The sequence below is a fragment of the Anolis sagrei genome, chromosome 4 (genome assembly GCF_037176765.1).
Source record: "Anolis sagrei isolate rAnoSag1 chromosome 4, rAnoSag1.mat, whole genome shotgun sequence".
Taxonomy (NCBI): domain Eukaryota; kingdom Metazoa; phylum Chordata; class Lepidosauria; order Squamata; family Dactyloidae; genus Anolis; species Anolis sagrei.
In genome coordinates, this window is record NC_090024.1 from 141,224,622 (window position 1) to 141,296,710 (window position 72,089).

A 72,089-nucleotide genomic window follows, 5' to 3' on the forward strand; every position below is an offset into this window, starting at 1 on the left:
CTCTGGATGGCCACTGGCTTCCTGTCTTGGGGAACCAGTGTGTGATTTGCCTTAAGCTACCAAGGCTCCTTTGTCTGTTCTAATTAACGTGTTCCTAATTATTTTGGAAGCTGATTGCCACTGCCTGGTTTTTGGTTCTGGTTTTTCCATGGCACAGTTTTGGCTTCCTATCCCTGCCCTACAGCTCAGATTCCCCAGCACATAGCATTGAGCCATGACAGTTAAAGTCATCTCAAACTGCTGTGTAAATGCACTGTAAGACTGGGCCATAGAAACCCATTGGGTGATCAGCCCCAGAAACTGGGGTGTTGTGTGATTTCCAGGCTGTATGACAGTGTTCTGGTAGCATTTTCTCCTGATATTTTGCTTGCATTTGTGGCTGCCATCCTCAGAGGATCCTCAAATAAACTTTGTTTTTGTTGGTCTTTGAACATTCACTACTGAGATATTATTTCAAGTACATTCCCACATGTTTTCTATTAGTTGTATCTTTATATATGACTAGATAGATATCAAATATATAATCAAATGACAATTTAAAACAAATGCAAAAATTAAAAACAAATATTAGTGGGTGGATATAAAGTTAACATAATACTCACCAGAGGATGCAAAACTTTATTTTAAAATGTAATTAAAACTATCTATAGCAATAAAAACCCAGTGCAATTATCCCAGTGCATAACCTATACTCAGGATGGACCAGGATGTCATGGAAGAATATGGAGAAGCAGAATGGCTTTCCGTTAATAAAAATGTCAGACAACACTAGGCAGTATCACTTTATTTAAGTTATATGCAGATCATGTCATGTGGAAAACTGGATTGGATTCAGAGGAAGGAGGTATGAAGACTGAAAGAAGAATCATCAGTAATTTCTGCACATAATATATTACTAGAAAAAAAAACGGCAAAGCAATGACGATTGAAAGTTAGGCAAGAAAGTACAAACACAGAGTTAAAATTGAATATTAAGAAAACAAAAATAATGATCACACATTTACCTATTTTCAATGTGGGTGGTGAAGGCATTGGAATTGCTGAAAGGGTTTCTAAACCTTGGTTTAGCCACTAATCAAAACGGAATCCAGTCCAGAAATCAGAAGAAGACTAAGGACACATCTACACTAACAACTTAAATAAATTTCAAACTAGTATTGAAGAAAGTGTTTTCACTGTGCAGATAGCATAGGAAATCCTGGAACCAGTTTGAGGCCCTGGTGGATGATGGCTAAACATTAATTTTAGGGATTAGTTACATTTCAGTTTTCCTTAATCAGAATCGCTGAATGAGAAACTTCACTGAGGCCCCTTCTACACTGCCAAATAAAATCCAGATTGTCTGCTTTGAACTGGAGGCTGCGATGGCACAGTGGGTTAAAGTACTGAGCTGCTGAACTTCTTGACCGAAAGGTCGCAGGTTCGAATCCGGGGAGCAGCGTGAACTCCCGCTGTTAGTCCCAGTTTCCGCCAACCTAGCAGTTTGAAAACATGCAAATGTGAGTAGATCAGTAGGTACCGCTCCAGTGGGAAGGTAACGGCACTCCATGCAGTCATGCTGGCCACATGACCTTGGAAGTGTCTATGGATAACGCCGGCTCTTTGGTTTAGAAATGGAGATGAGCCCTAACTCCCACAGTCGGATACGACTGGACTTAATATCAGGGGACAACTTTTACCTTTACATACCTGCTTTGAACTAGATTGTATGGCAGTGTAGACTCATATAATTCAGATCAAACAGATAATCTGGATTATTTGCTTTGTCAATTGGAATTACATGGCAGTGTAGAAGAGGCCTGAGTGACACACAGGGCTTAGGTTGGCTCTACATTGCCCTATATCCCAGGTTCTGATCCCAGATTATCTGTTTATCCCAGATTATCTGGCAGTGGAGACACAGGGCCCTTCCACACATCCATATAACCCAGAATATCAAGGCAGATAATCCACAATATCTGCTTTGCACTGGATTATCTGCGCCCACACTGCCGTATAATCCAGTTCAAAGCAGATGTGGTATTTTATTCAGCTGTGTGGAAGGAGCGTTACACAACTGTACGAGCTATGCCATAAACATGTTTTTTCCCCCGTGGGTGTTGCAGAAGAAAGGTGTGGCTGAGATTGACCTGTGTCCTCAGAAAACATATCGGCCCATAAAATTATCAACAAACATGCAGTCATGCAGAATTCATTATGTATGGAGAAAGCATGGCTCCGCTGATTTGTTTGTGCGCATGTTTCGTTTTGCAATCGCAAAAAAAAAATAAATTAATTAAAAAACTCACAAGAAATAAGATATTAACAAGCTGGAATGTGTCCAGAGGAGGGCGACTAAAATGATCAAGGGTTTGGAGAACAAGCCCTATGAGGAGCGGCTTAAGGAGCTGGGCATGTTTAGCCTGAAGAAGAGAAGGCTGAGAGGAGATATGATAGTCATGTATAAATATGTGAGAGGAAGCCACAGGGAGGAGGGAGCAAGCTTGTTTTCTGCTTCCTTGGAGACTAGGACGCGGAACAATGACTTCAAACTACAAGAAAGGAGATTCCATCTGAACATTAGGAAGAACTTGCTAACTGTGAAAGCCGTTCAACAGTGGGACTCTCTGCCCCGGAGTGTGCTGGAGGCTCATTCTTTGGAGGCTTTTAAACAAAGGCTGGATGGCCATCTGTCGGGGGTGCTTTGAATGCAATTTTCCTGCTTCTTGGCAGGGGGTTGGACTGGATGGCCCACGAGGTCTTTCCCAACTCGATGATTCTATGATTACCCAGCCTTTCTGCGGTAGCAAGGCTTTCTACCCGCCTGCGCATGCGCGGACAGTGATCTTATTAGCGGCAGCGCTTTGTTCCGAACCACAACTTTCTCCCAAGTCATCCCGGAAACTCGGGGCTGCTCGCGGCCTCTATCCTTCACAAGTCTGCTTCCCCTCCTCTCGAGTTCGCAATGCGCCTGCGCCGGGTACACGCGCACAGGCGGCGTCGAAGTTGCACGTTGGCGCGCGCACCGAGAAGAAGGCTTCCGGTCTGTTTGTGGAAAGTTGGGCTCCTTTCGAGGCCTTGTGGCGAAGGGGTGTCGCCGGCCTTGTGGCCGCCATGGGCCGGAGGCAGCGCCAGAGGCAGCAGCAACAGCAACAGAAGCGAGAAAGGGGCCCTGGGGTGAGTCGAGGCCTAGTCTGGGACTCAGCTTGAGCGCCCTCATCGCCTACCTGCGCCTTTCAAGGGCGGGCTGCAGGAGAAATCGGCCCCACGAAGAGGGAGACATTTATTACCAAGGAGGAGGGTTTGTTAGAATTGCCACTCGCAGAGCATGTTGCTTTAATATAAGGAGGGACATTTACTCCCACTTGGTTGTCTCCCTAGTTTCCCCTTGCTCCACATCGTTTTCACACTAGTCCTCACATTCCCTGCAAACAGACAGGACAGTTCCCTGCCTCAGGCTAACAAGAGTAAGGGCCCTGCCACACAGAATATCTAGGGCAGGGGTCCTCAAACGTTTTAAACAGAGGGCCAGGTCACAGTCCCTCAAAGTATTGGAGGGCCAGGTTATAATTTGAAAAAAACATGAATAAATTCCTTATGCACACTGCACATATCTTATTAGTAGTGCAAAAAACACTTAAAACAATACAATAATTAAAATGAAGAAAATTTTCAACAAATATAAACTTATTAGTATTTCAATGGGAAGTGTGGACCTGCTTTTGGCTTATGAGATAGGATTGTTGTTGCTGTGTGCTTTCAAGCCGTTTCAGATTTAGGTTGACCCTGAACAAGGGCCGGGTAAATGACCTTGGAGGGCTGTATCCAGCCCTTAGTTTGAGGACCCCTGATCTAGGGAGATAATCCACAATATCTGCTTTGAACTGGGTTATCTGAGTCGATACTGCCATATAGTCCAACTTGGCTCTGGTTACATCCTGTATAGACTACTGCAGCACGCTCTATGTGGGGTTGCCTTTGAAAACTGTTAGGAAGCTTCAAATGGGCCAGCGTGCGGCAGCCAGGTTACAACACAACTCCACTGTTGTGCCAGCTCCACTGGCTGCCAGTTTGCAGCCGGGCACAATTCAAAGTGCTGGCTTTAGCCTATAAAGCCGTAAATGGTTCCGGCCCAGCTTATCTATTTGAATGCATCTCTTCCTATGAACTTTCTAGACATTTAACATCATCTGGGAAGGCCCTGCTCTCAATCCCGTCTGCCTCACAGGCACGTCTGGCCGGGCGACAGACAGGGCCTCCTCAGTGGTGGCCCCTTGGCTATGGAACTCCCTGCCCATGGATATTAGATCGGCCCTCTCCCTCCTGACTTTTCGGAAAAGAGTTAAAACGTGGCTCTTTGAGCAGGTGTTTGAAACTTCAGCGTGATCAAATAAACACAATCTGGAATATGAATAAGGGACAGCTAAAAATGTAAACGGATGAAGAATTGGATTGAAAGACACTGTTTTTATAGACTTTTATAGTTTTTATAGTTGTTATGGTTTTTATATGTAGTTAAGTATGATTTAATTATTTTAACTGACATATGTATGTTTTTATATACGGTATCTAATTTTTGCCGGTTTGTACACCACTCCTTCAGGCTGAAAAGCGGCGGGATAAAAATGATGTAAATAAATAAATAAAATATATTCCAGTTCAAAGCAGATAATGTGGGATTTTATACAGCTATGTGGGAGGGGCCTAAGAGTGCATCTACATTGTAGATAGAGTTCATGCAGTTTTGACACCACTTTTAACTGCTATGGCCCAGTGTTATGGAATCGTGGGATTTTTAACTTGGTGAGCTACCAGCACGCTTGGGTAGAGAATGCTATTCCGTAGCAAGAGGTGCCAAACTGCATTATGCACTTTTAACATGACACAAAAGAAAAGGGGATGGCAGTGTGGAAAAGGATCAAATTCAGCAGAAAGGCATTCGTACCATATCATTTATTTATTCATATTGTACTTTTACTGTACATGGCACTTGACAAGTAGAACAACAGATTAGGGTTGCTGTGAGTTTTCCAGGCTGCAAGGCTATGTTCCAAAAGCATTCTCTCCTGACATTTCACCCACATCTGTGCCAGGCATCCCCATAGGTAGTGAGGTCTGTTGGAAACTAGACAAGTGAGGTTTATATATCTGTGTAATGTCCAGGGTGGAAGAAAGAACCACAGAATAGTTCCTTGCCCTCAGGCTAACAATCTTAACTAAAACATGTCGTAAAAGGAAAAGGGGATGACAGTGTGGAAAAGTTGCAATTCAGCAGAAGTATTATCACCATCATTTATTTGCTTAGCACCATCACTGTACAAGACACTTTTAGAAATAAAAAGAACCATAGAACAGTCTCTGCCCTTAAACTTACAGTCTAATTAGCAGATGACACAGAAGGAAAGGTGTCAATCCCATAGTTACTGACTTCATCTCTCTTTCTCCGAGGCCACAATAGTGACATTGAGATGGAGGGACTTTGGCATGACAACTGCTGAAAATTGCAAGTCACTTGTAATTAACATTTTTTAAAGTAACCATATCATGTTTAAGTTCTCATGCTGTTATAACTTGATGAAGAATAATGTCACTATGTTCCTGATTTAGGGCCCTTCCACACAGTCCCAATACCCAGAATATCAAGACAGATAATCCACAATATCTGCTTTGAACTGGGTTATCTGTGTCCACATTGCCATATAATGCAATTCAATGTGGATTTTATACAGCGCTGTGGAAGGGGCCTTAGTTGGTTTTAATTATGTTAGTTGGTTTTAATTATGTTATGTAACTTTAATTAAGTTACAGGGCTGTGTACTTAGATGTGTTTTGTGTGGCTCGGAGTATTTTGATGTTTTGGACAATTATCTATTTTAATTGCTTTGAAATAACGAAACATTACTTTTAACTATAGTTTTTATTACTTACTTTGGTGTAGCAGCTCATTGTTTTTCAAAGGAAATGTTCTATGTTTTAGGCCCAGATATAGTTTAATAATCTTACTGAGAATTGTTATTGACTCTTTTGTTTTTTTCTCTCCCTAGGGTTGGCCTGAAGGTGGTTATCCAGAGATTGTGAAGGAAAATGCATTGTTTGAGCATTACTATGGTACTCTGGGCATCGTGCCTCAAGGGGAGTGGGAGAATTTCATGGCTACTCTGCGGGAGCCACTTCCTGCCACTCTCCGCATTACAGGGTATAAGAGGTAAAGTATGAAAACTAAACTGTTTGTAATTCACTTACATTTGGTAATATAGCCAATAAAAGTGTGAGGGTGGGTAGAAAGGAATGTTAAAACTTTCCAAAAGTGATCATTGCTAATGTGGTTGCTGATCTGTTATTAATATGAAAATTATTACTATTAAAAAAATTATGTACTACCCTTTCTTCAGCCAATCAGTACGTCATTTAAAACAGTTTAAAACCCATTGCATACAAAAGTTAAAAAGCAATTAATCTGGCAAAAATAAGTTAAAAGAGTTAAAAGCATAAACCATTAAACAATAACATTAAAAGTACAGCACAAAGATAATACAGGTGCCCATCTTACCTCTTTGGAAAGGGAGTTTCAGAGTCTGACAACTTTCCCTTCTGCCCATTAAAAGTATGTGTAAGGGTGCTGAAACAGACAGAAGGACCTCCCCCAAGATCTCAAAATATGGGCAGACTTGTAAGAGCCAATACAGTTCTCAAATAAAGTGGACCTGATCCTTATAGGGCAGAAGTCTCCAAACTGTGTCACAACATGTTAGTGTTTGCAGTGTGAGGGTGTGTCACGTGAATGTAACAATAAACCTCTGAACTTTTGTGACATAAGTAATAAGTCATATGTTTTTTAAAAATATAAATTAAATGTGTTCGTGCAATACATTGTTGGTTTTTGCAACTTATGTATGTGTTTCATAAGGGGTTGGTTTAATCTAGAAGTCATCCCAAGTTGCTAGTAAAACTGAATTACTATGTTGCGAAATGATGTATGTCTATAAAGCGTGTCACCAACATGAAATGTTTGGAAACCTCTGTTATAGGGTATTACAGAGAAGCTATTAAAAAGATGGTTGGCAGAAACTGTGGTGCAAATTTTGGTACTGCATCAAAATGCAGTTATTAGTCCTGCTTCACAATACAGATGGCATGGAAACAACTTGGGGTGACTTCTAGATAAAGTGCCCAGTCTGTATACCAATCAAAAGTTTGTTGCCTCAGTGTGCAGATCGGTTTTTGTGGGAATACGGGGAAACCATTTAATGTTTAGTTTCAGATAGTCTTCTCAGAGATTGGTGAATATGTGATGTGTACTTTAGTTGTCGTGAAAAGGGAAATATTGAACTAAAGCTTGTAGCTGACAGTAGGATTTTTAATGTCGGACAAGAAGCTACTGAAACAATAAGATTATGCTCTTGTACCACCAAGAGTAGATTTCCACACTGTTTTGTTTTTCTTCTGTAGTCATGCCAAGGAAATTCTCCACTGTCTGAAGAACAAATATTTCAAGGAATTAGAGAACCAAATGGTAGATGGTCAGAAAATTGAAATGCCACAACCACTGATTTGGTAAGATTATTCTATATTGGCCACCAGTGTACTTCTCTTGGTTCTGATTTTGTTATAACTGTAATTATCAGACATGCTTTTAAATGTGTTTCTTACTGATTGTGATTTCGATAGTTTGTCTTGTACTTACTGACAATGTCAAATATAATGATAGATCAGATTTGTTGGCTTGTCATTCATTTACAGCTCACCTGTGGACATGGCCAGCCATCACCAACCACTTAAATTCTCCTAGTGGTAGAAGTGGTTAAATCAAACAGAACTGTACAAGGAGCCAGTAGCATTCTGTTAACATCTGAAAGTAAAATACATCTTTTGCATGTTTGAGTTCATTAATTTCATTATTCATACTTAACATGTTCTATACATACATTGAATCTTATGTGTATAGAGTTTAAAATGTAATGGTATGCTCTTTTATATCTGTGAAGAGATCCTGTATGCACTTCTTTCTGAGATATTATTATCTTACTAGGTATCCAGAAGAGTTAGCATGGCAAACAAGCCTAAGCAGAAAAGTCCTACGAAAATCCCCAGAACTAGAAAAATTTCATCATTTTCTTGTCAGTGAAACAGAATGCGTAAGTATTAAAACTGATTACTATTTACATATATTTTGCATGATTGTTATCTTTATCTAAGCAGTCTTTCTCCTGTCTTCACTTTCCCTTAGAGAATCAGATTTGTAAATAAATAAAATAATTTATTTATTACATTTTAATAGAAATGATCTAGTTAATCATAGTAATATACATTCTCTCTTTTTTTGCTGCCATTTTGCTGAAGTTGTTGTACAATGGTAGGAGGAAAATGGAGTGCTAGACCCAGATACTTAGTGTCTTAAGACATGATTTACAAAGTCTGGAATGATTGTCTGAACTGGACCTCTATCTTTAGCTTTCTCTATGGCAGATAAATAAAATTCATAAGAGAATTAGGAGCAGAAATGTTAGAAATGTATTCATTTTCTTCAACCGATAGAATTGATATATTTAATTAAGTCTATTTTTATATTGCTTCAGGGAAACATTAGTCGCCAAGAAGCTGTCAGTATGATCCCTCCTCTTCTTCTTAATGTCCAGCCTCATCATAAGGTATGCTTTTCTTACAGAGAGAGATTGAAACATTGGTGGGGTGAAAAATAGCTCACCACAGTTTTTATGCTGCTATTTTGTGTTGCATAGTTCTGCATATTCAGTTTTAGGCAGTTTATCAGTGAGCACTAAAAACATAAAATATTGATGTGCTTTCATTTATCTTCTGCATTGCCAAAGTGGTGGCATGATTTGTAATTTCCCAACATTTTGAATCAGATCCCTTATATTTTCAGTCTCTTAGAGCCTCAGTCTTTCTCCAGCCTCTCTTCTCTTACACAACATAGGTAACAAAAGAACAATACATAAAACTGGGGAAAGATATCAGGATCTGAAATGGAAGGTGTGGGTTTGCACGAAGCATCATGCTTGAATTCCCTTCATTTCACAAATATTCAAAAATTGGGAAAATTCCAAACTTCTGATCATAACCATTTTGAATAGTAGATACTCAGCCTGTACTTCTTTGGTCATCACTGATAAATAATGCTTTTTGAGTTCATCCTCATATATTACCTTATTCTTCGTGTCCTCTGCGAAATCCACACCTATGGGTTTCCTCTCGCGCATGCGCAGAAATCCGGAACATTCTAAGTTTAATGAAATAAAAATGAATATTTGAAACTCCGCCCACCCCCCACCCCGCCCCCTCTGTATATATATCCCGCCGCGTGCGGGCGCACTCCAGTTCCTTTTCCGCGCTAATCCGGCAGCATCTTGGAACATTCGCTCGCTCTTTCCACTCTACCGGCTTTTGACTAGGACTGCTTCTCCTTAACTCTGTCTTCTCCACCCCCGACTCGGACCGGCTGACTACCCTTCTAAAACTCAGGCTAGCATGTCTTCTCCGTATTTTAAAAATTGCTCAGCCTGCGGGGCTACCTTACCCGAGGCTGATAAACACTCCAAATGCCTATTATGTTTGGGAGAGGCTCACAATCTTCAATCATGTGAAATCTGCCTGAGCTTTACTACTAGAGCCCGAAAAGGCAGAGATGCCCGTTTAAAAGCGCTGCTTTATGAGCGCGCCTTGGCTCCACAGACGCTCCCTCCTCCCTCCCATTCCTCCCCAACCCAAGAGCTCACTCTGCCTCCCTCTCCACATGCTGGAGATAGGCGAGAATCGAGCCAGGCAAATGCTTCCTCAGCGGAGCCGCCTAAGAAAAAATCTAAGCCCTCAAAACAATCCACGAGGGCAACAAAACCGAAAGAGAAATCTTCAAAACAAAAGAAGGGACGGCAACTCACTGGCGAGCAGCCCTTGAGTCCTCCTATGCTGGAACCGATGCCTCACCTCTCCGGTCCCGCCCTCCAGCTCCAAGATCCCCTCCCTTCCATGCTCCATTTGGAAGATCCCTCTTCCCTTCCTCCTTTGGAGCTGCTGGATCCGCTGCAAGCTCAGCAAACTGCGGAGCTTTCTCCTCCGCCCCTCCCACCCTCCCAGTCTTCGCCTCCCCCCTCCCCCAGCCCACCAGACTCGCCGGTACCGAGAGAGACTCCTCTCTCGGAACAACAAACTTCTACGGCACGGGCTCCGCGCCGCCGCCAGCGCTCTCTCTCCCCTTCCCCTCAACCCTCTCCTAACCCCCACCCCCCCAAGAGGACTAGAACTTACCCTCCTGAACAACATCACCCATATGCCCCACAAGACTATCCTTATCATCTGTACCCTCCCCCTCCTCCTTACCCTATGTACCCTTTCTACTATCCTCCTCCCCCCACCCACACTAGGGACTACAGCACCCATTATCCACACCAGTTTGGATACCCACAACCTCCACATGCACCTCCTACAGCTACACTCTCTCACCCTCCAGAAGAACACATTGAATCAGATCCTCCTCAACCTTTTCAAGACCCCCTTGCTCAACCTCATCAAGAAGCTGAGACAGTGGACCTAGAATCCGCTGATGACACCCCAATCATACATGAACCCCTTCCAGACCCTGACCCTTCCCCCAAAAATCTGGAAGAATTTAAAAAGTTCTCTGCTTTGCTCATAAGGCTCTCTAGATCCCTGAATCTCTCTACACCTGAACCCACAGATACTGTGGTAGATCCATGCTTCACTTCTACTGAACAACAACAACCTGCTTCCACTGTGTTGCCCACCTTACCCTTTCTACTAAAGATCTTAAAAAACACTGGTGTTGCCCCGGCTATGATCCCGGCAACCCCCAAAAGGGCAGAGAATTTATACCGTATTGATCTATCTTCAGCTTCCTGGCTATCTAAAATGCCTAAAGCAAATTCTATAGTAACTGATGCTCAACCAAAACCTGTCCAACCAAACCAAACTTCCCCCTCTGACAAAGAGGGAAGGAAACTTGACTCTATGGCCAAAAAGTTTTACTCCTCAGCATGCCTATTTGCACGCATGGCTCATTATGGGGTTTACATGAGTGTATACCAAACCCTCCTATGGAACAAAATATCTTCCTATTTGGAATTACTGCCTCCAGCCAACCAGCCACTGGCTCTGGCCTTTAAGCAAGAGGCTCTCCTTTTGTCATCATTGCAAAAAGACCTTGCAAGAAACACAGCCGATGCTTCTGGCAAACTCATTGCAGGCTCCGTGGCCCTTCGCCGCCATGCCTGGCTGAGAGCTGCTATCCTCTCTCCATCACAACGCACTCTCATTGAAAATCTTCCTATGGACGAGGCAGGACTGTTCAACCCTGAAACTGATTCACAACTTGAACATTCCCATAAAATGAAACAGACGGTCTTCAAATATGACCAACAACCTTACTCTCATCAACGTCAACGATGGGGCTCATACTACTACCGCCCTCACTACTACAACAGGCCTTATAATACCTCCTTCTACAGAGGACGCCAAAGATCTTACACCCAATCTACGACCCCGAGACGTCCCCAACTCCCCTTCAGAGGTCAGTACCGTGGCTCCAGGCCCTCCAACAACTCTAAACGTCGTTTTTAGCACACCACTAACCACTGTCAACCATCCTTCCACACATACATTACCACTTACATACTTCAACAGACTACAGTCTTTTCTTCCGGCATGGCAATCTATCACTACAGATGCCTGGGTCCTTGACATAGTTGAAAGGGGTTATGCAATAGAATTTGACACCTATCCGCCCGTTGGGAGGGTTCTCCTCACACAACCCTCCCAAGAGATCTGGGAAGAAATACACTCTCTCCTTCAAAAGGGCGCCATTTCTTCTAACCCCACACACAATGCTAACACCTGCTTCTTTTCTCGATACTTCCTAGTAGACAAGAGAGATGGAGGGCTGCGTCCCATCCTAGACCTTCGCAGGCTTAACACCTTCATCACACCACGCAAGTTCCGCATGGTTACACTTCCTAACATCCTACCCTTCATTCCTCCGGGAGCGTGGCTAGCAACGGTGGACCTACGGGACGCCTACTTCCATATCTCAATTAGAGAATCTCATCGCAGATTCCTAACCTTTGCTGTGCACAACAACCACTTCTCGTTCACTTCTCTCCCTTTTGGTTTATCCACCTCACCCAGGGTATTCACAAAATGCATGTCAGTCATAGCGGCACACCTTCGTCAGCAAAACATCGTGGTTTTTCAGTACCTGGATGACTGGTTATTTTGTTCTCCTTCAAAAACGCAACTTTGCAACGACATTCATTACACCTTGTCTCTCTTACAGGACTTGGGTCTGGTAGTAAACCAAGAAAAATCCCATCTCACTCCGACTCGACGAATCCAGTTCATAGGAGCCGTCATAGACTCCTCTCTCCAGAAGGCCTTCCTCCCGGACGACCGCTTCATCAATCTTCGACGAGCAATCCTAAGCCTCCAACGCTCCCACAGAACTTCGGCCTGGGCTATCCAGTCTATCCTTGGACACATGTCGTCTACCACAAGTGTAACCCCCATTTGCCCGCCTAAAAATGCGGCCACTACAAAGATGGTTCATCAAATCATTCAACCCCCTCCGGGAACCTCAATCCCGCATCCTATACCCACCTCACTCCGTCCTCCACTCCCTCTCATGGTGGACAAAGCAGTGCAATGTTCAATCAGGGATGCCTTTCACTCAACCTCACCCATCCATGTCCCTCACGACAGACGCCTCCAACTCGGGTTGGGGAGCGCACCTCAAAGGGTTCAAAGTAAGCGGCCATTGGTCCCCTCGGGACCGCAAATTCCACATCAACGCACTCGAGATGATGGCGGTAGAAAAGGCCCTCAGAGCCTTTGTCCGCATTGTCTCGAACCGCAAGGTCCAGATTGTGACAGACAATATCGCAGTCAAATATTATCTCAACAAACAAGGAGGAACACGCTCTCAAACTCTACTGTCCATATCAACACGAATTTGGGAATGGTACATCCAGAGGAACATCCTCCTCACAGCCATCCACCTACCAGGCCAAAACAACACACTGGCGGATTCCTTGAGCAGGTCCTCCAAAAACAATCACGAGTGGCAATTACATCCCACTCAATTCAAGACACTCACTCACAAGTGGGGCACCCCCAGGATAGACCTGTTCGCGTCCCCTGTAAACACACACTGCCCTCTCTACTGCGCAAGGCTCCGCCCTCACGCATCCCCAGGTTGTCTAGGAGACGCCTTCCTGTTCCTATGGTCCCCGGGTCTCCTCTACCTCTTTCCACCCCTCCCTCTCCTATCCCCAGTCATAGCCAAGATAATTCAGGACAACACAGATTGCATCCTGATCACCCCCTGGTGGCCACGACAACACTGGTTTGCTCCTCTTCTTCAAATTTCCAACAAGGAGTTCCTTCGGCTCACTCCGACCCCGGACCTCCTCTCAGTAGAGAACGGCCTGGTCCTTCACCCGGACCTCCACTCCCTCTCTCTGACAGCGTGGAGAATCAGACCACAATGAACCTGTCTGAGGAAGCTTCACGGATTATACTGGCCGCCCATAAACCGACCACTAACAGGTCATACCAGTATAAGTGGTCATCTTTTGAAAAATTTACACGAACAGTGGGCCATACGCCCCTTTCAGCTCCTATCCCTGTGGTACTAGACTTCCTGGTACACCTTTCCAACAAAAATTTCTCCCTTTCTTCGGTTAAATGCTACATAGCAGCGATCTCCTCGGGCCGCAGAAAGTTCGGCTTGCCGTCCCTTTTTCATGACCACTTTATTCAACTGTTCCTCAAAGGCTACAAAAATGTTCACCCCCCTACATCCCTCCCTTCGCCTCAGTGGAGCCTAGAACTAGTGTTATCCCAATTATCAAAACCTCCCTTTGAACCGATGGCTTCTGCCGATGTTTCACACTTGTCTTGGAAAACGGCATTTTTAGTAGCCATCACATCTGCTAGACGGTCGAGTGAGTTAACAGCTCTCCGCTCAGACCCTCCATATATCAGGTTCCATGATGACAAGGTGGTCCTTAGGACCGATGTTACGTTTTTACCCAAAGTTGTTTCTTATTTCCATATGTCACAAGATATTATCCTACCAGCTTTTTTCCCCAACCCTTCCTCCCCGTTGGAGGTAGCATTACATTCCCTCGATGTTAAGAGGGCACTTTCCTTTTATCTCCATAGGACCTCCGCCTATAGGAAGTCCCCAAAGTTGTTTTTGAAATACAGAAAAGACATGCTGGGCCACCCGATATCCTCACAAGGATTGGCCTCCTGGATTGTTTCAACGATCCAATTAGCTTACCAATTGGCAAAGAAAGAACCTCCTTCTCACATCGTGGCGCACTCGACACGCTCAGTGTCCACGTCCCAAGCCTTCCTTCGAGGAGTCCCGTTGGACCAAATTTGCAGGGCAGCTACGTGGTCTACTCCCTCCACGTTTGCCTCCCACTACAAGTTGGACATACAAGCGAAGAAGGACGCCGCGTTTGGTAGAGCTGTCCTTTTCTCCTGTGTGGCATGACCCGCCTCCAGGTCAGTAGCTTGCTATTCACCCATAGGTGTGGATTTCGCAGAGGACACGAAGAATAAATTTAGGTTGCTTACCTGTAACCGTATTTCTTCGAGTGTCCATCTGCGAAATTCACACAACCCGCCCGTCCTCCCCTCTGTCATGCCTCTGAACCTGGCTGCGATTAGCGCTGGGGAACTAGAGTGCGCCCGCACGCGGCGGGATATATATACAGAGGGGGCGGGGTGGGGGGGTGGGCGGAGTTTCAAATATTCATTTTTATTTCATTAAACTTAGAATGTTCCGGATTTCTGCGCATGCGCGAGAGGAAACCCATAGGTGTGAATTTCGCAGATGGACACTCGAAGAAATACGGTTACAGGTAAGCAACCTAAATTTTTTAATTGTACTTAGAAGCAGATGACATATAATACAGTTTTAAAATGATGTTAGAAAATCTATATATTTTCTTTCCATGACTATGTCTTTTTAGATTCTAGACATGTGTGCTGCTCCTGGATCTAAGACTGCCCAATTGATTGAGATGCTGCATGCAGACATGAATGTTCCTTTTCCAGGTAAGTGAATGTAATAGAACAGAATAAAGAGAGAGTTTTTCATGAATAATAAAATAGTTTCTCACAAAACTAGGTGTTGGGGGTTGACATCCCTTTAAAATTTTACATTTAAGAGTGGATTTCAGATTGTGATTGTTTCTTGGTTCTATTCTATGCCATCAATCTGTCTTCATACTCCTTTACCTCATTTCATTATTGTTTCCTATCATTGCCTACATTATCATAATTTTTTTGTACTTTGCAACTTTACTTTTTTGTCCTGTCTTCCCACAAAGTTCCATTTAATAGTCTTCATTGCCATGCGCATATAGGGTGTATTGTATCCTGATCTGTCAGATTTTCTAAAAAAATGTTTGCTAGATCATTTAAAAGCAAAATTAGAAAACTGTTTTTTAAAGGCTTAAAAAGTACTGTATGAATGCAATTCATTTTTGCATCACTTCCTTGCTATATTAGAATTCATCTAATATATTTTTAAAATTTTTGGCACATCCTCTATTGTACATATTTTATGCTAATATTTGTGATGATTTAAAAATAGTCTGATTGTACTTCATTTAATTTCTTACTAGTTTTTTGTGCCCATCTGGGCTAATTATTGAGAAATTCCTTTTTGCAATGATTCATCCCTTATTCTGATGTGTTGGATTTTTTTTCCAGAGGGATTTGTAATTGCAAATGATGTTGACAACAAGCGTTGCTATTTGCTAGTCCATCAAGCAAAGAGGTTAAACAGCCCATCAATCTTGGTTGCCAATCACGATGCCTCCAGCATCCCTAATTTACAAATCACCACAAATGGAAAAAAGGAGATTCTCTTCTACGATAGGATATTATGCGATGTACCTTGCAGGTATATTTATCTTTCAGTATTCTAAACATTGTAGTGTTTTTATGTTGGAATCTGTGTATTTCTGTATGCCTTTAGGTTTCTGTTGAGTAATGTAGTATATACTTTTCATGCTAATAAAGCTTTTGCATCACATGATGTTTAAAATTTATGTATTTATTTACTATATTTATATCCCGCCTTTCTCGATCCTGAGGGGGACTCAAGGTGGGTTACAGATAGGCAACAATTTGATGCCTTAACAACAATATACAATGAAAATAAACATTTAAATTCAATTAAGATCAAAATTAAAATACATTGTAAAACATTGTAAAAACATTACAATAACTATAAAACCACGCTATCTGCAATCATAATCCAGGTCATTCTGGTAAGTCATTGCACATAATTCCAATCTATCTATTGCATTATGGTTCTTCTCCAAAGGCTTGATCCCAGAGCCACATTTTCAATCTCTTTCTGAGTGAAAAAATATGCAGCCCCTTACAGTTCTGGCATTAAATGGTGTAACAGTATAAATGCAATTGGGGCGAAACACACACTTCTCTAAAATAAATTGTTTTTCTTTATTATGGCTATTTGTCATTTACATTTATCTTTAGGCTATGTTTTGTGTTTTGAATCCTGATAAATATGACTTCACACATAAAACATTGTCTCATTGTATACTTCAGCATTTCAAATAGTCTACATCTGAAAATGCTGTTAATTGTTTAGGAGAAAGGCTTTGGCTATGCTAAAAAGAGTCTGAAACGAAAGACAATGTTCAGTCCCTTGTTTGAAAATTGAAAAATATTTGTAAAATCCATATTCTGAAATGTTATCTAAATAGCTACTAGGAATATTGAGTTATGTTTTACTAAATCTAGAAAAACAAAAATCTGATGCCGATGGAACCCAGTGCTTAACTGGTCAGTTTTGAGGTTTTTATGTCAAGAGAAATGTATGCTAATGTTTTCATATTTCTGTCCCCAAACATATGAAGTTTTGGCATATTTTAAAGAAAGCATTGTGTTAACTGACTTTGAATGTAACTCCAGATTTCATTGTTTTACAGTGGAGATGGGACCATGAGAAAAAACATTGATGTATGGAAAAAGTGGACCACTCAAAATAGTTTGCAATTACATGGGTAAGAGAACATTTTAGAGTTAACCTCATTCTTTTGAAAATTAAGAATGGAATAAAACTTAAAAAAAAACAAACACCCAGTGCTGACAGCCTTAATAGATGTTATCAGTAGCAGCAAAAAAAAGTTTCTAACTAGCAATAAAATCTTGGCTATGGGTATACACAAAAATCACAAATCTCTCCACTCTGTTTCTTGCGTGCAACCATGTACAGTATTAATCTGTCACTCACAAGTGCATAGGCATCCTTTCTATCTCCTCTACATTGGACCACCTCTGTGCCCTCTTCATCCATTCTAGGGTCGCTCTTCATTCTTTCTTGGTATGCAAATTCCCTCACAAGTTTGAATTCCCCTAAATTAATCCATAGCCTTTCTGCTAAAACTAACAGGTGTAAACTTCTGCTTTTGTTAATGAAAAAATTGAGCTGGGGAACTGCTGCCCTGTGAACAAAGGTAGAGACTAAATGCAGAAAGTTTTTTGGAAAAAAATGGCAAAAGCAGGGTTATTTGCAAGCACCTGGTAGTGCCTACAAATACAGTGGTTGTGGATACTACATGAACAACTACTAATGATCTTGCATGTGGTACAAACATACAACTACCACATCGAACATGGTTAATGTCAATCTTCAAATACCATAAGATATGATAAATGTTAGAAAATACCACAGTAATCCTGAAAGTGTGAAGGTACGTCCCTCCACTCTCTCCTTTCAGCATTTGTTGCTTAGACATAAAAGAAGTTCTTATTTGAAATTATTTTTTATTCAGAAAGAAAAGAAAAAAATAGAAAAGACCGACTACAAAAAATTTACTAAATCTAACACAGTTATATCTAAGACAGATGTCAAATATAGTGTATGTCTACACTCTTGTTTTCTATCCTTAATGCTTTAAAATTTGTATGTGTGATTTTCTTAGGCAAGGAATACTCATATTTGGTTTTTCCAGTTCCTTCCTCTGAAATGTAGCTTGTGGCCAAGCCTTTAGAGAACTTGTGCAATAAATAGACATGGAACAATTTGCAATGAGCATTGGAATGGCCTGGATTACGCTCGTGTTTAACTTTGAATTGTATTGTTTTAAAATGTTTTTATTGTTTTAAAGTACTTTTAAATTCTATTTTAATATTTATTTAAGTGTACATTGTGTTTCAGGGCATCGAATTGTTGCCTGTATGTAAAACCTCCTTGAGTTTCTTCCAGGGTGAGAAAGGCAGGGTAGAAATGTCGTAAATAAATAAAATGAAGACTTGCTTTTGGGAAATTAAAAAATATCTACTTTACAGATTTGTATGGCTGAATCTGTTGATGAGGAATGCATGGTTATAGTTGAGTGACTATATTGTTCTCCCTTTCCATCTATTGCTTATTCTATACGTTGCCCACATAGAAGACCTCTTTAATTGTGCATAACTGGTTTGTATTGGAAGAGTTGCCTAATTAGTTGTAAAGTTTAGCTCTCATCTTTACAGATAATCTTGATCTATTAAGAGCTTTTAGAATAGGTTGGTTGTCAAAGTTGATTTACAATCCAATGATAGCCTATCTTTTGCACAATAGATAACCAGTTTATGAACAATGTTGTTTCTGCAGATTGCAGTTAAGGATTGCAACACGTGGAGTTGAGCAGTTGGCAGAAGGAGGTAGAATGGTGTACTCTACCTGTTCATTGAATCCTATTGAAAATGAAGCTGTCATTGCCTCTCTGCTGGAAAAGAGTGAAGGTTTGTAAAATTGTTTCTGTTTGTGTAGTGGAAAAAAGCAAATAACACTGGAATCATATTCAGATTAATTTGACTGAGTTTACATTCTGATCATCTCTTTGGTTGGAAATCCAGTTTCAGATTTAGTGTTGCGATCTTGTTTTGTTAAGATTTCTCCTTACAAAGCACAGGCTACTCTTGTTTTTAAGGCAGTGTTCATTAATACATAAAATGAGACCACATACAAAAAACACAAGAACTAAGAATAAAGATGTCTTGTGTAAGTCCATTATAGTTTTCCCTCCCTTCAAAACTCATGTGAAACATCTTAAATGTAATTGCCTTTTCCAGTGTTCAGTAGATTCCATAGATTTTTGCAAACTGTTCTAACTGAACAAAATAATCTCCCCCTCCCCCAAATGAAATCATTATTGTAATAAATATGTTTTCTTGATATGCTTTTAGATGGTTCGATAACCACAGTTGTTTGGCTTGTTAATAAGCAATGTTGGTTATTGTTGTTATTGATTATTATTGTTGGTGGATTGTGGGGGTAGGTTCGCAGACACCCAAGGTCTCTCGAGAAGCCAACGTGACTCCTCATCCCTGAAAGAGGCCACCCATGGCCCTTTTGTACATATATCCTCCTCTTCCTCTCCTTATGCCTTGTTTTTATTAGTCAGATCTAGATTTTAAAAAACCCTGCTGTGTGAATACAGTCATAAACATGAATGTGAACCTGGCATGTTTTACTGAAATTTGACTGAGAGATGATAGTGAGCTGACATTGGATCAAGCGTTCCCACATGGTTACTGTGTTAGTGCGCAGGAATAGTTGTGGTCTATAAATACCATCTTAACCTGATTAGATCAGCTATTAGGGAACTAAGTTACATGAACGCATATATATGAGTCTGAAGACCAATGATTGACTAGGAATTTGGTTTTGCACTGGCCACTATATGCCCAGCATGCTCAAAGGTCAAATTCATAGAATGGTTCTCAGAATTGGAGTTACCCAGACTTTTGATTTTGGTTGACTTTGGCATTCCATTTGAGACCAGTCTGTCAGGTGCAGCTCCTGAGTTTATGGTATCTATAACAAACTTGGGCCTATCCCTGTTGTTTTCAGAATGTGTGTATTCAGGAGGTCATACCCTTTTTTATTGATATTTTTTAATTAGAAAAACTAACAGCAAACCTACAAACAGGCAAAAAAGCAAGAATATAAACCATAGGGCAAAATACAAAAACAAGAACAGTAGAGATACATTGTCCTAATATATATTCAATACATACTACTATGACATTAACTACACACAAGTCCACATTATCTAGTCTAATGCCTTTACATTCTCTGGCTGATGTTTTTATTTTCTCAGTTTCCCATGTCCATTAAAAGGAGAAAAGCCATTAATATATCATTTCCCCATAACATGGGGAACCCCCATCTTTGCTGAAGAAACATAATAAATAGGCCTCAGTCTTTCTTGAAATTGATTTAGAGATTTATCTTTAATCAAAATTGCTAGTTTCTCCATTTCTGCTAGTTCACACATCTTCATGAACCAGTCTTCTTGCATCGAGGTAGTTGATTCTTTCCTTCTTCTCCCTGCCATAGTTTTCCACATTTTCTCTCAAATTGATCATCTGGCATCCCTAGCAAATAGAGTTGAACTTCAACTATTGCTTCTAGAAGCAGATATATTTGCACCCAATACTTCTGGGCCTTTTTAAAAAGACCACCACATATGCTCAAATGTACTAACATTTCCTGCACATTTCCACAATCAAATCCTTGATGCTGTTTTCAGTTCTGAGCATTGAATCTGTGGGTGGAGATTATTAATAGTCCAGTACTGCGATGGACATTTTTCCTGGATCTGCCCCTGCCCTTGAAGACCAATGGTTCAGTCAGGATTCCAGAACGTCTTACAGAGTTTAATGGCTGGTATCACTGACAATCCTGTTGAGGCCATAAACATCCTCTTAGACTTGTTCCTAACTGATCTCCTTATTATACAGAAAATCTGGGTGAAGATGGTGGAAAACCCAGGTGATGGGGTTTGGAATTTGCTATGTTCCATTGCGGTTTACCCCTTTTTCACAATTTTGAAATTACTGTTTCCAGGTTGCTCCAGAAAGCATAACTTTGGCAAGTGTTTCTTCTTTTCCCCTCCATAGGTGCTTTAGAACTTGCTGATGTCTCTTCTGAGCTGCCAGGTCTGAAGAGAATGCCTGGGATTACAAAATGGAAGGTAATTGTGCAGACAGGAGTATTGTAATGCAAGCACCACCACCACTTGCATCGCTTCCACCACTGTCACAAGCACGACTGGTGGGGACGAGGGAGAGGGTCTTCTTGGTGGTAGCCCCCACGGGACTTTGGAACACCCTCTCAAGGGAGAATAGTAAGCCTCCACACTGTCCTGCTTCTGTAGGGAACTGAAAACCTGAATGTTCCAGTGAGCATTCAAGAATGTTAGTCCCTAGTTATATATGCCCAATCCCTAGGTCACCTGATAGTACTCTTCACTTCATCCACTTCCCTGGCCCTATTGTGCCATTTGCACTATCCTCTGCCCAGCCCTTTTATAGTTTGGTGTTGCCCATTTTAGAAATCTTGGTCATTGTTTTTTTTAACTTGGTCTGATAGAACTCCAATGCAATTTGTTTTATTCTGTTATGTTTAATGTGCTTCATCTGGGTTGTTGTATTTTATGATGCTCCTGTTTTAATGTGTGTTGTTTTATGGATTCTTTTTGTTTTATGTTTTGTGGACATTTTGTCCCATATGTAAGCCACCACAAGTCCTGTCAGGGAGATGGTGGTAAGGTATAAGAATAAAGTTATTATTTATTATTACTAAGCATATTTCATCCATACTATTTATTATTACTAAGTTTACTTCATCCAAGAAGCTAAAAAAAAGGAAGCACAAGTTCTTCTCCATAGCCCAGAATGTAGCTCAGCAATAGCCCTGATTTTGTTTTGTTTTTGGTGGTGGTTGTGGTTGTGGTGGGGGGGGGGGGGAGGGGGTTGCCTACTTGGGATAAAAAACTGGAGGCAGAGGGGAAAGTGATGCCCATGTTGCCAGTAGGCTTAACTGGTAGATCACTATTAGTTATACAAGCCTATTAGGAATTCATAATTACAAATTTAGAGCAGCATTTTATTATTATAGCCCAGTGTAATGAGCATTCCTAAAAACTTCAGTTGCCCTTCTACTTGAGAAGATATATGTTGAGTTCACTCTTGTTGGCACCTTCATTCTTCCATAGTGGTGCAGTCTTGACATTTGGGATGTATCTTTTCTTGATTTGAGAAGCAATATTTCCAGCCAAAATAGCAATAAGGCAGCCAGTTTCCAAACAAGTCAGTTCTGTTAAACATTAGCATTCCCTGTATCCAGACTATTTCTTAAAAAAAAAAAAACATAAAAGGAAAAGGCAGTTGCTTTATTATGTGAGTCAGTAATTGCAGTGCATAACATATGTACATTTTTCTACCTAGGTAATGACAAAAGATGGCCAGTGGTTTGAAGACTGGAAAGAAGTTCCTTCTAACAGGCAAACCCAGATCAGGCCCACCATGTTCCCCTTGAAAGATGAAGAAAAACTTAAAGCATTAAATTTGGAGCGCTGGTATGTATTCTTGCTGATGTTGAAAGTTACATCACTTTACACATCTTTGTTTAATTTAATGGAAATAGGGGTTCTCCTCTTCTAGAACTGTTTGTTTGAGTTCTTCATCTCAGCTACCAGTTTTGCGGAAGTGTATTGCTTCCCATTGGGAACTTGGAAGTCTGCAACCCTAACCCCCCCCCCCTCCCCCAAATGGGGAATTTGAGAAATGTCTTGCCCCCAAATGAGCAGTCACTTTCTTGTGCCACTGGTGGGTATGCTATTTGTCATGTAAACATTCTTTTGGGAATTTTTACTCCACCCTTTTTACCCAGGCCCTTAGCGGGGGGGGGGGGGGGGGGGGGGGCTTGAGGGGCTTCAGCCCCCCACCCCAAATTCTCAGATGCCATTAGGCTACTCCCCTCTATTTTCTCAGAAGCCTGTCTGCAATACAAAGGAAAATAATATTGTTTTATACTAGGAGAGATTATGCATTAACACTGGGTAAAAGTTTAAAGGATAAGGGATAGCAAGTATGCTATTGGTGTGTGTCACTGCCCTTGGTATTAAAAGGCAGTAAAAAAAACTGGAAGTTATTTTAGATTAGCTATAGCTATAGCTAAAATGTGTATACTGATATAAAACCTTTGTTTTTAATCTAGCCTTCGAATTTTGCCTCACCACCAGAATACTGGAGGCTTCTTTGTAGCTGTGTTAATTAAAAAATCTCACATGCCATGGAATAAGCGCCAACCAAAGGTAATGTTTAATCCCTAAGTACATTTTTTACAATATTAGTTTTTTGGTTGCATTGTGACTGTGGCAGCATTTGCATAAATCTTCTCTCATGCTGAGAGCCAGCATCCTTGTCTGGATTCTCCACAATTGAGTTAGCTAAAGAGCAAGCAATTCCAGAGAAAAGAGCTAACAGCAAAGCATTATATGAGGCCTCCACTTTTATAGGAGTTAAAGGCAGAGTGCCCTGCAAATTTGGAAATCCACAAATATCTTCTGGACACTCTTGGGAATAACGAGGGGCCAGGAAGTGGAGATGGGGTACTACTGCCACCGTGGTCCCCATGGGGCTTGCTTGCTCACTCTGTATCTTTCTTCACCCACCCCTGGTCTCTTTCTTTCTCCTACAACTGAGGTGCAAGTGGAGGTATCAGACACAGGAGGGGGGAGGGAAGAAGTGTCAAATCTGCTAATATGAAAGGCCAGCTATATAAGAAAATCAAATTCTGCAACATGTCATGTTTCTCTAGTATTCTGAAGTCAAAAAAGCAGGCATAAAAAGCCTTGTTAATTACCTATAAATACTGAGCTAAATATGACACAAATTAAATTTTTATTTTGCTGGGTTCCATTTTGGAGTTTGGCTTATTATGTGAGATTACTTAGCCATTCTCATAATTCAAATTTAACCTGACAGACTAAATTAATCTAAAACCTACCATTAAATAGGTTAAGCTGCTGAGCTGCTGAACTTGCTGACCAAAAGGTTGGTGGTTCGAATCCAGAGAGCAGGGTGAACTCCTGTTGCTAGGCCCAGTTTCTGCCAGCCTAAAAGTTTAAAAACATGCAAATGTGAGTAAATCAAAAGGCACTGCTCTGGCTGGAAGGTAATGGTGGCTACATGACCTTGGAGGCGTCTATGGGCAACGCTGCCTGTTCGGCTTAGAAATGGAGATGAGCACCACCCCTCAGAGTTGGACACGACTCAGCTTAATGTCAAATGGAAACCTTCACCTTATCATTAAATATTTTTGTGAGAATATTTTAAAAAGTAGTTCAGGATATTTATAAGGAAGAATTTTGTATTACTTCTTTACTGTCAAGTCAACACTGAACTTGCAGTCCCTATTTGTCTTACCATTGTTAGGTAATAGTATTTATGTTAATTTTTCTGGATATTTCAGGATATTTCTATCTTTCAGTTAGGTCATAATAATTTCCATAAAGTTATGTAGCATACAAAAAGCTATCAAGGAGTTCTTTCTTTAAGCATTCTTCTTTATGACAGATGGTTGTGCTTAAGCTGCTCTCCCACTTCAACTTAAATTCTAAAAGAAATCAAAGGAATAAGTTAAAATTATTTATTTTCAATTCTCCTAATAAGAACATAACATTTCTTTTATCATGAACAAATTCAATCAGGTCTTTGGTATTTTAGTCCCCTGAGTCTAAATATGACAAGCACTTGCTTAAAAGTCTGACTCACAGTGTTGTGTGGTGGAAACACTTTATATGAAAGTGAAATATAAGTGTTTTCTCATATTTATGGTATTTTTTCAGAGTCTTTGAAAAAAAGACAGTTATGTGTATATTTTGAGCTATTAAACAAAAATAACTTATTAAACGGTTCACCAAAGCTGCCAGCAGTTTTCTGCAAAAATATATTTGAGAACCATCCTGACAATTAAGCACAACTTGATCCTTTTCTTTGGAATTGTTCCAGAACAAGCAGCCACAGAAGACAGGAGATGCAATGTCTGTGGCTACAGAACAGGGCTCATCAGAAACTGTTAAGGTAACTGTGACCAAAGGTGCAAAAGATGAAGACTCCTCGGTAACTGGGAGTACTGAAGTAAAAAAGGATGGAGTTTGCGGGTAAGAATTAATTAAGGCTACTACTTTTAAAGTAGTAGAGTTATACCCCTAAGTAATATTAGTACTTTTGTTGATTCTTTCAGTAGAAAACATTCTACTCATTGCTCTAAGGTTACACTGATCTTTATATATCCTCAGTTAGATAGTCCTTGGAATGTATTGTGGTTTCTAATAAAAGGCAACACACACTGCAACAGGCTTGAGGTTTAACACTCGAAATACATTAATAGACAAAAGATGCATCACCTCATATTTTTTGCAGAGTGCACAGCTACATTGCATCCTTTTTATTGCTAGTTACCACCACATATTTTTAAATATCTTAAAATATTAAGACTTCACATATCCATAATAGCTTGCTAGCTGTAAGCAGTACTTTGCCATCAAATGTATATAACATCTATCCAGCCCCAGATTCACCCATGCCCTGTTAATGTTCAGCACAATTCAGTCATGTAGACACGTTTCTTAATTGTATGGAAATATGATTTCTGTACAATTAAAGACAGAATCATGATGACTAAATTTTGTATCAGTTAATTAGACCAATTAAACACCATGGATGCTGGATAAATATCTCTTTTTTTTTCTTTCAGGCCTCCACCGTCTAAAAAAATGAAACTTTTTGGATTCAAAGAAGATCCATTTGTATTTCTTTCTGAAGAAGATGCCCTATTTCCACCTATTCAGTAAGATTAAGATATTTTCTTCTTGGTTTATTTGTGGGGGTGAGTCCATGCTAAATTGTGATTAGTGTCTTGGATATCATCTAGCTAGTAGTTCAACCTTGCTCAGTTCAGACTCTAGAGTAGAGAATACAATACTTGGTTCATTATACTTTATTCTGTCCAACCTCTACTTTAATACGTCCAGCGAAATAGATCCCATCAATTCTCAAATCAGTCAGTTGCAGTTATCACTCTGTTTCTCTTAATAGTCTTCCCTTCAAGCTCTCTCCATTGGTTCTAATCTTTCCTTTGGAGCAGCAGAGAGCATGTTCTCCTTGTTCCATGTTTTCTGTCACAGCCATTTAGAAGTTCAACCAATTACTTGGTTTTCCCCAAGATTTGTACTTAGGGTCACTTACAAAAATACTGTATTTTATTGATTGTAAGATCAGTCCTAAAATGAACCCCTTTTTTGAGCCTCAATTTTGGAGGGAAAACTGAAGGTCAAAAAAAGTTTTCACTCAAACTGTACTTCTTGGTCTTGCTGACCAGCTGTCCTGCTCAGTCCCTGGAACGCCTCTCCAACTCAACACTCAACACTGCTGCCTTGTTGCTTTTCATGCCACTGTCACTTTTAGCTCCTGGCTCAGCGTGATCACTCTCTAGGTGCAGCCCATGGTTGCTGCCATCATCTTAGTAGTCAGCTTTTTTTTTTGGGGGGGGGGGGGAGGTTAGAAAAAGAGGATCTGGAGCACTGATGGTGGCTGATAGGGAAGAAAGCAAGCAGAGAGCAAGAGGCAGCCATCAAAAGTGGAGGCGGCAGTGCTGAGGAGATGGGAAGCCCCAGAGAGACTAGGACTCGGAGCAATGAGTTTGAATTAGAGGAACAAGATTTTACCTGAACTTTAGGAAGAACTTCCTCACCATAAGAAGAGCTGTTCAATATTGGAACTCCCAGCTTCAGCTCCTTTGGAGGCTTTTAAGCAGACACTAGGTGGCCATCTGTTGGGGATGCTTTGGTTGTGATTTTCAAGCATGGCAGAAGGGGGTTGGATTGGATGGCCCATGCCGTCTCTTCTGACTAAGATTCTAAGCTATATGCATTAGACTTTGAGGAGGCAACTTTCCATTGCTTCCTCTTTGTTGCTTCTTTGGATTCATACCTTTCAAAGACAACAAGCTCAGGAGATCAAGAGAAGGCCTACTGGGTGACCTGAGGCCAGGCGCAGCCTTTCGGTCTAACTTCCTTCACAAGGTTTGGAGGAAGGGTCAGGTTGAGTGGGTAGAGAGAGAGTTACCAGCATATGCTTCTATTCTGAGATCCATAGAGGAAGGAAAGGCAGGATAAAAAATGCAACCTATGAAATAAATAACAAATGATTTAATATACATCCTTTTTAAACATTTATGAAGACTTACTATTAAAAATGGGTTCTATGTCTTTATTTTGATATTTAGTTTTATTTGATTAGTATAATGGTGTTATTATTTTGTATTATGTTCTATTGCTGTAATGTTTTGTTATGTGTCAGGCATTGAATGTTTGCCTTTGTAAGTGTAAACCGTCCTGATTCCTCCTGGGGAGATAGGGCGGTCTAAAAATAAAGGTTATTATTATGATTATGTTCTTCCTCAAGGACACTGTAAGTGAATAGCAATATATCAAAGGGATATTAAAGTGATGATATACCTCCAGCTAATACGGAAATCAGTATTTATATATTGCCTTTAAAAAATCATAGCTTTAAAAATAGTTTTCAAACAAACAGTGCAGTATAATAAAATACACAAAATTGTCTGTTTTCAGGACTTTCTATGCATTGGATCCTTCATTTCCCAAAATGAACTTGTTAACTCGGACTCAAGAGGGAAAGAAGAGACAGTTGTATATGGTTTCCAAGGAGATAAGGGATGTTCTTCTGAATAACAGTGAAAAGCTGAAGGTTTGACTTGCATTTCGATTTTGATCACAGCTTGTGTTGTATGTTATTCCTCTTGTCTGTTGAAGATATCTTCTATCCTGATGTTTCATTTGATCCATATAGAACATAATAATTGATAGATATATTATTCTGTATTATGTTTATTGCTGTAATGTTTTGGTTTATGCTGGGCATTGAATGTTTGCCTTTGTATGTGTAAACTGCCCCAAGTCCCCTGGGGGAGATAGTGCAGTCTAAAAATAAAGTTTATTATTTGTTTATTATTAGATATATATTCTAGAATACTAGAAGGAGTATGACTCACAGATACTGATGTATGGTACCTTGTGAAGAAAATGGAGAAGCACTGGATTCTGTGTCACCACTAGAAAGGGCTCAGTTCATCTTATCCTGTGCAGTGACCTTTTTTCTGTTGTGTCCTTTTTCTGTTTCAGCAATTCCTTTTGTCTCTCAGAACTATACACTCACTTTTGGTGAAGTCTGTCACTAGTGTGGTCTATTTATTACAAGTGGACCTTTAAAGCCTGTAAGTGTCCCCAGAAACACTTCCCTCATGAGAATCTAAGACAGTGGTTCACAACCTGTGGGTCCCCAGGTGTTTTGGCCTTCAGCTTCCAGAAATCCTAAGAACTGGATGGGATTTCTAGGAGTTGTATGCCAAAACACCAGGGGACTCACAAGTTAAGAACAACTGATCTAAGATAACTGTTATCTATCCGAGGGTCCTTCCCGACAGGCCCTATATCCCAGGATATGATCCCAGGTTTTCTGTTTATCCCAGATTATCTGGCAGTGTGGACTCATCCAGTTTAAAGCAGAAAACGTGGGATCAGATCCTGGGATATAGGACCAGTCTGGAAGGGTGCTGGGATGCCTTGTGGCAAGTATCTCTCTCTTTGGCTGTATTTCACAATGCCCCTGAAGAGTGGATTTTCAGAGTAGATCCTGTATTTTCCTGTAAAATGTCCCTGTGATATTTTATTAAATGTGTCAGGATATGTAGGCTGTAATGTTACAGTAAGGCTAGTGATAATGCCCACTAAGCTGCCTTAAATAATTTTTCTAGTTTTGGAAAGTGCAGATATGTTTAAAGTTCTGTTCTTTTAAAAACTGTTTTAGGTTATTAACACAGGAATAAAAGTATGGTGCCGGAATAGTGATGGAGAACAGTTTGGCTGTGCCTTCAGGTTAGCACAAGAGGTAATAATAATTCTATTATTATATTTCTGCACTGCTGGTTATGCTTTGGAAAAAGAATATTTATTTTATTTGTGTTATTATATAAACCTATTTATACTGTATATCTGTAAAGTCTGACAAGCTTATTATGCCATGCATTTGCAGGTAGGGGAAAATATACGGAAGAGACAATGTGACCATAAAACATAAGAGTACAATCTGTGTGAGGTCAAAATAAAACTTAGATATATGCAAGGCGAGAAGACTAGCCATTTGCAGCAATAATAGCTGGTAGTGCAGTGGGTTAAATCACTGAGCTGCTGAACTTGCTGACCAAAAGGTTGGTGGTTTGAATCCAGGCAGCGGGGTGAGCTCCTTCTGTTAGGCCCAGCTTCTGCCAACCTAGTCATGCTGGCCACATGTCCTTAGAGGTGTCTACAGACAACACTGGCTATTCAGCTTATAAATGGAGATGAGCATCACCCCCCAGAGTCGGACATAACTAGACTTAATGTCAGGGGAAACCTTTACCTTTTTAATATGGCTTTGTTAATTAAAAACCTATGACGGGGAGAGGCCTTGCTCTGGTTTAAAAGCTAAACAAAGAAAAATGCTGACTTTCAAGGGAAGCAAAAAGTTTGTTTGCAAGCAAAAGGGAAAGAACACATCCATTCTTTAAAGTCAACATTTAGAAACCAGTAGGTGGTGCTCCTAGGACACTGCAGCAAATGAACATCCAAGAGAGATTGGAGTATTACATTACTAAACTGGAATTTCTTGTTATTAGATATGGAGGTAGGCTTTTCTTATGATTGTTACAGAATATACCTTTTGCATTTCATGGCTGTGGCTCCCACTGCTAACTATCATCTGTGTGCTAGGTGATAATAAATGCATATCTGAAAGTCAACTCTCCTCATATCTGAAATACAGCCTTCCAAATACTTTGCTATAATACCTGTCTTTACAGTGCCACATTTCACTAGTGTCAGGTATAATCAGTTGACTGATTTGGGGTTGAAAGAAGTAGAAATTGCAATCAACATTCTTGTTTATAACTATAATGGTCAAATGCTGATAATATTAATTTTTAAAGTTTTGTTTTATTTTTTTGACCAGTCTATTGCCTAGATCCCTTCTGGTCAGAAATCAGTTCTAAGGAGGTTTTATATTTAATCCCCAGGGAGTATATACACTTTACCCTTTCATTAATGCAAGGATCATAAATGCTAATATAGAAGATGTTAAAGTGCTGCTGACAGAAGAGAATCCATTCTTAAGTAAATTCAGTACTGAGGCATGCAGCCAATTAAAAGGGATGGGTAAGTGTTCACTTCTTGTTTCTAATAGTGGTATTTCTGAAAGATTGAAAATATTGCTTAGCATGTTCGACTCAGTGTTGAAGACCAAGCAACTACTACTTTGGGGAAAGTATACTGAATATTAAGGCAGTTTTATAGGGCAGCATGACCCTGAACCTTTTCTAGTATATTCTAAGCCTGGAAGGGCATTATGATAAATCTGCTCTCTACCAAGTAAGTTTTTATTTATTGGTAAGGACAAATTTTACAATTATGGAGTTGGTGTTCTTGTAAGTGATTGGAGCAAAGTCTTTTGAAAGCTTAAATTGTGGTATTTGCTCACAGGACTCACATCTGGCTGCACTGTGAATGTCCAAAATCATAAATGTACTAGTGTGTTTATGCTTACACAGAAAAGGCTTCGCTGATTTTTTAAATTATTTTATTTTTTGCAAATGTTGGAAAGAGTCAGATAGCAATTCAAAGAAGGTGATTCTCGTGTGTATAAGGAAAACTACTCATGTAACTTGAAGTTTCATCTGCAGTTTCCACTGTTGTACTACCTGTCTTGTACAATGCAAGTTGCCTCATCGGAGAAAGCTTTAAAGAATGGCACAACCTCAGAGTTAACCCATCCTCTTCATAGCGACTCAAATGAATATCCTTAGCTCCCTACTGCTACAAACAGGTGCAAGAACAGTGAATATTGCTTTCCTAGCTCTAAACTGCTGGGCAACTGTGGTATCTGCAGGATTCTGGGAGTTAAGAACATGACCATAGGTTGCATGCAAGCTTCAAGCTACAGGTTGTCCACCTGTGGAATAGGGAAATATTATTTGTGTAATAAGAATTGCATTTTGCAGATCTGCCATTCTAATTTGCAATATATTCTCTTTTTTCAGCAATGGGGAGTATAGTCTTGAAGTATGAACCAGATTCAAAGTAAGTGGTCACACTGTTAATTCCCTGTACTGGACATGAATCGCAATAAAGTCTTGATGATGATCATACTGTTAATTATCCATGTAGGCACATGGGCATGAATGTATGCTGGCATATAGACAAATACAAGTAAACTTAATAATAGAATCATAGAATCAAAGAGTTGGAAGAGACCTCATGGGCCATCCAGTCCAACCCCCTGCCAAGAAGCAGGAATATTGCATTCAAATCACCCCTGACAAATGGCCATCCAGCCTCTGCTTAAAAGCTTCCAAAGAAGGAGCCTCCACCACACTCCGGGGCAGAGAGTTCCACTGCTGAACGGCTCTCACAGTCAGGAAGTTCTTCCTAATGTTCAGATGGAATCTCCTCTCTTGTAGTTTGAAGCCATTGTTCCGCGTCCTAGTCTCCAAGGAAGCAGAAAACAAGCTTGCTCCCTCCTCCCTGTGGCTTCCTCTCACATATTTATACATGGCTATCATATCTCCTCTCAGCCTTCTCTTCTTCAGGCTAAACATGCCCAGTTCCCTAAGCCGCTCCTCATAGGGCTTGTTCTCCAGACCCTTGATCATTTTAGTCGCCCTCCTCTGGACACATTCCAGCTTGTCAATATCTCTCTTGAATTGTGGTGCCCAGAATTGGACACAATATTCCAGATGTGGTCTAACCAAAGCAGAATAGAGGGGTAGCATTACTTCCTTAGATCTAGACACTATGCTCCTATTGATGCAGGCCAAATTCCCATTGGCTTTTTTTGCCGCCACATCACATTGTTGGCTCATGTTTAACTTGTTGTCCACGAGGACTCCAAGATCTTTTTCACACGTACTGCTCTCGAGCCAGGCGTAACCCATTCTGTAAAGAATTCTGCTTAGGAAAACTTTAGAGCAGATTCATGTTATAACCTTTCAAATAAATAACATTTCTGAATCTTAAATTTGATTGGGTAGGGTTTGTCATCTTAAATGTTGTATATAAAGATTAGGGCACACTATAATGAAAGCAATGCCTTTGAAAGTTTTGTCTATTTCAGTGAAAAACATGAGCCTAAAACTTTTCCTCGCAAAATAATTGGGCAAAAAATACTTAATTTGATGTACAATTCCGCAGAACTAAAGTATTGACCTTTTCCAATACTAAGTTGCTGTGCGTTTTCTGGGCTGCATGGCCATGTTCCAGAAACATTCTCTCCTGACGTTTTGTCCACATCTATGGCAGACATCCTCAGAGGTTGTGAGGTTGTGGCAGGCATCCTCAGAGAATCTCACAACCTTTGAGGAGGCCTGCCATAGATATGGACAAAACGTCAGGAGAGTATGCTTCTGGAACATGGCCATACAGCCCAGAAAGCTCACAGCAACCCAGTGATTCCGGCCATGAATGCCTTCGACAACACATTTTCTGATACTGTCTACAATTCTTCATGTGACAACCAGCTGATACATTTTTAAAAACAAGATAAGTTTCACATGTATGTGTTTTTATTCCCTCTAAATAAAAAAAAACCCTCAAATTTTAAACTGAGTCAGACTTGGACCTTCTTTGTACAATTGGCCAATTGTGGGGTTTTTTTCATCCTGGAGCTTTCTGTGGTTTTTAACTTTTAATGTTTTAGTGAATTTTAACTGTGAAGTTTTAAATAATTCTGTTTTAATGTTTGCATATTTGTATGTTTTATATTATATGAGAATGCTTTTATGAGTGTCCTTTGGGAAAGCTAAAGCAGGATATAAATAAATATATTAATAATTAAAAATAGAATTCATAGTATGTGTACTTTACTACATAGCTGTGGCAGTGCCCCAGTTACAGCACATTTAAAACCAGTAGCAGTATTGTTGTGAATTAATAAAACATGGCAGTAGAATTTCATGCACAAAACAATAGCATTCAAAAATGTATAATTATTTTAAAACTGATTTCCATTTGTTTCCATATTTGCAGCAAGCCAGATACCCTTCAGTGTCCCATTGTGCTGTGTGGCTGGCTTGGCAAGACTTCCCTCCGGGCCTTTGTGCCCAAGAATGAGAGATTGCATTACCTAAGAATGATGGGGGTCGAGGTGTTCAAAGCAAAGAGGAAAGAAGAAAACATAGAAGGGAGAACAGAAGCAGGATCCATAGACGCTGTAGACCAAATCCCAGAAGAAATGAACTTGGAATGTGGAGCCAAGGAACATAATCTGTTACCTGTAGAGTCAGAAGATGAAGTGAATGGACAGTCTGTGAAAGAACCTACGGAATTGAGTATAGCACAAAATCTGTCTTCTAGTAACATAAAAGAGAGGGCCAAAGATGCAGAAGACAAAGATAATGGAGATGTTGGTGATAAAAAAGACTAAGACGCTAACTCTTATTGACTATATATGTGTATTATGTTATATAACAATTCAACTAAACATCTGAAAGAAAATTTTAATAAAAGTTCTATACTAGTTTATTGCAAAAATGTGGTGTGAGGACATTTTAAGAGTTTCTTCCTGTTTTTAATTTATTTTTCAAATTGTTTTGATTTTTGCATTTTCACCATTTAAAGTTAATGATGGGTTTAACTTCAGTGGGTCTAGCTCTAGAAACAGATAAGGTGCCACAAAAAGGACTCTTGTCAGTGCCAAGGTTGATTAAACTACTTTCAAAGTAAGTACCACGCAATTAAACAAGAAATAACATTCAAAACAGAAACAGATTCCCCCCCCCCCCCTTCCAAAATTTTGTCGAACTTTTATTAGTAAGTGATTCTAGGGCAGTGGTTCTCAATCTGAGGGTCCCCAGGTGTTTTGGCCTACAATTCCCAGAAATCTCAGCCAGTTTACCAGCTGTTAAGATTTCTGGAAGGCCAAAACATCGGAGACCCACAGGTTGAGAACCACTGTTCTAGGGCAAAACATTGGCTTTTCAAGGAATATATGATTTTTTTTCCAAACCCCACAGATCAGAAAAATAATTTTTAGAAATATTTCAGGTTTTGAAAATGGCTGCTTTTTTAAAAAAATGAGTTTTTTCCAAACCCCACTCATCAGAAAAATATTTTTTTAGAAATATTTTAGGTTTTCAATAATATATTTTATATTCCACTCTTATCACCTGAGGGGTCTCAGGGCAGATTACAGAACACACATATGGCAAGCATTCAATACCGTTATATAATTAACAATAACAGACAACACACAAACAGAGGTAAAGGCATTTCCCATCTTATTTCCATCATCTTGGAGGGTGTGTTTGACTCCGGCCACGGATGTGTGTGTGTGCTGCCACTCTATCTTCCATTCCAAGGAGCTTCTGGTAGTCTCGTTCTCCCAGCTGATGCCCTTAAGGGCGCCTTTTATTACCTCCCTGCTAAAAGCGGTACCTATTTACTCACATTTCTGCTTTTGGTCTGTTAAGTGGGCAGGTGAGCTGGGGCTGACAGCGGTTGCTCACCCCAACCAACCTGAGCTCAAACCCCTGATCTTTCAGTCAACATGATTTTCTGCAGTATAATGATTTAGCTTGCTTTTTGGGGGAAAATGGGATTTTTTTCCCAAACCTCAAATTAAATCTCATTATTTGGAAATATTTCAGGTTTTCAAAACACTGGCTGTTCTGGAAAATATGGGCTTTTCCCAAAACCCGCGGGTCAGAAAAATATATTTTTTTGAAACCTTTGTTCTGTGACCTTTCAATATATATTTTATAGAAATAAATTTCGATATGTGTCTTGCATAGAATCTTTACAATGAGTATGTTTTATCTATGTTGTAACCCGCCTCGAGCCATGAGAAGAGGTGAGTAAGAAATTAAATTATTATTATTATTATTATTATTCCATGTTGCTTTTCTCTGATGACACAGGATAACCTGGAGGATTTTCATTAGATGTTGTAATAGCCTGGCATGAAAAAGGTCATTTAGGCTAGATCATTAAAAGTAGTGATCAAGGTTTAAAATAGTTTTCAAATTAGATTTGTTGGGTTTGTGTTAGTGCTGAATAAATTAACATGCAGGCCTGCTATATGGTGTCAATGCTTGCGCCAAATAAAATAAGAGTAGCAATACTACAGAGGCATGAAAAAGCAGACATGCTGTGCAACAAAACATTTGATTGTGGAGTAATTCTGCTTGCTGTTTTCACTAGGCATCCAAGCATGTGCTCTCCCCATTATACCTCATTCCACCCCCTCAATTTTTGTTTGCCTCAACAGCCAATCTAATTTGGCTCCCATTGAACATTATCAGTCCCGATCTGTTTTTTTGGGGTTCCTCTAAGAAGGCTCCCCTTAAAGATGTTTAGTGGATTTGTAGACTCTGAGATTCCTCCAAGCCTGTTGTAATCTCCCTTTTGTGTGAGAGAGATGGCATTTCGGCTACAAAAAGAAAAGTGCTCACAGCTTTATGTTGGAATTAAAGGCAATTACAGCATATATAACAACTGTCTTACTATCCCTCTTGACATTTGTTTCCTGTGCCGGAGCCAGATGAAGTAGCTTCCTCTCTTTAAAGAAAGCTGCTGTCCTTATTTTCCATGCCAAATGTTAAGCAGGTCCTTTAGGGATTTGTCGGGCAGGCCATAAAAGTAAATAATAGAAATATTATTTACTTTACATATCTATCAGTCTTTAAGGGCAGAATTTAGATTCATAGAACTGTATAATTCCAATCTAACCCAGGGTCCCAGATAGGAAGAACATTCCAACTGTACAGAGTATTTTTGTATTGAAGGATATATCTGAATAACTGTATGGGCGTTGTCTTCTTTCATTGTTTAGCACTATCATTGTGATAAAGTTTCTAAAATAATGTGTGTTTATAAGCAAAACGATGAATGGGGGGTCCCCATAAGAGAACTTCAAATTTCTATCTGTCTGAATATAAAGGAAATCCCATCTGGATCAGACTTAAGACCTATCTAGTCCTGCCTTTAATTCCCACACTGGTCAACAACATGTCCACAAGAAAGCCCAAAAGCAGGACATAACATAACCACATGCTCATGCACTTTAGCAAATGGTATTGATAGGTATTGCCTCTGATAGTTGTTGTCATGAACTATCATCATGAAGTTAATAAATAGCCACCATGACTGTAGGCAAACCCATAGCCAGGATTTTGTTTCGGGGGGAGCTGAGTTTGATTCGGGGGGGGGGGGGGGGCTGAGTCTGAGTGAAAGAGGGTCTACTCTAGCAAACCTTTTGTATCATTACCTCAATACCCCCATGCATATGGGATATATTGAGCATGGTGATCAGATCATGATATGAATAAACATAACAGTTTAAATAATGTACCAGTAAGGCCTTCTCGCGGACCACCATGAGATTTTTTTTGGGGGGGTGAAGCCCCTCAAGCCCCCCCCCCCCCCGCTAAGGGCCTGGATGAAGGATGGAGTAAAACTTCCCCAAAGAATGTTTACATGACAAAGTGCACACCCACCAGTGGCACAAGAAAGTGGCACAAGAAAGCCCCTCAAGCCCCCCCCCCCCCCCCCCCCGGCTACATGTCTGACTGTAGGCCATTGGTAGTCAAACTCATCACATTGAGAGGATAGAGCATGGAAGACTGTCCCTTTAAGAGTAGAGAATCGCCCTTTTTATATCGTCAGCAGTCCCTTTTTGTGTTTTGCATCCTCATCACGCTCACATGTGGAAACTTTAGAGCTGCCAATACATTCATTTTACATTCATCAAAAGGTCAGTGTTACCTTTTTGTTTTTAATCAGGAGAAACTACAATATCAAAAAACCAAGAGATCCCTTGCTCTGTCCAAAGCCCCTTACATTAAAGGTGATTGACACCAATTTAAAACCTCGCCTTCCCATGGGAAAAATTGTTCTGCCCCATACTCCAGGTTAAAACCATTGCTTTCCATGGATCCTATTGATCTACATTGAACCCCAGAAGATACATGGGATTCTATTGTTCTGCAGGACTCCATGGGATCCTATTCTGTATCAAACCGCATAGGAGACCAGAGATTGCTGATGGTAGGTCAATGAAAGAGGATAGGAAACTTTGATGAATCCCATCACACCTGTGTTTTTAGTTATAAAAATGTGAGTAAAGTAGGTAGGAACTCTGAACACAATTGCTGGCCATCCTGCTTGAAAAGAGGCATAAGTGTCCTACAAGCGGGAAACTTCTCAATGTGATGAGATTGATTGCTGGAGTTCCCTCCTTTCAGGACACTTCTGTCTCTTTACAAGGGCTATGCATGTCATCCAGAAGTAGTTGAGCTCAGGGCCTCTCCATGCTTGAAAAGAGGCCGAAGTGTCCTATGACTGGGAAATTTTTCATTGTGATAAGTTAATGTTTATGAGTTTGTCTAATTCCTTTTCTGAAGCCATGCAATGTGTAACTCAGCACTACATAATTTAATAACAAGTTCTGTACTTAACTTTATGCGGGATGAAGAAATTGTTTTGTTTTCTCTGACTCACCATTGAGAGCTTTAAGCCCAGTATTTCTGACTGAAAATGTAAGAAAGGAAACTGAAAAGAGCTTCAGCATGGAGATGGATAATGTTTTTCACAAACCCCAGCCTTTGGTAGCTTTCTGAGTGAAACTGACAACACTGGGTGACTATATTTCAGGAAATGAATGGATTACAGCTGAACCATTTATGGTTCCTCTAGGGAGGTAGCTGTGTGGGTGGAAGGCAGTTCCGAGGGTAACTACTCCTAAATCATTTTTCAAAGAGATAGGCGCATTAGTCTTTTTCAGTACTGAAATAAAAGAAGTAGGAGGCAGGGGAGAAGGAGTCTTGTAGGAGTGTTAAGATTAACTAGTTCATTTATTACATAAATAAATAAAGACATGCTAGGATAAATCCTAATATAAATAAATTGGCTAGACTGAAGCATGCCAAAATACCTCCTCCCCTTTCCTCCTTTGTACAATACTGCTAGTCATATATTTGACCATGTCATGATCAAGTACTATTGCTGTCTATGGACCACTTCACATTGCACCATTTGATACTGTACCATGATCTGGATGAACTCCAAAAGTGGCCTAGACAAAAAAGGATAGTCCATTTCACGGGGTGGGTGTGGACTGAAGGAGGAAGACCAATTTCCCCCATTTTTGCTGGTTATCCCTGCCCCCATGTCATAAACAACTGTTGTTTCGACAACGGTGATATGGGTGGGTGGAATAACAGGGAAACAGGAAGAAATGGTTTTACTCCTTCAACTCCCCTCCCCCCTCTAAAATGGAGCATCCTTCTCTGTCTAGCCCCCCTTTTGGCCTCCACCCAGATAATGGAACTGTACCCACCATTATAGCACCTTGATATTGCTTTAAGTGTCATGGTTGTACTCTATGGAATCTTGGGATCTGTAGTTTGGTGAGGCACCAGAGCTTTCTGGCTGAGAATTTGAGCTACCTCATGCAGCTGCAAAGCCCAGGATTCCATAGGATGGTGTCACTGCACCCTTTTCCTGTTTTGTTAATCGCCATCAAGTCAATCTCAACTTATGGTGAACCTATGAAGCAGAGATATCTAAATTACCCTATCATCAACCTGCAACCAGGTCTTACAAACTCATGAATTCCTTGAATTGCGTCTATCCATCTGGAATGCAACTGTCCTCTTTTTCTTCTGTCTTCTTACTAAGCATTGCCCTTTTTTCCAGAGTATCATGTGTTCTCATATCCAAAGGAAGAGGGGCTGACCAAGGGCAAGATGGATGGATGGTATCCTTGAAGTGACTGGCTTGACTCTGAAGGAGCTGGGGGAAGTGACGGTCGACAGGAAGCTCTAGTGTGAGATGGTCCATGAGGTCACAAAGAGTCGGAAACGACTGAACGAATGAACAATAACAACAACTCAATCAACAGTTGTACATAGGCTACTTTGTTTCTAAAAAATTTTTTGTATGCTCCATTATCTAGTGTATCTGATTGTCAACACAGCTGTTATCCCTGATCATAGGAATACGACTTCATATAATAGTGGCTTCACATAATACACCCTAAGCTGCATTTTAAGCCAAGCTTAACTTTGACTTTTATTATGTCTGCACCTGTAGATAAGGACCTAAGGCAAGGTTTCCTCTACTGAGGAATAGACTTTTTAACCATGTAGTGGCTATATTCTCACTAGCGATGCATATTATTATTGGGTTGTTGTAAGTTTTTCAGGCTATATGGCCATGTTCTAGAAGCATTCTCTCCTGACGTTTCGCCTGCATCTATGGCAAGCATCCTCAGAGGACAATAATAATACACATTATTATTATTATTATTATTATTATTATTATTATTATTAACAACTTTATTTATACCCTGCCTTTCTCCCCGTGAGAACTCAAGGCACATAACAATCCTTCACTTTATTCAAGTTTAAAAAGCACAATATAAAAATTAAAAAACAATTACAGAGTACAGTGGGATTAAAAAACAAATTAAAATATAATGATATACTTAAAACAGCATTTAATGTCCCCCACCTTTATTTTAATTTTACTTTATAATTAAAGTCATTTATATCTTTAATTGGATTTGAAGAATATGGTTACCCTATGTCGATTTAGCTTGATGGCCACCTAAAATTCAGCAAATTCAGGATTGGTGTGCCTACTTTTCTTCTCCCTACAGATTTCATTTCAGCACCCCTGCCCTCCTCCCTCCCTCCCTTGTGGTGATACGGGTGAATGCATCACAAAGGTGTCTTCACTGCAGAAACAGGGGCAATTAAACCCACACGTTGTAGTATTCCAGGACACTGACTCCAACTGTATCAACTGCAAAATGATTAACTGAAAGGTAGAAGGAAGCCCAGCTTAGCAATAACACAAAGCAGCAACAATAAAAGAATCAATTTCTTTCTCATAGCACATGCTTAGTTAATCCATGGGAATAAAATGCAGTGGACTGGAGCCAGTGCTTTGGTGCACATGATAAGCTATTAGTTTTACAGCTCCATTAGCTGTTCACCCACAGGCCACTGAAACCACTTGAAAGCACACTTTTTAAGCTCAAGGCAGTCAGGCGTATGGCCATCGGGGCAAATTGGTCTTTGTGCTTTCCCACTCCTCACTCCAAGGTTAACTGCACAATGGATATGACCTTTTAAACTGAGGAGGGGCTTGCTGGTGGCCATTAGGCACTAGTTCATCTTCAGTTAATCTGAGCTGTATTGTTACAGCAGGTGGATAAGAAGGGAAGGTAGCAGGGGCTTCCATTGCAATAGAGTAAATTCCCCATGTACATACTGATTTGTAGTATTTAAGACTTGTACCTGAGGTCTACAGGTTGGGGAAGAAACTACCCTCAATTGCAGGCATATACTTTGCATGCACAAGGCCTTGGGTAAAAATCCTGGCATCTTTAATCAAGAAGAAGTGTTATGGTTGTACACTAATCAGATGGCCAACTTGTTTGTTTGTGTGTTTGTTTTTGCAGGGGTGGGAAGATAAGTAGTATTATGAGATATTCATTGTTTTACTTATGACACTGCAACAAGCCTGCTTACTTTAGCTGCACATGCATTTATATGTTTTGTTACCATTATATTTTAGCTTTACAGAATATGTAATCTATTATTATTATTATTATTATTATTATTATTATTATTATTATGTAAGGATCAGATACGCAGGATTTTTGCAGGAATTATTTGTTGAGCTTTAGTTTAAGCTCATTTAGGCACTTGCTTGAAATGCAACTCTATAGTAATTTCCATTAGAAGTTGACTATAGATTCATGGTAGAGGACAAAGAGATTCCTAGAGAAGTCTTTAAAAAGTTTTTATTAATATTTGTTTTCACATCTACAAGAGCGATGAGCCCTTAATCCTAGCAAATATCGAGGTGTGGCTGTATTGTGATTTTTGGTGCTAATTGTTGTCTGACAAGTCATTCTAAGTATTGAGGTTACGATGCAGGATACAAACAAATGAACAAAGACAGCCTGGTGCTAAATGGTAGCCAGCTGCTCTTGACTTAAAAGAAGAATGCTCTCCCTTCCTCTGTTTCCTGGATTGTCTGACTTCGGCTGGCTGCCTCTTTAAATATTCGGAGCCTTCACAAGAGAAAACAGCTGTTGTGCTTCTGTACCAGCATCATATCCTTTGCCCGCAGTCCTTCACCATCTGCGCACAGGAAAACTAGAATCCTGCTTGCCAAATCAGCCTGGGCAAGGATTGATGTTGTCTGAAGACTTCTGCTGCAATATGGCAATGTACACATATGCACACGTGTATACGCACACACAGAGTTTGCATCCCTTGCTCCTTTTTTAGCTGATATTTCTCCATGCCACAGTCCCCGGCTCTTCCTCCCAGACTCGGCTGGCCTTGGAAGAAAGCCACAAACCTGGGCTGAGTTCCGGACAAGACGTCTGCCTTCGCTCAAAGCCTCCAGCAGTTGCCAGCATTTGGATTGCAATAACCCTCCTACACATTAAAACACAAACAGCTTTATGTTGTATCATTTCAGCCCCACAAAATACATATTATCCTAAACACCCACACTCAGGCACACACACACACACACTGCTTATCCCATTAAAAGTGAATGATTTAGAGTACAATCATACTCATGTCTGGCTTGGAAGTCAGTCCCACTAGTTTCAGTAATGATGGCTAAGTAGCTCTGCATAAGATTGTAGCCTCAGCCTGATTATCTGGTAATAATACTGGGTGTAGCATTATTGGGCACACTGATGCACTTGTGTCAGCAAGAGGTTCAAAGTTCACAATGAGAGCCCCTTGGTTCCACTGTTTATCTTCTTGACATTGGTGTCTCCTTGTCTATTCTTTTGGTCCATTGCTCTATCTAATGGCCTTTCTTCCCAAGCAGCACCGAAAATTGGTAATAGAAGAGAAAAAAGATTGATCTTTCCTGAATGACTACTACAAACAAAACAATCATCCTATAGAGTGGACATTAGTCCTAATTTTAGATTTCACTTCATATTGATCATTCTGCACTGCCTCTCACTCAATCCGTAGCTGTTTACAAAGAGGGCTGGATGTATATTATGGTCTATGTTATGTAAACCTAGCTATGTTGCAGAGGTGCTAAGAAACCTTGTTAGTGAATTATGAAAATGTATTTAATAGCAAAACTGCCAATGCACTTTGGGCTGTACTTTGTTTTTTGGTTGTCAGGAGTGACTTGTGTTAATAGATATTGTGACTGACCAACTGTGCTGACCGCCGCTGTGTTGACCATCTCCGGAAGCCCCATCCGCTTCTTATACCAACCGTCTAGAGACTACATCTTGAATCATAACAGCCTTTATCAAATTGCTATCATCATCATCCTCGTAAGAGTGTGTTTACATATCACTAACCTAGTACATTCCTTGGTTGTCTTTTGCCGCTAATGTGATATAAGAACGCAATATAGCACTTTAAGGCGCCTGCCACTTGCTGCTAAATTATACCAGCACTTACACCCCCTTCCTTATCCCTCTATGCCGCACTTTAGTTAGCGTTGAGAACCAGTTTCGGGTACCTATTGCACTTTAGATCTTGCACTTTATGCACAGTGTGTTGTTGACTGAGTGGTATTATTGACTGTGTTGCACTTTAAGACTCGTGCACTTTACGAACTATCCAACTGGTGTGGCTGGAACGCCTACCACCATCTGAATCTATTGTTATCCATGTGGTTCCCCATCCCCCTATTTGTACTGCTTTGCAGTGGCTCCAGTCATTTCTGGAGGGCCGTACCCAGAAGGTGTTATTGGGGGACTCCTGTTCAACACCACAGCCTTTGACCTGTGGGGTTCCACAGGGCTCTATATTGTCCCCCATGTTGTTTAATATCTACATGAAGCCGCTGGGTGAGATCATCCGGAGTTTCGGGGTGCGGTGTCATCTGTATGCAGATGATGTCCACCTCTGTCACTCCTTTCCACCTGCTACTAAGGAGGCTGTCGAGGTCCTGAACCGGTGCCTGGCCGCTGTAATGGTCTGGATGAGGGCGAACAAACTGAAATTAAATCCAGACAAGACAGAGGTACTCCTGGTCAGTTGCAAGGCCGAGCAGGGTATAGGGTTACAGCCTGTGCTGGATGGGGTCGCACTCCCCTTGAAGGCGCAGGTTCGCAGCTTGGGTGTGATCCTGGATTCATCGTTGAGCCTGGATCCCCAGGTTTCAGCGGTGACCAGGGGAGCATTTGCACAGCTTAGGCTCGTGCGCCAGCTGCGCCCATACCTTGGGAAGTCTGACTTGGCCACGGTGGTACACGCTCTGGTCACATCCCGCCTTGACTACTGCAACGCTCTCTACGTGGGGCTGCCCTTGAAGACGGCCCGGAAGCTTCAGCTAGTCCAGCGCGCGGCAGCCATGTTACTAACAGGAGCAGGACGCAGGGAGCATACAACGCCCTTGTTGTTCCAGCTCCACTGGCTGCCGATCTGCTACCGGGCCCAATTTAAGGTGCTGGTGTTATCCTTCAAAGCCCTAAACGGTTCCGGCCCAAAATACCTTTCAGACCGCATCTCGGCCTATGAGCCTACGAGGACCTTGAGATCGTCTGGGGAGGCCCTTCTCTCGATCCCGCCTGCCTCACAGGCACGTCTGGCGGGGACGAGAGAGAGGGCCTTCTCGGTGGTGGCCCCCCGGCTGTGGAACACCCTCCCTGTTGACATCAGACAGGCGCCCTCCCTTATGTCCTTCCGCAGGAGCCTGAAGACATGGCTTTTCGAGAAGGCATTTAATTAAGTGCTACAGTAACTGGAAACGACAACCGGAACGGAATATGACTACGAGACTGATTATGATTCTACGATAAGACGAAGTGGATCATTTTAGTGTAATTAGATGTTTGTGTAGTAGTGATATGTTGGTTACTGTCATGTTGGCTCATTGTAAACTGTTTTTTCTATGTGTTGTACACCACCGCGAGTCGCCCCAGGGCTGAGAGCGACGGTTAATAAATGCAGCAAATAAATAAATAAATAAATAATTCTCATTGATTAGGATAAGCAGGAGGCCATCCTGATTTGGAGTACTTTCCCATGAGAGGTATCCCTGGCCAGTGCCCACAGTATCATATTTGCTTCAGTGCCTGGTTAAAATGCTCCAATGCTTCTAAGGCTGTCTTATGAGGGAGACCAGCAATTTTCCTTCCCAAATGTGCTAGTGGCCAGTACCTTTTTTGTGTCTATTGGCTACAACTCTATTCCTGTAACATTGACCTCTGTAATTTACAGTAATTTTCCATTTCTATTTTTAGTTTATTGAAATTGTTTGCACTTCTTGGCTTTATAATTAAGATTTAAAACTTTCAGAGTTTAAACTGGGCACATTTCTCCAGAGGAAGTACATATAGTAAAAAATTGTTGTTTTCTTTATGTTCACCTTAGTCTGAAACAACTGTTATCATTGTTGTATAAATGCAGATAGCAACGACATCACAACAAAATTTTCAGTTGAAAACTCCTCTGAGCGAGAATTGAAAGAAACAGGCAAAGGGAGCCATAAACTGTTCTGCAGGATCAGCTTTCAGGCCTTGCTTATCCCGCCCCCCATCTCTCCCACAAATGAGGCGACTGCCATCAAGGGATGCTATTTTTGTGTTTCGTTTTCTTTCTAATCCAATTCCTGCCTTTTAACAGTGACCTGATATAAAAAATTCAGCAGATGGAGCTTTCTTTTCACTTGCTCTCCATGTAAAGGAAAACTTTAACCTGCTTAATTTTTTTTTGCATCACGATGCTGTTAAGGGCAAGTGGGGGACAAGGAGAAAGTCCACTTCTGACTGCAATAGAAGGCTCTGAAAAGTATTTATAATTCCAAACATAAATCCTCTTTTTGATCGCGTCCCCTTTTCAAAGCTCTCAGGCCCTTTCCACACTGCCCCTTTAATCCCAGATTATCTGATTTAAAATGGATTATGTGGATCTCCACTGCCAAATAACCTGGGATAAACAGATAATCTGGGATGAGATCTTGGGATATAGGGGCAGTGTGGAAGGGGCATCTGTTCTGAATTTTGGAGGTTTTGTCAAAGTGTCTAGACGGTGTGTCAGAAACATCACAAGGCTTTTTCATACATTTCTTCCTTGGTTCCCAGTCATTGGTTTCCAGATGTGGCTGAAATACAATTCCCAGAATCCCGAACCATTTGCAATGCAGTCTGGAAACTGTGGAATTGCAGTCTAACAAGATTTTTTTTTTTGAAAGCCATGTGCTGCCTTTTTCATTTTAAATAAAGAGTAAATACCTCATTTGAGCCAGTATTGAGAAAGAAAAAGGAAATTACACAGAGAACTTGAAAGAGGGATGAAAAGAAAGAATGTTTGCATAAACCTAAAAAAACCCAGCTTTTAGAGATATGAACAAAATGCATGTCTAATGCCCAGGGCATCCTTCTCCTGTGAGATGTGGAGCAGGCAATAGACCCAATTAAGAAAATAGTGCGCATAGAGCTGTGTAACTTGTGCAGCCGCCACAATGGTTTCTGTATCAGTAAGCAGCAATTCATGTAAGTATGTATGTCACTTTAGTGTCTCGTTCTGAGATAGATGATGGCTTGCAGAGGAACATGTGGATTGCCTCTGTTGGACTATAATAGGAACGAAGCCAGGTGGCAATAAAAGAGCTTTATGTGATGATTTCCAGGTGTCATCAGGCTTTGAAAAGCATGCACATATGAATTCATCTTAAGCAGTTTCCAGAAAATAAGGAGAGGCCAGGTGTTCCAGTGAACAGATGGTGGATAGAAATGGCAAAGTCAGTAAAGTTGAATGGGGAGGCAGAGTTTCTCATGGCGGAGAGTAGTCATGCTTTGAAGAGGCTGTTTCTCTTGACTGTGTGATGCAGAGGACCTGGAGATTTTATCATGGGTGGATCTCTTGTAAAATCAGGAAATCCAGGGAAAACCTATTATACTAGTAAGATTTAGGAAATCCAGGGAAAACCTATTATACCAGGGGTGACCAAGGGCTAGCATCTGAGTTGGAATCCAGCAGTGCCAAATGTACACTGTGTTGTCTCAAGATGGGCCAGACAGACACTCCCCTGGCCACTGTGAAGATGGGAGAAAGTCCTACCCACACAACAATGTCAAATGTATCCTCCATGTAACACGTCCTACCTGTTGGCTGCAGAGATGTCACTCAGGATAATGGAGTGAACAGGGAGGGGGAAGAGGAGGAATAATTCCCTCATTCTCCCCTTTACACAATTGCCCTGTTCCTCCAGCTGATGTCAATGCAGGCCTGAATTTGGACTATCCCCCAACTTTGGTTAACAAGGGGGCAAGTCTGCATTAAGGTGGCCTTGTCCCATATTACCCCAGATCAGTTCTGTGCAGCATTCCAACCTAGGTGGTTACTGTAGAAGTGCCACTTCTGTTACCTAGTTTAGGGTCAAATATGGAGACTGGATGGCAACAGTGACAATCTACCACTCTGCCTCTGTATGCATTTTAGAGGAAAGGTTCTGAACATTTGTAATTATTGTACATTTTAAGATGTGCAATAATTGCCATTCCAGTACTTGGTGCAGGATGGATATGAACTAGAGGGGAAAATTGCAGAGTAGTGCCTTTTGACTCCCTAACAACCAGATATCCTTGACTGACAGAGACCCCTTCTACACTGCCATATAATCCAGATTATCAAAGCAGAAAATCCACATTATCTGCTTTGAACTAGATTATATGAGTTTACACTGCCAGATAATCCAGTTCAAAGAAGACAATCTGGATTTTATATGGCAGTGTAGAAGGAGTCAGAGAGGCAGTATGCATATAGGTCTTAATATAGCTATTTTTGATTTAGTTCCATTAAATCAGTGGAATTTACTTAAGTGTTGATCTGCTTTTCAGAAGTTGATTCACTGAGTTTAGCAGCTCTGGCTGGGATTTGCAATTGGATTTAGGCCGCATATACAGCTCACAAATATGTACACATTTATCAGGACCCTTCCTTAAGACAGCCAAAATCCATGGGTAATTTATCTTTATATTTTATTGGCCTTGTCATTTGTTGCCTTCTTTTTATTTGCACAGTTCCATTTTTGTTTGTTGTTGGTTACCAATTGTGCACTAGACTTAAGGACAAAGTAGATAGGTGGGCCAATTAAAGTAGCTGTGAAGGATTGCTTTGGATAAGAGCCATGGAAAATGATAACTTCATTCCCCTTTTGTTATGGGATAGTAGTGGAGATAAGAAAGAAATGGAAATAGAAAAAGCATCAGCATCCCTGAAACAAAGGACAGCTCCTTGCCAGCAGCTTCCTATCCTTCCATTTCATAAGTATTTTCTATCCCAGGCCCTTCTATGTGTAAGCTCCTTTAAGTTGCCTGTTGACTTATGGTAATTTTATGAATTTCATAAGGTTTTCAGAGGAGGTTTTGCTAGTTTCTACTTCTAAAATATAGATTACAGCACCTGCAGCTTGCTCCGCCCTTCACTTACACCTTCCTGGTGAGGCACCTCTTCACCTCACCATCAGGACCACATTAAGTCCACAAATCCTGATGAATGGATTTTCTTCTACTGTACTTGTACAGCGTTGCCCTTAATGCTTTCATACAGTTGCTGCATACAGCAGGGATGTGGCCCCTGCCATTTTTGAGCTCCCCCACCATATGCAGCAACCACAGATTGTCCAATCTGGACTGGAAGTTTCAGCACCCGCTCTATAAGACGACTCCCGGCATATAAGATGACTCCCGCATATAAGATGACCCTCACGTATAAGACGACCCCTGACTTTTGAGAAGATTTTATTGGGTTAAAAAGTAGTATTATATGCCAGAAAATATGGTACTTCTGTGCCTATAGAATATGAAGGATTGCTCCTACTTCTCATCCAAAGATTTGGAAATAGCTGTTGAAAAAACAGTGTCTTCCTTCAACCCTATGCTCTAGCAACAAAATCAATTACTCCTGTTGTCAAGCAGCCACTGAAAAATGTGCATCATAGCCTTGGGGAAGATATCCAGTTCTTTTCATTTTCCCCGAAAGTTGGAGAAAGAATTCAAACTGTCTGAAAAATAAATCCATGGTAATGTCACAAATTTGGAAGATCAGAAAAAAAAAACAGGAAATTGAATGCACTTTCATATGTATTGACTTACTTTGTTTGGAACAACATTAATTTATTTCTTGGGGGACTCAAACATAATATTTTCATTCCAGCAGAGGTTGTTTTCTAAATAAATGGACCTCTCTTGCCTGGAATAGCTCTTATAAATAAACAGCAATGCCTCTATAGTGGTGGTTTTCAAATTGGGGTCCCCAGATGTTTTTGGCCTTCAACTCCCAGAAATCTTATCAGTTGGTAAACTGGCTGGGATTTCTGATGTAGACCAAAAATTGGCTGGGATTTCAGATGTAGACCAAAAACATCTGGGGATGCCAGGTTGAGAACCACTGCTCTATAGCTTTTCTATGTATAGATGAATAGGAAAATTTGACAATATAGAGTATCTATTGACTAATGCTTGTAATGTTGCCAGCTTTCCTCATATATGATCTGTTTTGCATTATTAGAATATATGTTTATTTTTATGGTTGTGAGATACATTGCATACAGAAATAAGCACACACGCACGCACGCACACGCACGCACACACACACACAATATTATATTTAGAATAGACAAAATTCAGAGTCTGAAGGAATACCACTGGGGGTGCAATTATATTGGGGTTTTTTTTTTGTTTGTAATTCAGTACAGTGATTAAGCCTGGACTCACTAGAAACCAAAATGACTAAACTGAGGCAATGACTAAACTGAGGCAAACACTATCTCTAGCCTAATCTTAGAGGGTAGAGATAGTTTTTTGCCTATCTTTCTGTCTGTCTTCCCCTCCTTTCCTTTTTCATTTTCGCTTCCCTTTCCCTTCTGTGTCATAACAAGCTCTGATAGTGAGGATGAAGAGGAGAAGCTGTTGGAAGGGCTAGCATCTGAGTTGGAGCCCAACAGTGCCCAGCTGCTTCCTCAGCCAGGTTTGGAAGAAGAGCCTTTGGAGGAAGCTACCACTTCTCAACATGCAGAGCAAGAACAAGCAAGTACACCTGGGCAGGCAGATAAAGAGTTAAGTGTTCATTAAGATTTCTTTTAGACTTGCAAAGGAAAAGACTGAAATTTGTAGGTCCACCTGATTAGCTGAAAAATGAGCTATCAATAGGCAATGCCTGAGAACCTAGCATGAAAGGTTCTCAGGAATTTAATTTTGTTGCTGGCAGTAATGTTGGTGTTTGGAGCTGTGGCCTCGGACTGTTGGTGATCTTGCAATTAGTGAACTTCGGACTATCCCTTAGACTTTGGCATTTGGATTTTGAATTGACCTATCTGTGGGAATCGGCTTTTGAATCTCAGAATGGACTATCGGCTCACTTTGTGTTATTCTTTCCATTTGTGTCTCTTTGGTTGTATTCTTTGGTTTGAACTTGCACTGTTTGCTGTTTTGACTAAGTACTTGTTTGAAAGCTGGGTCTTGGCTTCATAATATTCACTTTCCCTTCCCTTTTTCTACTATTCTGTCTTTCTAGATCAGTGGTTCTCAACCTGTGGGTCCCCAGGTGTTTTGGCCTACAACTCCCAGACATCCTAGCCAGTTTACCAGCTGTTAGGATTTCTGGGAGTTGAGGGCCAAAACATCTGGGGACCCACAGGTTGAGAACCACTGTTCTAGATCCTCTAGCATGAATCTGTGGTCAACTTCAGCTGGGTGGTGATTATAGAATGGCAGTGGAAGATCTAGAGATTCCTATAAAGAACATTATAATCAAGTGAGTGAATAATTAAACCCACAAATGTGTAGAACCAAACGGTATGATTTTGGAATCTTACAAAGGGGTGGAACTTTAGCATAGGAGTAGGTGTAAAAAGAGACCTCATGACTCTTCTGATACATCCACTCTCAGCACTAAGTTGCTCTTTTGAAACCTTGTTGTGGTGTATGTTCAATGCCCACCTTAGGTAATCCTTTAGATAAATTTCATTCAGTGTCTTAACTTCCTTGTTCAGCTGTGTTGCTTCCTACAATGTTGCTGATTTCTTCCTTCACTGGAGCTGAGAGCTTCCATTACTCATTCCCTTTGTTACATTTAGAAGCTATGCACTCCACAGTTACTGTGACTGCAGGTGATTTCATTAAGTGAGATAAATCACAACAACTTCACACTCTCTTTTCTTCTCATTTTGCAGTGGACCAGTGGAAAGGAACATCTTTTACTCCCTCTTTTTAAAAACAATCATGTTAATTTTTTACTAGACTGCACACAACTGTGTCATCGTAAATCCCAGGATTAACTTGGATACTGAGAATGAGAATTGATATTTTCTATCTGCAGTATTAGCCCTGTCTTAGTTAATAAATGTTTCACTTTAGTGTAATGCTTTTATCTTTAGGGAGTGATTTGCAAGGATTAATTGATCAATATCTGTGAGGAGGTGAATACATTACAGACCTCCATTGAACAAGAGGAGGAAAAAAGTAGAGCATTTAGTTATATTTTTAGAAGGTAATCATAGAGTTGCTTCCGATCTTGAAATTTTAGCAAGAACATGGCACTAAATTGCTGCATGCTTTGACCACTATATCTTAAGTGGCTTTATATCTTTTTAAAAACTACATGTGAAAAATAAATAGGTCATAGCTACATTAAATACTTAACTGGGCCATTCGGTCTTCTCTAGAAACCCAGTGAACTGAAGACTGATATAAATTTCTAAGTAATGGCTAAACAAACCCAAGTTATTTGAGAGAGCTTTGGACAGCTAAACTAGTTTAAAGTACTTTGCAGTTTGTAGTTACAACTTTGACCGAATCATATGCATTTGATCATCCCCAATCAGATATTTTACTGCCTCCAGAAATGGACCGGTGCCTACCTACCCTATTCCATGCACCCCAATCCAACTGGATTTGTAGATAACTCATATTTCCACATTTACAATCAAAAAGCCCTCCATACATTTGAAAATAGCATTTTAAAAGGTACTGGATAAACAGGCCGAGTGACATTTATAACAATGCTTTTACTAAGTAATTTTTGATCAAATTAATAATTGACTTTATTTCATTTAACTTTGTTGAACTCAAGCTCTCATTATTATTAACAATCACCAATGGCAATGCCTCTCAATCATTTTCCTGTTTTGTCATACATCAATTTAAATTAACATTAATTTCCGTAACCACAAATGAGCTGTAATTGTTTGCAAACTAGCTACCTTCAAAGGAGCAGCTACAATGTCCAACACCTTAAGTAAACCCTTTCATAAATTCGGCTCATAAAGATGTCTTAAGTTTTCAAATGAACTCATCAATTCCTATTGCCCACCTTTCCTAGATGTCAGTTCTTATCCTATTATATGCACATTTCTGTCACACTTTTGTACTTGAAAATGAGTTCAAACTCAATCCTTAGCAGTTGGATCTAGATAATAGAGATATGAAAAACCTCTATGTGATCTTAATAGCCACTGTAGAATCAATGGTTCTGGCTCCATATTAGGCAGGTTCGTATGAGTCCCTCTACGGATGTAGAGAAGATTGAGAGAGAAAAGTTTTAAATAAATAAATAAATAAATAAATAATATTTAAGCGGCTTGGCCCTGTATTCTTTGCATATGGGACTATGCTATTTAAACATGATATGTAGGCTATTTTGTATATGTATATAATTGGTCTTAAATAAAAGTTAAATAGTAACTTTTTATGAAATAAGACCAGCAAGAGTTGCCTAAGCACTGTTATCACAAGAAAAACACTTGCACACTTAATATCCTGCTTTTCTTATCATACCTTTTCTTCTTGCATGTGAGTTGTATTTCCACTGCCAAAGGCTTATTTCATATACGCATTTCTATCATGGCGCAGCAGTTGGCACCCCACAAGGCCCAGTCTAGCTTTTACATGCTAGATTCATGTAGTACAGTATTACCCCACCCCCTGTATCTACGGGGAATAAATTCTCAGACTTCATATGCATGAAATCAGGATAATAGTGAATTCTATTGAAATGAAGAACTTCAATGGAATTGCCTAGATAGACCTTCTTGGAAGTGGATAAATGAAACTGGTCCCATGGATGCAGGGTTTTTTTACTGTAATTGACCAATTACGTAAGTCTTTCTCAGTCTGTTATTACTCTGCTAGGGGATCGTCACCACAGCAGGTAGTAGGAGAGGAATATATTCCTCCATATGTAAACTGTTCCCATAAAATAATGAGTTCAATTTAATTGAAGAACCTTTCATTACCTCTTTAGCCAAAAGAATGAAATTCAGTATAGCTTGTAAAAATAAAATAAATTAAAACAAATATAACTAAATATAGAATAGATTTTTTTAAATGTAAAGAAAGAGCAAAATCTAGCCACTTAAAAGCCTTTGCAACCCTTCTAAATTGACAAAGTTACGACGACAGAAATAAGGCCCGCTCCAAAAACTTTGGACAATTCTACAGATTGGGAGGACTAACTCTCTCACTCTCTTATGAATCTCCACTAAATGTGTCTATCAGTGTTATGATGCTGAAGATTTCAAATTGTAGGGATGTTCATGGATTGTCCTTGACGAATGCACCGGGGATGTCGAGGAGGAGGACAACACTTTTCACCTACACAATTCACACAAACAGGATCACTTTTCTGGAGACCTACACACTACATTGCACAAAAGGGGCCCTGTCATTCCTGAAAGTAAACAGGTCTTGGTAGTAGGCGACTCCCTCCTTAGAGGAACGGAAGCTGTCATTTCCAGACCGGATGGGATGGCTCGAGAAATATGCTGCCTACCGGGGGCAAAAATACACCATATCACTCAGAGGCTCACCAGGCTCCTCAAGCCCTATCACCGTCCTCCCCTCATGTTGATTCATGTAGGAACCAATGATACTGCAAAGCATACGTTTCAAAAGATCACAAATGATTTTCGAGCTCTAGGAGCAAAGCTAAAAGAATGTAATGTACAGGTGGTCTTTTCATCCCTCCTCCCTGTTGTAAGACACGGACCCACAAGAGCCAGAAAAATAGTACAGGTCAATGACTGGCTTAGAAAATGGTGTCAGGAGGAACGCTTTGGCTTCCTCGACCATGGCCTGCTTTTCCAGGAGGATGGCCTACTGGCAAGGGATGGGGTGCATCTCACACAAGTAGGAAAACACCTTTTTGCTCACAGACTCGCAAACCTCATTAGACGCACTTTAAACTAGGTCCACCGGAGGAGGGGGACAACAGCCTTGCGAACACTACTTTACCCATAATGTCTGGGAATCGCCAGAAGGCTAAACGGAGGGCTGCACAAACACAACAAGGACCAAGTACCAAAAGCACAATAATCCCAATTAAACAGCTCAAGGGAAGATCCCAGGGGCTCACATGTCTTTACACTAATGCACAGAGCATGGGAAATAAACAAGACGAACTCCAACTTCTAGCACAACACCACAAATATGATATCATAGGGATCACTGAAACCTGGTGGGATGACTCCTATCGTTGGAATGTAGATATCGAGGGGTATAACCTCTTTCACAGAAACCGAACAAAGGGGAGAGGAGGCGGAGTAGCCTTATATGTCAAAAACTCTTATGCTGCAGAAGAGATTCAAGACAGCAATCTGGGAAACCAGCTTGAAATCATCTGGATAAGAATCAAGGGAACTGGGACTCAAAAAGATGTCGTTGTAGGCGTCTACTACAGACCCCCAAGCCAGGAGGAAGAACTTGATGAAGTCTTCTGCCAACAGTTGACCAAACAGGCACAGAGAAGAGATGTAGTAGTCATGGGCGATTTCAACTATCCCGATATTTGCTGGAAAACAAACTCGGCCAAGAGTACAAGGTCCAACAAATTCCTCGCTTGCCTTGCAGACAATTTCATGGTCCAGAAGGTAGAAGAGGCAACAAGGGGATTGGCTACTCTTGATCTCATCCTAACAAATGCGGAGGACCTGATCGATGCGGTCGAAGTGGTAGGATCCTTAGGGGCAAGTGACCATGTGCTCCTGCAATTTGAGGTACAAAGGAAGGCCGAAACTAAGACAAGTCAAACCCGCATTTTGGACTTTAGGAGAGCTGATTTCCAAAAAATGAAGGAAACGCTGAGCAGCATTCCGTGGACACAGATACTAAAAGACAAGGGAGTTACGGATGGATGGGAATTTCTCAAGAGTGAAATACTCAAGGCGCAATTGCAAACCGTGCCAACAAAGAGAAAAAATAGGACAAGTGCAAAGAAGCCAGAATGGATGTCCAAAGAACTTCTAACTGTGCTAAGACACAAAAGAGACATGCACAAGAAGTGGAAAAAGGGAGAAATCACCAAAGAAGAATTCAAACAAATAGCCAACACCTGTAGGGAAAAGGTCCGCAAGGCTAAAGCACAAAACGAGCTCAGGCTTGCCAGGGACATTAAAAACAATAAAAAGGGCTTCTATTCTTATGTCAGTAGAAAAAGGAAAAACAAGGAGGCGATAGGACCTCTTCGAGGAGAAGATGGGGCAATGCTGACAGGGGACAGGGAAAAGGCAGAACTACTTAATGCCTTCTTTGCCTCGGTCTTCTCACAAAAAGAGAGTCTTCAACCTCAGCAAGATGGAGTGGATGAGGGATTGGAGGACATCCAACCCCAAATTGGGAAAGAAGTCGTCCAGGAATACCTGGCCGCTCTTAATGAGTTCAAGTCCCCAGGGCCAGATCAACTACACCCCAGAGTATTGAAGGAACTAGCGGAAGTCATTTCGGAACCATTGGCAACCATCTTTGAGAGTTCTTGGAGAACGGGAGAAGTTCCAGCAGATTGGAGGAGGGCCAATGTGGTCCCAATCTTCAAGAAGGGAAAAAAGGATGACCCAAACAACTACCGTCCGGTCAGCCTCACGTCGATACCGGGCAAGATTCTGGAAAAGATTGTTAAGGAAGCGGTTTGCAAACACTTAGAAACAAATGCAGTCATCGCTAATAGTCAACATGGATTTATCAAAAACAAGTCATGCCAGACTAATCTGATCTCTTTCTTTGATAGAGCTACAAGCTGGGTAGATGCGGGGAATGCCGTGGATGTAGCGTACCTGGATTTCAGTAAGGCCTTCGACAAGGTCCCCCATGACCTCCTGGCAAGGAAACTAGTCCAATGTGGGCTAGACAAAACTACGGTGAGGTGGATCTGTAATTGGTTAAGTGGACGAACCCAGAGGGTGCTCACTAATGCTTCCTCTTCATCTTGGAAAGAAGTGACAAGTGGAGTGCCGCAGGGCTCCGTCCTGGGCCCGGTCCTGTTCAACATCTTTATTAATGACTTAGATGAAGGGCTAGAAGGCATGATCATCAAGTTTGCAGACGACACCAAATTGGGAGGGATAGCCAATAGTCCAGAGGACAGGAGCAGGATTCAAAACGATCTTGACAGATTAGAGAGATGGGCCAAAACTAACAAAATGAAGTTCAACAGTGACAAATGCAAGATACTCCACTTTGGCAGAAAAAATGAAATGCAAAGATACAGAATGGGTGACGCCTGGCTCGAGAGCAGTACGTGTGAAAAAGATCTTGGAGTCCTCGTGGACAACAAGTTAAACATGAGCCAACAATGTGATGTGGCGGCAAAAAAAGCCAATGGGATTTTGGCCTGCATCAATAGGAGCATAGTGTCTAGATCTAAGGAAGTAATGCTACCCCTCTATTCTGCTTTGGTTAGACCACATCTGGAATATTGTGTCCAATTCTGGGCACCACAATTCAAGAGAGATATTGACAAGCTGGAATGTGTCCAGAGGAGGGCGACTAAAATGATCAAGGGTCTGGAGAACAAGCCCTATGAGGAACGGCTTAGGGAACTGGGCATGTTTAGCCTGAAGAAGAGAAGGCTGAGAGGAGACATGATAGCCATGTATAAATATGTGAGAGGAAGCCACAGGGAGGAGGGAGCAAGCTTGTTTTCTGCTTCCTTGGAGACTAGGACGCGGAACAATGGCTTCAAACTACAAGAGAGGAGATTCCATCTGAACATTAGGAAGAACTTCCTGACTGTGAGAGCCGTTCAGCAGTGGAACTCTCTGCCCCGGAGTGTGGTGGAGGCTCCTTCTTTGGAAGCTTTTAAGCAGAGGCTGGATGGCCATCTGTCAGGGGTGATTTGAATGCAATATTCCTGCTTCTTGGCAGGGGGTTGGACTGGATGGCCCATGAGGTCTCTTCCAACTCTTTGATTCTATGATTCTATGATTCTATGATTCTATGATTCATCATATGGCAGATCAGAAGCAAGTCAGACAGAATATGCTCATTCTGATATAGCACTTGTATTTTGAATAGGTGAAATGTAAAGGTTTTCATGTGATTTGGATCAAGACACATCTATGGGAGTAGGCCACACTCCCATCTACACACATGTCCACCAATTCATGGATGGTAGGGTCCAGCAGGGCATGACTCTATTCATCAACCCACTCTCCTCAAATGATTATTAAGGGTATTTGAGGAATGTCTGAATAGGACTTTGATACCTGATCAATGACACTTTTTAAATTGTCACCTTTATATAAAACACCACACTGGGATGGCCTGAAACTCTATGTTTTGATTTTAATAAGTGTGGACTAGGTCTACGTGTTTGAACAGATACATGTCAGTAGATCAGTAGTACATTGAAGTAAAAAAAAAAAAAACCCTAGCTGATAATAAAAACTGCTGCATAGTTTGTTAAAACCTCTGAGAAAAATCGTAAGGAAGCTTTTGTTTACAATTCCAGTGTTGGCCACTTTATATGCATTTTCCAGAAGCATCTTTTCATTACAACTGCAGGCAGCTTTCCGTGTATGTTGCATGATTGTGATACATATGAAAGAAACACATTTTTATTCCAAGAGCTGGTCATCCCCCATAGGTATATCTGTGTGCCAATAAATTACAATAGCAGGCTTAAACTGTGAGCCCTTCTTGAATTGGTGGGTAGGTGGATTGATGGGCAAAATTCATTTACAAGTACAAATGTGGAGAATTGCTTGAACAGATTCAAACAGCCTACTAAAGCCAAATCCAACAAATGTATTATCTGAGGAGATATGTAAAGCAGTGAAGAACTGAAATGCATATATTTCCATTTCTTCCCCTTCACTGCCTCCAAGACTTAACAAATACAGAATGTTGTACTTCTAATTTCAGTTTAAAAATCCAAATGAAAATTTTGTAATGTTCATTTGCAATAATCAATTAGAAGACTGTCATGAGCCTTATCACAGAACTGGGAGCCATTTTGAACCAGTTAGACATTGAGTCTAACTGGTTCAGATGAAAGCTTTAAACTATAAATGGGCAACTGTGACATAGTTGGTCTTCAAATCAAATCAATCCAAGCCAGCATAGCCATTGGGGAATCCATCAGACTTTATAAAGCCAATCTTTCAAGAGCTCCACTGATGGGTAACTTGATTCTAGTCTACAGTCAGTATCCTGGCATTGACCTCAAATATGTTAGAGGTATCCTGGACTTGATGCTCTTCTAGTTTCCATCACTCTCTTAATGCATTTGGCTAACCGTTGATTTAGTGGTGGCCTAGGACAATCCAGTTCACTCCACAGAGAGGTACAATATTTTAAAATATTTACTAGAGACAGATCAGTTCCCTCTCTTTCTTTTCCCAACACATTTCCTTTTTGATGCTGTTCTTAACAAATGATGTTCGTAGAATAAATTGTTTCAAAATCAAAGTATGTTTTTAAACTCTTTATTTCTAGCTAGAAAATAGCTTTTGGCCAAGATCTTTTTGGGTAGTTATGACAATCTAGTTGTAGCCCATGGTAATAATGTAGCAGAAGGAAAAAGGATATTTGTGCAGTGGCAGAAAAGGAAGCCAAAGTTGTCCCTGTTGTCAGGAAGGAAAGCCTGCTAGGTACAAGTGACCTATTTTTCAGTGGCAAAGGATTCTCCATGCCAACTGTCTCATAACACCTAAATCCCAAGGTTTTCCCATCCTGCAAGATGGCCTCACCTCCCACAGGGAAAAATAGGCTGCTTGTAGCTGGTAGCCTTCCGTTCCTAATGATGACAACATTGTCTGCCTTCTCTTACTACCACTGAAAATCCCCAGAAAAAGTACAACTGTGAGCATAAAGGATTTTCATGTCAGTGCAATACCCAAACAGGATTCCAGTTCCTACATTTTAAATCAAAAGGTTTCTTCTGACGTGTTTATTGTGCAGAGGGATGCTGTTAAAACTAGTAAAAGAACATTTACATTTGAAGGCTGGGAGGTGTTGGCTCAAAATGTATAGCCTCCACTTCCTTGCTCTTAGCTTATTTAAAAAGTTTCATTGCCTTTTCTGCATCCACATTGTGGACCTTGGTTCTAGTACCTGCCTTTTTTACCAACTAGACTGCTTCCCCATCTCTTATGCAGGCTACGAGGTCCCCTGGGTATCATATAATTCTATTGTCCATATCTATAGATCATCATTTGGAAAGGAAAACTCCCTTCATTTTAGTTTGCAAAAATAAAACATCAGATAATGAAATAGAAAGAGCCATGTTAGTCTGTTGCAACAATTAGTCTAATGCTACACGAAACAATATTGTTCCATTATCTGGGCAGAGGCCACTAGGGGGCACTAGAGAGAGAAGAATACTCCATTTTATTGGGGAGGGGATTGAAGGAGTTAAACCATTTCTCCCTGTTTTCCTGTTATTCCCTTATACCCATGTCCTTGTTGTGGAAACAACCCTCGTTTATGAAATGGGAAGTGGGGAGGGGAAATAACCAGTGAAAATAGAGGAAATGTTTTCCCTCCTTCAACCCCCCACCCCATAAAATGGACTATCCTTCTTTGTCTAATGCCCCCTTGTGGCCTCTGCCCGAATAATGGAACAGTGCCCAGGTAACAGTGACAAATGTAACCAACATTCATACGTTCACTTTGTGAGATGGAAGCCGATTTGTGTTAAATTGTTGAAATAAGATCTGTTCCTCTGTCACTATGATCTGATTTTAAGGGTGAGTGGGAAAACGGGTTGAATAATGGGCTCAATAAGCAAGCAAAATGCACAGAGAGCACTGTGTTTGCCATAATGCTGGACAATATCCAATTAAATCTACAAAATAAACTGGAAATCCTTATCAAGATGCTCAAAAGATTGTAGTTTATTAGTAAAAAGCACAACAGGTTTCACCTTACATACATTCCTAAGACTTTCATTTGTCTAGTAAATTGTCTGAAAGTTCACGATCCAAAATTTTTGATTGTTAATATTAAGTAGCACCTTAAGAACGTCTTAAAATATACTCAAGTTGAAGCACGTTGACTTTCCCGCCTAATTAATAAGACAATGACCTTTTCAGCTTCTTGCAGTGTGTCTCTTCTGTTTGGAATTTAAAACCCAGTTGGAGTTGTTGTACACTTTTGTTTATAGTCAAACTATATTGAGATGACTTAACTAAGAGACAGATCAACCTGCATAATTCAAAAGTATACTAATAAAACCACAATACTGGAAACATCATCTATTTTGGGAAAACCACCACTATGTTTGTTAGGTTCTAGATTCAACAGTTAAGATTTAATCAGTATATCTTTTTTAAAAATCATGTTTTTCAAAATTAAACTCTGTCTGTAAATATGAAAATAAACTCATAAAAGAGGTCACGACTACTAATGCACAGTGTTTGTCTTCTCTGTCGCCTCCCAAAACCAAAGAGAAAAAGCATGTGATTCTTGGAATACAAACAGAAAACTCTATACATTGACATGATTCCTCTGACTTCTTTGCTTAATTTAGATCAGACGAACTGGAGGAAGTGAAAGTCTTGTTGGTATTCCTGTTATTTTCCCACTGCGCTGTTAAATAACCATGGAGATCAAATTAGAACGTGATTTACAGGGATAGGGTCTCTTTCAGGAATGTCTCTTTCAGGAATGATGATTCAGATGCAAATTGTTGGATCTAAGACAAAATAAGCAAAAATTTGTCACAGAATACAAGTTACTTTGTGGGGATGATGTCTCCCTTTTTTTGTTAGCTGATTCAAGGTCTTCTTAGTTCAATTATTATGCAAGAACTATAAATATATATGAATAATTTATCTTTGGTTGGTGATCACGAGGAGTGTTTCCTTTGTAATGTAGGGGACTTTCCATCTTAGCATGAGCTTTTTCCAGACTAGGCATAGGGTAGAGCTGATGAAAAGATAGGTCATGCTTATTAGTGTTACATATTCCAATAGTGATTGTGATCATTTGAATGCTTTATAAACTCATTGATAAGTCTTGAAATTTTAGTTAAGAAATCAAGCCAAAAACCTGAGTCAACTTATTCATGGGTCCATTTTAGCACTACACCTTAACTCTTATGAAAAAGAAACCACCCCCTTCTTTGAATAGAGTGGTGAAAGGGAAGAGCTTAATCTGTCCTGGGATAATCTAAAAGAAGCACCAAACCTATCTAATCTTTCTACCTTTTTAAATGCCTGGGTAGAAAAATGAAGCAGCATTGGTGGTTCACTCTCTCCATGGAATGACTCACAACTTATCCATGGGCCATATCAAAATCCATAATTTGGGTCCAGAAACCTACCCTTGAGTTATACATGAGGTCACCCTATATAATAATAATAATATATAGTGTCTAACTATGGCAATATATTTTTATTAAAGCGTCTCGGGGTTTTTTGTTGTTGATTTGAAAAAAACATTCAGATCTGATAGTTAATTCCCATGAATTTGTTCACATTCTAATGTTTACCATGCATGCATGAGATGCACAGAGCTCTGTCTCCCTACCATATTTTCCATGTCTCAGGATACGTGACAGTCTGAAGAAGAGAGACTCTATTACACATGGAGTCTCCATACAATCAGGTCTTCTTTATGTCTTCAGTCTCCAGAAATAAAGTCCTCAGAGGAGGTTCTCATTTTCAGATCATTACACATAGAGAATGATGACAGAGTGGAAAGGCACACATGCACTCATAAATGCAAGCATAGGGCTATCATAAAGGTGACTATAGCACCTTTACAAATGCATATGTATACACTGAATGCGTATGTATACTCTCTTTTCATTCACAGTAACCCCCTCCCCCCCTGCCACTTTCCCATGAAAATGGATTCTTTAGATCTGAGAGAACACCTCTTTAGGAATCTCTATGTCCTCCAGTGTGACTCCATATTCAAGCCTTGGAGGAAGTTGACCATAAAGTTGCTATGGAGGGTCTAGACATTTTTTAGGGAGAACAATATTAAACAAATCCTCAAATAATCAAATCCGCAAAAGCTAAGCTTCTAAATGGGAAGGACTGACTGTAATTAATGATAGTCTTAGGGAAGACTCGTGTAAGTGCAACATATGGGTGATGGAGGAGGGATTCTCTTCCTCTCCAGCAAATTTTGAAGAACTTCATCTACTGCATGGTGGCAAAAATACTTCAAAAACAAAACCACTAATGGGATCTTCTTCCCTATAAAAGGCCCTAGTCCTGCTTATGTGTTCATTTCAATCACATTGGGAACAAGATAAGCTACTGCCGCCCTCATGTTGCATTCCCAATAATAAATAACAGCCGTCAGTAATATATTCTAATAAATATAAAGGAGGTAGCAACAAAGTGCCAATCGGGTGAAATCAGGTGGGACTGAGTTCTACTCAAATGAAGATGTGCATTTTATTAAAAAGAGCATGGAGAACTGTGTAAAAATTGCTTGCAAGCTAATGTACTTTCCCTCTCTAGAGTCAAACTCTAAAGCGTCTGAAGCAAAAGCTGACTACACATTCTCCCAGATGAGTCTGATTGACTATTACTTTTATCTTTGAACACTTTCCTCCAAGCTCTCTTGCCCTGGAAGAAATAAAGTGATCTTAGTAATGGCATACTGTAACTGAAGCACTCTTCCCAGAAAGGTACATTTAGTGGCAAATTAAGTTTTCTTTTAGGTGTCAAGAAGTAATCTCTTTATTTATGATCTTTTAGCATGTTAGTCAATGGATCTTCTATTGTTTTTATTGCCTTGCATATTTTTTATTGTCTCTTCCATTGAAGTGCTTTGTATCTAGCAAGGCCACTTATATAGTGCCAAAGATACATCACCCAGAATGAAGATAAAAAAGGGCACAGAGTTCCATTAAAACCACATTTCTAAATTTACAACCTGAGATGCATATTTAGATAGAATTGATATACAATACAAAAATTGTGACCAGGTGGCCTGTGTGTGTCCACTCAGTTTGCTATCTGGCTATCAATCCTTGATGGGCACTATACTGATCCCCAGTGGTGACTGATGGCTTCCATGCTAGTGAATCCGGTCTGAGCTTTAGACAGAAGCATAAAGGAACTCTCTCTAACGTGCTAAATCTACTTTAGGAATATGATTCAGCACAGTGGATAGTTCTTTAGATGCTCCAGCTAAAATGAAGAATAAAATCACTGACATAGAAGCCACAACTTCACCAAGATCCTCTCTGCTTATTGTTGTTATCTAGGTACTGGACCTGGGCATACAGAGCACTTGAAACAGAGGCTATGCTCTGATAGCAATTCAAATAGAAACATCTTCTCTATAAAAATAAGAGTGGGAAATTGCAGGCGCATTAAGGAATCAATTTCTCCAAAGTCTTTGTAGGTCTTCTTGCAATACTCCACAATATTTCCATTTTTGTCAACATGGCAACAGGACGTGATATTGCACACTTGAATTGTATTTTGTAACCACTGTTAAGTGTTTTTCAGCTTCCACAATTTTGAAGATTCAGGATCTTGGTGTGCCTAGAATCCAAAGATTGAAACTCAAGCGACTTGAAGACAAAGAATGGAGATTTTATTCACTCGGCCAAAGTGGATGTCAGGAGAATCCTGTGTTCTCAAATCGGACACAAATGCAATGGTTACATACAGAGACCTTTATAGAAGATTGAATGATATTCAAAACAACTGACTTTTGCCAACCCAAGTGCTGATTGGTGTAGGTTGGTGTCAGCTAGGATCCACATGCTCAGGCCTGATTCGGGGGGGGGGGGGGGGGTTAATTTGAGTGAGAGAGGATTTACCCTAGCAAATGTTTTGTATCGTTATCCCAATACCCCATGCATATGGGATATATTGAGAATGGTAATCAGATCATGATATGGATAAACATAACAGTTTAAATAATGTACCAGTAAGGCCTTCTCACGGACTGCCCTGAAAATTTCAGTGGAGGGGCTGAAGCCCCTCAAGCCCCCCCCCCACCCCCAGCTACATGCCTGCACATGCTTATCAGTTGAAGCATGCCACTAGCTGCTGCACCTCATTGGTCTCTGGGCCTGGCAGAAACTTTAAGAAATTGTCATTGCTCAGTTTGAGGGTTGTGGCTATTTCTTGGGTCTGATTCTGGTGGGCACAGTTGGGAAAGGAATGTAGGTAGAGTCCAGGTTGATGGGTGCTAATGGTTGTATTTCTGCCAGCCCAGGGTAGGATGATGAGTCCAGACTGGCAAAACAATGGATGGCAATGGGTGTTGGCATACTTGAATAGATTCTAAGAGCAAAGTTTTGGGCAACTTCTGTGATTTTTTGATCTACCCTGAAGATTAGTCCTTTGTTGGATATGCCCACTGCTTGAAGAGGGCCTAATTTTGTCCTTCCCAGAGGTTTCCAGAAATTCAGGAGTTAAATGAGCTGTCAAAAGTATATACCACCCCCACCCCCCCACCCCCAACCAAAGACCTCTTTCTTCCGGTAGTCAATTTTACCCACTCAATTCTCACCTATGAAATTGTGAATGTAATTAAATTTGCATTTTATTGGTACAAATTATTTTAATGTATTTTAATTTTAATGTGTTTTAATGGTCTTGTTTTATTTTAACTCCGTTGTACCTTGCTTTGAACCTTAGGGAGAGATGAGTAACAAATAAAGTCTGTTGTGGTGTTGTTGTTGTTATACAAAAGGAAACAAGGAAACTGCTGCAGCCTCTCCTAGCTTGTGTCTTCTTTCTAATTAATAATGTACTGGCCACACCGTAATGTTGGCATATATGTCCAGTTCTTCATCTGTGAAATGTTGAAGGATATGGTAAAAAGTTTGGTCACTTTCTTTTCTTTCTAAGTGTTCACACCAAAATGCCAATAGATGTCCTCTGTCAGCCCCAAAAACATTTATTTAGAAATATTATCAGAGATCGGTCTCAAACCATGAAGTCATGCTACTCTGGATCTTAGCTTTCTCCACTGTCTAAGCCTTCTGGGTTGGGATAAGCTTTTAGCATTGGATGGATAAAGCAACAATTGGTTTCTTGATGTTGCTCTCTGCCCTTGTGCTATCAAGTGTTCAGGTGGGCAGAGGAACTCATAGGGCTGGATTTGACCTTGGGTCTGCCAGTTGTCAATCCCTTATACAAATCCTTGCTTGTGAAAAAAAACTGTGGAAATGGAAAGACTCCCAGCTGTTTCAACAGAAAGCATCTATTTATATAAATGTATATTTAATGAGATATTGAGCTGAGGTTAACTTTGCTCACAGAGACATGCTATGATGTCTGCTGGGCAACAGTTGCAAAATTATATTGGTGTTCATAAAATTAATGCTGTCAGGAGGAGCACAGAATTGTCATCAGGACTCTAAAGCTAGAGAACATAACTAAACATTTTGTGTCTTTCTCACCCCTGAATTTATCTAAATCTTTTGTAACATCTTATGGATTATTATGTATTTATCAAAGACAAAGAAAAATGGATAAAGGAATAAGGGAATAGTTATCTTTGATTTCAAACTGTTTCTTTGGAATTGGATTTGTAAAACTAATATTGAGATTAAAATAATTCTGAGGGGAAATGTTTTCTTCTTGTAGCAGCGCATGAGCAATGGCTGTGAGAACTGGGCTAACTTTGAATGTGAGTAACTGTTTGAAAGGAAAAAAACTTAAAAATCAATATTGCATAGTATCAGGGTGTCATGTAAAGATGTATCTACATTGCATCAATATAGCCCAGGGGTCCACAAACTTTTTAAACAGAGGGCCAGGTCACAGTCCCTCAAACTGTTGGAGGGCCGGAGTATAACTTGAAAAAAATGAATTGATTTCTTTGCACACTGCACATATTTTATTTGTACTGCAAAAATCACTTAAAACCAATACAATAATTAAAATGGAGAACAATTTTACCAAATATAAAATTATTATTATTTCAGTGGGAAGTGTGGACCTGCATTTGGCTGATGATATAGGATTGTTATTGTTGTGTTGTGCTTTCAAGTTGTTTCAGACTTAGGTTGACCCTGAGCGAGGGCCGGATAAATAACCTTGGAGGGCCGCATCCGGCCCCCGGACCTTAGTTTGAGGACCCCTGATATAGCCCTTTGATCTATTGTAATTATTCTTTGCATAAATACTCTGTGAATCCGTCTGCTCAACTCTCTGGTTAAATATGAGTCATGACAATTTCTTGGTTAGATTATGGGAGTTTTCCCTATCTTAGAATCATTGAGTAATGGAATTGGAAGAGACCACATGGGCCATCTAGTCCAACCTCCTGCCATGCAGGAAAAGCACAAATAAAGCACCCCTGACATATGGCCATCCAGCCATCTGTTAAAAGCACTCTGAGGCTAGAGAGTTCCACTGTTGAACAACTCTCACACTCAGGAGGTTCTTTCTAATGTCAAGGTGGAATCTCCTTTCCTATAATTTGAACCCATTGCTCCGAGTCCTAGAAAACAAGCCTGCTCCCTTTTTCTTATGACAGCCTTTCAAATATTTAAACATGGCGATCATGTCTCCTCTCAACCTTCTCTTCTGCAGGCTAAACATCCCCAGCTCTTTAAGCTGCTCCTCATAGGGCAAGGTTTCCAGACTTTTGATCATCTTAGTTGTCCTCCTCTGGACCCTCTGGACAGGGTGCTCATCTTCAAAGAAGAATTAATTCCAGTTCTCATAATCAAGGAATATACATTTCAAATCTCTGTTTCTACCTTGCTCTTGCCACCTACAAAATCCTAACATTTCTGTGTCTGCTGGCTCCATAGCACCAAATCATATCTTTCTTATTCTGCATCTTGGAAGGTGGAAGATCCTATAGCGACAGCCCACTTTAGGATTTGGGATAGAGTTAAATAGAATTTGTGAGAAAAGGCCATTCCACATCCTCTGTGTATACAGTCTCTTCCTACAAGTGGCAATTTTGATTTTTCAGTGTTCCAAATTTTATTTACATTGCTGAATTAGAGCAGTTTCACACCACATTAACTGCAATTTTTCAATATTTCGGAAATCTGGATTTTATTGTTATGTGAGACATTTACCCTTCTCTGTGTAAGAGCATTGGTGCCACAACAAACTACAAATCCCATGTTTCTATAGGATGGAGTCATGGTAATTGAAGTGAGGTTGAATTGCCATGATTCAGCAGTGTGGATGTTGTTTGAATCTACATGCTTATAATATCTTCTCATTTCCATGTTGCAGAGTGAGACAAAGGGACAGGTCTAGCCACTCTGAGATCTCATCATATAGAGATACACACACACACACAGTTCTTAGAACTCACATCCTAATTCACCCAATTCCTTAACCTGAAAAGGCTGGTTAGACACAAACTGCCCAAAGTCATCTGCACTAATTGGATAAAGAATCCATCAACCAACATTGTTCAAAAACAACAAAAGCATAAGAGGATGAAAAGTTCTATCCACAAAGACCGTAACAGAATAGATACTGTTAAAAATGTGCATGCAGACACCATTCAATCCATATTGCTCCTGGACCTGAGCGAAGCTGACACCATTCAATCCATATTGCTCCTAGACCTGTTAATATCTGAGCATTTCATATTTGACCAGGAAAGCACAACAAGTAGAAAAAGCTAAGCAGAGGAGTAATGACTGAGAATAGGTGATGATGGAGGGAGAAGCAAAGGATTTATTGCCACTTAGAAACAGTGAGCAATGCAGCAGCATTTGCCATTTGGTGAAATGTTTTTTGGTGGCAAAAATAGACCGAAATGCTGGCTATTAAGAATGAATTTGACACGTTTCCACACAGAAATGTACTTCTCAAAATGTTTGGAGTTTTTCACTTGCAATATTAATGGAATACTACATTTCCCCACAAATTGCAATTTGAATTATTTAACAATTTCCCCTCTCTCACATACTCTTTGTCCCAGCAACAAGCTCCTATCTGGATGTGAACAGTGTTTTATGTTTAAGATTTTGTGCATGAATGGACACACGAAATAGACATTATGGCCTCTATATGTTTGTCCTGTACTTGGCTGAATAGTAGGCCAGATGAAAATATAGCATTTTTGTAACATTAATAATTTTGATGTTTGTTCAAGTCCTGGAGTGTTGCAAAGGCCCATTCTGACAAACCTAAGCAATTATGGGTATACACAATGTCCAAAATAAGAAATAGTTCAAAGAAGTAGAAAGCAAAGCAAGGAAAGCACTGAGGATGGGCTAACACTGTTGTAAAATAGAATAGTCTATGCTAATACCAAATTATTCATTCAGTTTATTGTTGCTCTTAGTTTTGTAGTTTTACTCATAAGTATAGGTAGGTGGAGGATTTTATGATATCAAACAGGTGGCCAGCCTTGGATACTCTCATCCTAACTGGGACAAGGTGCTCTGGTTTGCTGTTTTGCCTTAGGCAGCAAAATGCCTTGGGCATGCCTAAGGTGAACATTGAATGGTACTATAAATACGAACTGTCCTTGGTGAAACTTCTTTCCCAGCTCCACGTAAACTAAGAGTTATGGAGGTGGGGGACTCTTTAAAATGTTGAATTTATAGTGCACAAGAACCTAATAAATCACTTCTACCTGATTCTCGTTTTTGTAAGGCAGAATGTCATTGCATTGCTCCTTCCCTAGTTTCTCACAATTTACTTAAGCTTCAACTAGCCTACTTTCGCAAGGGAGCCTTTAAAGCAACACAGTTAAACAAGAAAGCAGTCCACATTAATCATTCCTGTCTACTGATCCAGACAAAGTAATGGCCTTAGCAGGTGTGGGAGATATATATATATATATATATATATATATATATATATATATATCAGCAGAGTGGACATAAAATGGACTTACAGGGTTGCAGGTCTTTACTTTGCTGAAATGTCATACTTTCCAATGGACTTGCAATAGTCATGACAAGAGACAGGCAAAAAAAAAAATAATCAGAGTTGTATGCAATTTTACCTTTATGACAGAATGCTCAGAAAAACACTTCTGTTAATGTCAACAGGCCACTTGAATGTAGTTTGGCAGTAGGAATAGAAGTAATATAGTGGTAGGCTGAAATACGAACGTAAGGAGATCCTTGTTAAACAGTGTTTCGTGCCTAACAGTGTTAGAAGGAGAAACAGCAGAATTGAGAAGTATCCACAAATTCAATCAACAGTGGATTGAACAGAAATTCCTAAAACTGGTTTACCTGCCAAGATCAAGGCGTCTCTCTTGTGCATTTTATTACAACATCCTTTTGTTTCTGAGCCACACACTTCATTCCAACAAATCCCTCCATTATCTTTTCAGACAATGCATTAAGTGGTTACACTATTTGTAAACATGGGTAATGAACGTAATTACCATAACTTTTTCTAACTTAGGTGGTTAATGGCAATTGAGCCAGAACTGAACAACTGGAAAATAAGAAGGAAGTATTACAAAACTTATGGGAACATCAAAGCTTGGATGAATGTAAAGGTATTTTGGAATGAACTCCTAAGGGGACAGACTTTTCTTTAAACAGTACAGTGATGGCTGAGCATGTCCAGTGGTCAGAAGATGATGGGTACCTCTGGATTGGTGGCAGTTAAGAACAACAAGGAGGGGGTGTTATGAAGTATCCTGTAAGCTGGTTGGAACACTGGAGAGGCTCTTGAACTCTGTATACAAGTCTAAATATTTGTACATTTTAAAAAATAAGGATTACACATAACTGCCTGACAAGCATTTGTGAACTTCAAGGTGTTAGTATAATGCTGCTGACAGTTGAACCTGGGATCGGAAAGTACATCTGAAGAAACCAGAAGTCAATTCCAGAGGTGAGTTTTTTCGGGGCCTTGCTCCTTGAATTTTCTGAGGGCTCGAGGCATCATTGTCCTGTACTTGCAATACTTCCTCACTTTCACATACCTCCTTGTCTTTTTTCTTTCTGCAGAAAATCTGTCCAGAAAAAAAGATTGATTTCTTACTCACAGTGCTGCATGAGGATCTTTCACCTTGATTCCATATCTGTCTATGTATAAATGCCATCTATGACTGAGAGCATATAGAGAGTGTTAGGAGCGGAGGATGGAAAAATAGTGCACAAAGGGTGTTGTGATAACTTGCAATTTCGAATAAAAAGGTAAAGGTTGTCCCCTGACATTAAATCCAGTCATGTCTGACTCTGTGGGCTGGTGCTCATCTCCATATCTAAGCCGAAGAGCCAGCATTGTCCGTAGACACCTCCAAGATCATGTGGCCAGTATGACTGCATGGAGTACCATTACCTTCCCGCCGGAGAAGGTAGAAGGTAGGTTGGCAGAAGCCACTTCCTGGATTTGAACTTGTGACCTTTCAGTCAACAAGTTTAGCAGCTCAACGGTTTAACTCACTGTGCCACCAAATATATATCCTGAAATGCAGGAAAGAAGGTTGGAAGGAGAAGTGCCATGAGGGAAAAAATGCCCTCCTCTGTAATTTTCAGAAAGTACACCAAACCCAAATGCTTAAGATGAAATGTGGTAGAGCATTTGGTTTTCATATCAAAGGTTACTCCCTGTTAAGGTTGCCATGAATCTGTCACCTGCAAATTCTAGTCATTTTCTAGGTCCATGTGTGTGACTTTTGGTCAAGCAGGTTTCATGTCAATAGAGTTCACTATTATCCACAATTGCTCACATTTACGTGAAGTCAAGAGGTCATACTGTACACATATACTTTTCATGGTGGCATTCTTGCCACAAGATACCTTCCTTTCAACACCAGGAGTAAAGCAGGAAAACCATACTCGCTGCTGGCATACAAAATACTGGGAAACTGCTACCATGCAACATGGATGACAATAAACAGGAAGAACCAAGAGTCTATTGATTCTGTATAATGCATAAAATAAATCACATTGTATGAGGCATATGAGAGCCAATGTGGTTTAGTAGTTTGAGTGACCTGACCATGGAAATCCACTTGGTGACCTTGAAAAGTCATATTTTCTCATCCCCAGAGAAGTTTCCTTCCAAGAAATCTTGCCAGGAAACCTTTTCAAGTCACCCTCAGGTCACCAGAAGTGATTTGAAGGCACACCAGAACAATAAATGAGGTCTATATTCATAGGCTATGTATCCAAGACTTTGGATTCATTTCCTAAATCATAAATTGAAATGCAGATCCTGCTAAAGGACAACATAACCTTCCAAAAAGCCAATCTCTCAATTTATGCTAGCCATAATGGAGAAAGTTGTATTTAGAGAGCATCTCATCAGAAAGAGAAATATGAGACCTATTCAATAAGCTGCCCATGTTTTATTGTTTCACATTGCAAACTCTGGCCAAAGGTTATTGCTACTGATATTAAATACCAATTGACATTAAGAGGTAGTCATATTTTAATGTGGTTAATAATGTGTGAATTTGAGTTACAAAGGCCAGAATCCTGCTGAAAATTATGATGATTCACATTAAAACAATTGTGTGCAATCTATTTAAATTGATGTAACGATTGTTTTGAGAAACTGCATATGAATTACAAATCTGTCTTTTAGAGACTGGATGTGCTAGCCAAGGTGGCGACACTCCCCCTCAGGGACCAAGAGAGCAAAATGATATGAGAATTGATCAATGAGCCTCTCAGCTGTCTGTTTTAGATCTACAGGAAAGAAGCTCTCTTTTATTTTGTTCTCTTTCATGTATACGAAATGTAAAATATTGCTGCCTTGAGACCTTTTCACATGAATCTGCAATTTCACTGCAGTCATGCCATCATTGAAAACAGATATATACTAGGTTGAGCACTTTCCATATCACACCTCTTTTTAATTGTGCAATTGTGCTGACTTGACAGTTAATAGTTGTACAAGCATACTATTGTAACCCCATCTTCCCACATTACTATGGTGCCATAATATTTTTATTTTTCATTTATTGCAATTTTGTAATTCCAGCTTTGAAAAAAAAGAGGAAAATATAGTTATAAAGTGTTAAATAAAATTAAAATGGACAGCTTTGAAGTAGCAAGGGACTGAGAGTGGGACAGAAAGAAAATCCCACCACCCCTTGATGTTATTTTACTACCAGCATACCATTACAGGAGTGGGGGTGATTCCTCACACAAAGATAGACGACAGAGTTGGAAGCTATTGATTGGGGGGGGGGGGATCAGGCAGGCTGTTAGTGGGATTGTGTGTGTGTGTGTGTGTGTGTGCCAGAAGCAACTTGAGAAACTGCAAGTCACTTTTTGTGTGAGAGAATTGGCAATCTGCAAGGACGTTGCCCAGAGGACACCCTGATGATAATTCTGTGGAAGGCTTCTCTTATGTTCCCTTGTGAGAAGCTGTAGATGACAGAGAGGAGCTCACCCCGCTCCCCAGATTTGAACCGTCGACCTTTCGGTCAGCAGTCCTGATGGCACAAGGGTTTAATCCATTGCACCACCAGCAGTGGGATGCACATGGCCTTTGGTGACTGTCCAGCTGTAGTGCCAGTTTCCCTGCTTCGTGCCATAAAGTCCTTGGCCATTTTCATATAATTATACTTTAATAGCTATGGCATCATGGAATGGAAGGGTACTTAGAATCCTCAGATAGAATTCTAGTGCCTCACAAATGGCAAATCCCAAGATTTGGTTAAAGTGGAATTATGGTGCTATAATTCTGTTGTGTGAAAGGGTTCCTTGGGAGGTGACTATGTTTGAGAGATTTGGCTTTTATAAGGTAATATCATACATGTGCAATGATCCCTCTGCTATACTTATTAGGCGGTCTCATATTATTTCTCATTGTTCAATGCCAGTTTTTTTTCCCTGTTGTTCTGCTGCAAGTCCGGCTGGTCCTACTTTTAGAAAGAGCAAGACAGCGACCTGAGGCAGCACTTTTGCAGTGTCATGATAGGTCAGCAAATTGTTAATTACTGAATTTGTTTTTGCTATATTTTTACTGCCAGGAATTAGAACTGCTTATGGGATTTTCTCCCACATGTGCCAGAATAATTTA

At 40.3% G+C, this 72,089-nt stretch overlaps 1 protein-coding gene across 1 annotated transcript; it reads left to right on the forward strand.

Moving 5' to 3' along the window:
* The first annotated feature begins 2,914 nt into the window (after positions 1-2,914).
* Positions 2,915-33,479, forward strand: NSUN2 (NOP2/Sun RNA methyltransferase 2). The gene is given in 20 exon segments (XM_060774054.2): positions 2,915-3,038; positions 3,041-3,156; positions 6,024-6,184; positions 7,429-7,533; positions 8,009-8,114; positions 8,556-8,627; positions 14,991-15,075; positions 15,736-15,928; positions 16,986-17,060; positions 18,656-18,786; positions 20,950-21,023; positions 22,279-22,409; positions 23,051-23,147; positions 24,847-24,998; positions 25,595-25,687; positions 27,474-27,609; positions 28,729-28,809; positions 29,972-30,110; positions 30,992-31,031; positions 32,976-33,479. Coding segments are annotated over 20 exon segments (2,478 nt in total). The 5' UTR covers positions 2,915-2,944; the 3' UTR covers positions 33,373-33,479.
* Positions 33,480-72,089: the final 38,610 nt, after the last annotated feature.